This window comes from Panicum virgatum, chromosome 2K (genome assembly GCF_016808335.1).
Source record: "Panicum virgatum strain AP13 chromosome 2K, P.virgatum_v5, whole genome shotgun sequence".
Classification (NCBI taxonomy): domain Eukaryota; kingdom Viridiplantae; phylum Streptophyta; class Magnoliopsida; order Poales; family Poaceae; genus Panicum; species Panicum virgatum.
Genome location: NC_053137.1, coordinates 67,334,549 through 67,402,134, shown reverse-complemented (window position 1 = coordinate 67,402,134; position 67,586 = coordinate 67,334,549). Strand labels below are relative to the sequence as shown.

Below are 67,586 nucleotides of genomic sequence, written 5' to 3'. Positions count from 1 at the left end.
CCTAGTGTCGTGGTGCTGCAAACCACGGCCGGGTGGCGGAAGGCACCCGCCCTAGCCCAGAGGGTGTGTACTCAGGGGGTAGCTCGTCTTAGATCGATCTCCCTTCAGAACACAAGAAACACAGCAGGATTTAGAGTGGTTCGGGCCGCCGGAGCGTAATACCCTACATCCACTGTGTGTTGTATTGCCTTCCCACAAGCGTGAGGAGGTGCGAGAGCTTGAGTCTGTATGGATCTGTCCTGTGCACAGCGAGCGCCTCCCTTTTATATCTCAAGGGGGCGCGTACACAGTCGTTGGATCCCCGACAGGTGGGTCCAACGATGTAGTATAACCTAACGCACTGTTCATGCATTATGGCGTCGCAGGCAAAGGAGATCTTTCTCTTGGATTCCCTCGCCTGCTCCCGGAGCCCTTCGTCCATCATGTCCTAGCGTCGTCTTGTCAGGTCAGGCCCGTCGCAGCTAGTGACACCGCCCGTCATATTGCTTAAGCGGGCGGTGTAGCTTGCGGCGTAGGCGGCATGATGGAAAAGTGCCGTGCTGTCGTATCCGTTTAATGCTACAGGCGGGCTCTGCGCGGGCGCGGCTCAGGCGGCTGCACTGTGCTCCTTGGTAATACGCGGCGCGCAGCGGGGCCTGACAAAAGGCTGTCTTGTGTACCACGGCGGCAGAGCACGCCTTGTCTATCGCATTAAATGCGGTAGGTGGGCGAGTCTTCCTCCGGAAGGCTCGCGCACGATCCCACGCCTCCGGGACACGTGGCGGCTTCGGACCCCTACACGGTGAGGGGAGTCCGGACGGGCGTAGGAGGTCCCGGACCCCTCTGGGGGTCCGAGGCTTCGGCGGTCAGCTTGGAGCTTCCCTTTCATGGAGACACGTGGCGCCACCGGACCCATCCTCAGGCGGGGAACGGTCCGGGGCCGTTGGCCTGGTGAGGGAAAAGCCTGGCCTGTGGGGCCTGGCTACTCCGTCTCTCCCGCGCAGCTACGGATAACTACGCGGGTCCTGCTTTGCTGCAGTAAGAGTGGGTATCCCTGTTGCAGGGTACCGACAGTGGCCCCCGGGCCCACCTTGGGGGAGGTACGAGCCCACAGGTGGGGCCACTTCCGCGATTTGGTACTATATAGCTTGAAGCTCCTTTCTGCAGGTCTTGACCGGCTTTGACTACCCATTGGGTTGGTTGCTGCCTCATCACGTCGCAACGGATTACTGACTAAGGGCCCCACGATAAGCGGTTCACTTAGTCACACGCGCGACGTTTGGCATTGTTGCGGCCGGAGTAAACGGATCATTTACCACCGGCGCAGCTCCCGAAAAGCTCGGCCACGCCTATGATTAATGCGCGCACGTCAGCTCGGCTTCCGCCTTGCTTCACGCGCGCGGGCGACGGTTCGGATCCCGCCTTTTCGCACCCCCGTTGATTACCCACCCTCCCTGACAGGTGGGCCTGGGCCCCTCACGTCATGGACTGGGCGGCTAACTCCTGGTGCGAGCGTCGCTTGAGTTCCGGCGACGGTTCCGGGGCGCGCTGGTTGAGACAGGCTTTATAACGGGGCATACCGTATCCTATGGTTGCTTTCCCGCATTCGTCTTCTTCCTCCAGCCTTTGCGCCCCTTTGCCTCCGAGCCTTCCTTGACCTTCTCTCCCCCCTACACAGGCTCCTTCCTCGCCCGTCAGGAGATGGCATCCCTTGTTCATCCCCGTCGCTTCCAGACCGAGGGAGAGCTGAACACAGTGCGCCGCCTGCTCGGGTGGAGCGCTCAGGAGACCGGCTGGGGGGTGCGAGCAGGCTCAGTTCCCCTTGGCAACCTCCGCGCCGGGGAGTTCGTGCTATTTACCTCGCACGTCTCCGCCGGCGTGGGGCTGCCGATTTCTTCATTCTTGCTGCTGCTGCTGGAAGACTTCGGCCTCCAGCTTCAGCATCTGACGCCCCACTCCCTCCTCCTGGCGTCCATCTTTGTGCATTTATGCGAGATGTTCGTAGGAGTGCGTCCCTGCGTCATCCTCTTCCGCTACTTCTTCATCCTGGTGAAGTCCGGAAGGAGCAAGGACGAAGTGGGAGGGTACTACTTCCAGATAAGGAGCGATCTGCCGACTCCTTACATTCCGGGCCTTGCTGGCGGAAGGTGGGAGGAGTGGCGCAGGGATTGGGTGGTTGCCACCACTGAAGCCAACGAGCGCCTTGTCCTGCCGACCGCGGGGCCCGCCTCCGACAAAGCATCCTGGAGGGCCAAGCCATCGCTGCAGCCGGAGTTCGACTCCGTGCTGGATAAGATCAGGTCACTGGCAGGGAGCGGCCTCACCTCGTGGCACGTGCTCGGCGACTTCGTGAAGCGCCGGATCGCCCCCCTGAAGCAGCGGCCGCGACCGGCGTGGAGCTTCACCGGCCTCAACGATTGCAGCAGGACCCACCGCGGGGAGGGAAGCGACCTGACCCAGGAGGCCTTGGAGGTCCTGGTGCGGAACGTGACGGGAGACACCTTCATCGCAGAGAATCTGATCCTCCCGCAGAGCATAGTCCCCCTCTGCGAGGACCCAGCGAGGGTGGCGGTGCTGGCCACCCTGCCAACCCTGGACGACGGGGGACTGGCCCCGCGGCAGACCGGGGGTGACCCGAACCGTGGGCTCCGGATCCCTGGCTCGTCCGGGGATCTGGCTACGCTAAGCGCTGCGGGGTCCGGTGCCACTACGAAGGGGAAACAGGCCGCGGCTGCGGCCGGCTCCAGCCGGGCCCAGAGCAGCTCCGGTGCGTCGTCAGGGGACGTAGGCCGGCGGAGGCTACTCCGGGGCGACGGGACCCTGGTGTCGGAGCCCGTCGCGAAGCGCCAGAGGTCTTCCGAGGGCGCAGGCCAGGGTAGCTCCCGGGCTGCTGGCCCCCACGGGTCCTCTGGCGTAACTGGACCACCACCATCGCCGCCGAGGAATTCATCGCGCCGGCAGCAAGAGCGGCCGCAGCAGGAGCAGCTGCAGGAGCAGCGGCAGCAGGCACGCGGACGGCAGCAGCAGCAACAGGAGCGACCCCGGGCTGCACCCATGCCGCAGTCGCAGGTACAGCAGCAACGGGCGCAGGCCCGGGTTACGCCTGTATCGCAGCTGCAGGGGCAACAACAGCAACAGCAACAGCAGCAGCCGCAAGAGAAGAGGCCCGGGCTCCGGGGACGCTGGGTCCCCGGTTCTGCTGGGTTAGTGTCATCTTGCTCTCCTCCCTTGCGCCGGTGTTGTGTTTTTTTGTGTTGACGGCTTTTCTGCCTTGCTACCAGGGCTTCCCGCCCCAGCGGTTCTTCTACCACCGTTGGCACATCAGCAGGTGCCCGGGCGGCAGCGACCTCGGCATCGACAGCGACGGTGGCAGTAGGTGCGGGACCCTCAGGTACGGCGTCCTGTTGCTAACTCCGTGACACATGATGCGATGCTGACTGTCATGCCATTTCCAGACTCTGGCAGGGCTCTGTGCAGCAGCGGCAGCGGCGGTGGCGCCGGTGCTGGGTGCAGCCGCTCCTGACGTATTGGTGGCGGGGGCACTCGATGCGGCCGTGTCTGCCACAGGCGGCAGCGGGAGCACCGAAGTTAGGTTCGGCCGCGCCCGACTTGTCGGCAGCGGGGGCACCAGAGCTGGGTCCGGCCGCGCCCGACTCGGCGGCAGCGGGGGCGCCGGAGCTGGGCCCGACGGCGCCCGACTCGGCGGCAGCGGGGGCGCCGGAGCTGGGCCCGGCCGTGCCCGACTCGGTGGCAGGGGAGGCGCCGGAGCTGGGCCCGGCGCCCGACTCGGCGCAGCGGGGGCCGAGCTGGGCCCGGCCGCGCGCTCGGCGGCAGCGGCGGCGCCGGAGCTGGGCCCGGCGCCCGACTCGGCGCAGCGGAGGCGCCGGAGCTGGGCCCGGCCGCGCCCTCGGCGGCAGCGGAGGCGCCGGAGCTGGGCCCGGCCGCGCCTGACTCGGCGGCAGCGGAAGCGCCGGAGCTGGGCCCGGCCGCGCCCGACTCGGCGGCAGCGGAGGCGCCGGAGCTGGGCCCGGCCGCCCAACTCGGCGGCAGCGAGGCGGGAGCTGGGCCCGGCCGCGCCTGACTCGCGGCAGCGGAAGCGCCGGAGCTGGGCCCGGCGACTCGCGGCAGCGGAGCGGAGCTGGGCCCGCCGCGCCTGACTCGGCGGCAGCGGAGCGCCGAGCAGCGGAAGCCCCTACCTCCAGCTCCGGTCCTGCTGCGGAGGAAGAGTTGGAGGTGGTGTTGGCAGGCGGCTCCTGCAGCTCCAATCCCCGGAGGAGGATGCGACTCCGCTTCCTCAGGTGCTGTTGCGAGTTCGGCGTTCGATTGAAGAGGCAACCTCCTCCGCCGAGGTGGCCTTCCGGCGGGAGTGGTCTGCGCTGGAGAGCGAGCGTCAGCGCCTCTCCGACTGGCACACCCGCCTGGAGGCGCACACGAAGGCGGAAGCCTCCCGCGCTGCGGAAGCTCGGTCGAAGCTCAAGTCGGACCAAGAGGCCTACCGAGCCAGCCTTAAGAAGGTGTTTGACCGAGAGCTCGCAGTGTCGAATCGGGAGAAATCCTTGGCACAGCGGGAGCAGGACTTCACCCTGGAGGTTGTTGGGTTTGCTGCTCAGCGGTCCGGCCTCGAGGCTCACCTCGCAGCCCAGCAGTCAGAACTGGAGACTCGCAGCGAGGTCCTCGAGGTCCGGAGGCAGGAGCTCGACGTCTTCTCCGCGACTCTGCAGGGATGGCATGAACAACTGCAGGAGAGGGCCCGCCAGCTGACTGCCGACGAGGCGGACTTGGAAGAGGACCGGAAGTCTCTTGCCAAGCGGGAAGCTCACGCCACCGCCATAGAGAAGGAGCTTGAGCGCCAGCGAGAGTCGCTCAAGAAGCGGAAGGTATACGCGGAGCAGAAGGAGACCAAGCTGGAGGAGCGGTCCCGCGGACTCGAGGAGAGATCCCGCGAGCTGGAGGAGAGGTCCCGCGAGGTGGAGGTGGCCAAGGCGGCCTTGGACACCCGGGTGCAGGAGGCTGTCCGGGAGGCGGTCCAGAAGCACCAGGAAGACCAGCGCGCTGGAGCTCAGCGGATCGCTGACTGGGCGGCCGAAGCGAGCCTCGCACTGGTGCCATTTGGAATGAGCCCGATCCAGGTGGCGCAGCCGCCAGCTTCGATAGCTGACGCCCTCCCAGTGTTGAGCTCCGCTTCGGATAGGCTCCAGCGCCTGGGGCCGGTCCTTACTGGACAGCTTGAAACCGAGGGCCGCGAGCTGATCCGGATGGTGGCGGAGCACATCCTGACCTGCCTCCGGAGCCACGACCCGGCCATCTCGCTGGCGCCCGTGGTCGATGGCCCTGTAGCAGAGACGGAGGCCGCCGCTCGGGACAGCGTGCGGGAGGTCGTTGACTTCGTCGCCGCCTACTTCAAGCGAGAGCCTGCGGACCCTTAGGCTGGGGATTGTATCTTTTTTCTTTTGCATTATGTAACAAACATTGTATTAGTTGAAAGTTTTTGAAATAGAAGAAACTTCAACTTAGCTGTTTGGCGGTTGTTGATTTGCGGTATGCGGCACCCCGGCGCCCTGGCCCCCTGGCGGATAGGTTCAGTTGTCTGGACCTGTCTGCCACCTTGGGCATAGGTGTCACATAGCCTGCAAGGCGAGCAAGCGCCTTGTTCCCTGCGTGGTATACAGGAGTACAGAGAGAAGAATCAAATTTGCTTATATGGTAGCAATGATACTGCAACTTAGCTATTTGACGCATGCAGAATCCATCCATGATGTGTGGGACAAAGCGGATGCCTGGGCCCCCTGGGAGAGAGACTCAGCTGCTGTGAGTCTGTCTACCACCGAGATTGGCTCTTATCCTGCATGAAAGCTTTGAAGCAGATACTCGGCCCCCCTGGTAGATAGGCTCAATGGTTTGAGACTGTCTACCACCGGTCAGGTTTGAACCTGTGTACCACCTCAAAGTTATAGCTTAGAGCAGACCCGCGGGCTCATTCCTGACTAATCCCAGGCTTGGTACCAGGTCTAGGACTCTAGATGCGCAGGTCCAGGTAGCTCTGTACTTGTTACAGAGTGGGGGAGTGCGTAGGCTTAGGGTCGGAACCAGGCTAAGGCGCTACGCAGGGCTCCGGACCACTCCAGGAAACAGTACGATCTTTCCGGACCCGGCTTCTTCGTCCTAGACCCTTCGCAGCAGTGGGTGAGGCCATTTTGCTGTGCTCGATCCTTTGAGATATAGTGCTGGACACGCCGTGTTGGACTTAGGAAGCCAGCTCTTGAGCTGGGTCGAGGTCCGGGCCCCCAATTACCTGGCTTCAGGTACTAGAGTACTCGTTACAGGGTGGTGGAGAGTGCAGGCTTTTGGGTACGGAACCAGCTAAGCGGCTACACTGTACTCCGAACCACCCCAGGAAACAAGTACCCCGCTCCCCAGAGTAGGTCCCTAGGGGTCCGGACCCCTCTCCTGCAGCAAGAGGGTCCGGACCTGTACGGTAGTCCAGCAGCTCAATGCAGATCTTAGTTGCAGCAACAAGAGTAGAGGTCCCGCGGGGGTTAGAAAAAAGCGAAAATTACGAGAATCGAAATGCGTAATTTAACTTTGACACAAAGACAGAATTAGGAAAAAATCTTTCCTTTGCAATCTCGATGTACATGGCTTGCGCGATGGATGTCAGAGGCCGGGTTTATGAGGTCGGACCTCTACCGCTCTGAGCCGCGCGTTAGCCGCTAGTGCGATGGATGCCAGAGGTCGGGTTTACGAGGGTAGCCCTCAACCGCTCCGGGCCGCACGCTAACTCTATCTTATTACAAAGGAAAGGTTATTTCCCTGCTCTGCCTAGGTGTAAAACTTACGCAGATGCTCTATGTTCCACGGGTTGGGCAGCGGTACTCCGTCTTCTGTGGCGAGGCGAACACATCCGGGCCGGCATACCTCTGTAACCTTGAAAGGCCCCTCCCAGCTGGGGGAGAGTTTGTGGAGCCCCGCTCGGTTCAGGATCCGTCTGAGGACGAGGTCGCCAGCCCGGAGCTCCCTACTGTGCACGAACCGTTGACGGTAGCGCCGGAGCGCCTGGTTGTAGCGTGCATTTCGGATCGCTGCTCGCCACCTTCGCTCGTCAACGAAGTCCACGTCGTCGCACCGCAGCTGCTCCTGCATGGATTCGTCAAAGGCCTGGACCCGTGGTGAGCCCAGGAGAATTTCTGGGGGAAGGCATGCTTCAGCCCCGTAGACCAGGAAGAACGGAGTCTCCCCGGTGGCTCGGCTGGGTGTGGTCCGGTTGCCCCATAGTACACATGGAAGCTCGTCAACCCATTTGGCACCATGCTTTTTCAAGCAGTTGTAGGTGCGGGTCTTGAGTCCCCTGAGGATCTCTGCATTCGCTCTCTCAACCTGTCCATTGCTGCGGGGATGTGCCACGGACGCAAAGCATAGCTGGATGCCAATGTCCTCACAGTACTCTTGGAAAAGTCTGCTTTTGAATTGGGTCCCGTTGTCCGCGATGATGCGGTTTGGGACGCCAAATCTGCACACAATGGACCTGAGGAATGCGACTGCTGATTTCTTAGTAATGTTCACCACAGGAGTAACCTCCGGCCACTTAGTGAACTTGTCGATGGCAACATAGAGGAACCGGTACCCGCCGACAGCCCGGGGGAAAGGCCCCAGGATATCCACACCCCACACAGCAAATGGCCATGAGGGCGGGATCATCTGTAGAGCTTGAGCTGGGGTGTGTATTTGTTTTGCATGGAACTGGCATGCTTTGCAGGACCTTACCAGCTCAGCCGCATCCTGGAGTGCTGTTGGCCAGTAGAAGCCGTGCCGAAAGGCCTTGCCAACAAGCGTGCGAGAGGAGGAATGACTTCCGCACTCGCCTCCATGGATCTCCGCAAGCAGTTCGCGGCCCTCTCCCTGGGAAATGCATCGCATGAGGACTCCGTTGGCGCCACGGCGGTAGAGATCCCCTTCTACCACCGCGTAGCGTTTAGCCAATCGGACTATGCGCTCAGCGGACACATCGTCATCAGGGAGGATGTCATCTTTCAGGTAGTCCCGGATCTCGGAGATCCATGCATCGGGAGCTCCCAAAGCAGATAGGGGTGGTTCTGTGAGGTCAACAGGCTCCTCAACAGAACACACAGCCCTAGTTGGGCACCATAGGTGGAATACTGCCGGGACCGCTAGCTTCGAGGTGCCAGCTTGATCCCCGTCACCCGGCTCGGCAGGCTGGGCGGTAGGTTTCAGCAGCCGTCTTTCAAAGACACCCTCAGGCACAGAAGCCCAGGTAGATGCTCTCGCAGAGAGATCATCTGCTGCTGAGTTGTGCTCGCGGGGAACGTGTTGTAGTTCCAAGGCGTCGAAATCCTTCTCGAGCTTCCTCACGTGTATGAGGTATGCCGCGAGCTGGGGATTATTGCAGTTGCAATCCCCTCGGACCTGCTTAATGATTAGCTGGGAGTCCCCCTTCACCAGAAGCTGCCGGACCCCCAATGAGAGGGCTTGGGTCAGGCCGAAGATCAGAGCCTCGTATTCCGCCATGTTGTTGGTGGCCTTGAACTCAAGGTGCACCATGTACTTCAGCTGATCTTCGTTTGGGTCGATGAGGACCACACCAGCTCCGGCCCACTTCTCGCGGGCGGACCCATCAAAGAAGAGTGTCCAGTGAGGCTCGGTGAAGACTGGTGTCCTGATTTCCGGCTCCGGGGGTCCAACATTTATGGCCGGACCTCCAGGGTTGCTTGGGGAAGGAGTCCACTCCGCTATGAAATCAGCCAGGATCTGGCTTTTGACCGCATGGCGTGGCTGGAATTCCAGTTGGAACTCTGCCAGCTCTGCTGCCCACTTGGCGATATTGCCTGTGGCGTTGGAATTGTGTAGAATCGCTCTTAATGGGTAAGAGGTCACTACAACAACTCGGTGTGCTTGAAAGTAGTGGCGCAGTTTCCTGGACGCAATAAGTATTGCATAGATAAGCTTATGCGTCTCAAGATACCTGGCCTTTGCCTCGTGGAGGACTTCACTGACGTAGTAGACTGGCTTTTGGACGGTCCGGACCCTAGTTCCTGGGTCCGGTTCGCCCTTGTCCACCGCATCTGTCCCTTGGGCCCCCAGTGGTTCTGGGCTCCCAATGGGATGAGGCTCCTCCGGGCCTGCCTGTGCGGGGCCCGGACCTTCAAGCTGGGGTGAGGCTGACGGGCCCCCGTGTCCGGGGTCCGGCTCACCATCCTTGGCCAAGAGGACCTTAGTGCTCCCCTGGCGGGTTTGCTCCATCCTTTCGGCGACCAGCACCATGCTGACTGCCTCCGCAGATGCAGCAAGATACAGAAACAACGGCTCACCGGGTTCTGGTGCCACCAATACTGGCAGCGAGGTGAGGTGCTGCTTCAGCTCCTGGAAGGCCTGTTCAGCCTCTTCGGTCCATGAAAATGGACCGGACCTCCTCAACAGCTTGAAGAAGGGAAGGGCCCTCTCAGCCAGCCTCGATATGAAGCGGCTAAGAGCAGCGAGAGATCCAGTAAGCTTCTGGACGTCCTTGATGCGGCCAGGAGGCCTCATTGCTTCGATCGCCTTGATCTTGGCTGGGTTTGCCTCGATGCCTCGATGCGAGACCAGGAAACCCAGCAGCTTCCCTGCTGAGACGCCGAAGATGCACTTCTCTGGGTTCAGCTTCGTGCGGGTGGCGCGAAGACGGTCGAAGACGAGGGACAGGTCCTCCACTAGTGTTGATCCTACCCTAGTCTTGACCACAATGTCATCGACATAAACCTCAACAATATCTCTAATTAGATTACAGAAGGTTTTGTTCATAGCTCGCACAAACGTGGGTAAGGCATTCCTTAGACCATACGGCATGACAATGTAGCAATAAAGCCCATCTACTGTTACAAAGGCAGTATGCTTCCTATCCTCTCTAGACATCTGAATCTGGTGGAAACCAGAGTATGCATCTAGGAAAGACAAAAGATCACACCCGGAGGTGGAGTCCACGATCTGATCGATACGCGGAAGAGGGTAGGGGTCTCTTGGACATGCCTTGTTGAGGCTGGTGTAGTCGATGCACATCCGGAGCTTCCCGTTGGCTTTTGGGACGACGACCGGATTGGCCAACCACTCGGGATGGTGGACCTCCTCGATGAAGCCAGCGTGTAGGAGCTTGTGGACTTCTTCGCGGATGAAGTTCTGCCGCTCCACAGACTGCTTCCGAGGTTTTTGGCGCACCGGCGTGGCGTCGGGGTAGATCCTCAGATTGTGCTCGATCACTTCCCTGGGGATCCCGGGCATCTGCGACGGTTCCCAGGCGAACACGTCGACATTTGCCCGGAGGAAAGCGATGAGCGCGTCTTCCTATTTCTCCTCCAGGTTCCCCGCGATGCGGGTGGTCCTGGTGGTGTCTGCCCCAATCTGTACCGACTTCACGGGAACTTGGTCCGGATCAGATGGTTGGACCTTGGAAGCCTTTGCAGGCGCCCTGGGTTGCGAGGTGGACGGACCCTCCTCGGAGCGTGCAGCCTCTGCCGCCAGAGTGTGCAGTCTCTCAACTGCAGCAACGGCAGCGGTGCGGTCGCCCTGCACGGTGAGGACTCCGGCAGGGGAAGGCATCTTCAAGACCAAATACCCATAGTGGGCAATGGCCATGAAGCGGTAGAGTGCCGGTCGGCCAATGATAGCGTTGAACGGGAGGTTCACCTCCGCAACATCAAACATGACGCTTTCTGTGCGGAAGTTTTCCTCGGTCCCGAACGTGACCGGCAATGTGATGCTCCCCAGGGGGAACACCGGATGTGGGCCCACTCCGGAGAATGGGCGAGAGGGAGTCAGCTTGGACTCTGGGATCTGCAGCTGCTTAAATGCTGCATAACTGATGACGTTGAGGCCAGCCCCACCGTCAATCAGCACGTGGTAGAGCCTCACGTTGGATATGACAGGAGCAGTGACTAAAGGTAGCACACCAGCTCCAGCCATATTCTCCGGGCAGTCGGACGGCCCGAAAGAGATGGTGGTGTTCATCCACCTCTGGTGCGGCGCCGCCCTGGGGACCCCCGGCTTCACCGAAAGGACCTCCCGGCGAAGGGTCTTCACGTCCCGCCGGGAGACAAGCTCCCAGCTCCCGCCATACATCACGTACAGCTTCTTGCGGCGGTCGCCGTTGTCGGAATCGGAGTCGTCGTTGTGATAGACGCCCTTCAGCTCTCGAGCGGGGGATTGGTACCCCAGCTCCTTCTCCCCGGCTGCGGCTCTGCTGTCAGAGGCCTTCTCCTTGCCGGCCCGCTGGCGAGGAGGGGGTGAGTCATCCCTAGAGGACTGCTCCCGCCGCCCACTGACCCGTTTCGCGAGCTTTTGGATCTCGCGGCAGTCAGCAGCGCTGTGGCGAGCGGTGGGATGCACTGGGCATGAACCTCCGCTTCCACCTTGCGGGCGAGGGCGTTTGCCGTGTGTATTCTGGCCCCCAGCCGCTGCCGCCGCTGCCGGCGCCGCTGGTGGCGCTGCTGCTGCAACGACTGGTCCGTCAGAATGCGGCTCCCCACGACCCCGGTTCTTCTTCTTCTTCTTGCCACCGCCCTGAGCGGTAGCGCTGGAGCCACCAGCCTTGGTGTCTCCGTCTTGGGGAGCTGAGTGCCATGCACGGCCCTCGGCGGCCCTGGCACACTTGTCTGCCAGGGAGAAAAGCGTAGTGACGCTTTCCACCTCGTGCGTCGCCAGCTTCTCGAGCATCTTCTCATCACGCACCCCCTGACGGAAAGCAGTAATAATAGATGCATCTGAGATACGAGGAATGGTACCCCGTACCTTAGTGAAGCGCGAGATGAAAGCCCGAAGCGTTTCCCCGGGTTTTTGCCTCACGGCGTGAAGGTGTGCCTCCACACCATGCTGCTGGTAGGCGCTGGCGAAGTTCGCTGTGAACCTTGCACAGAGCTCTTCCCAGGACTGGATCGTCCCAGGTGTGAGGTTCATGAGCCAGGTCCGGGCTGGCCCAGACAAGGCTACATGAAAGTAGCTTGCCATGACGGCGCCGTTGCCACCAGCTGCTGTGATGGCGGTAACGTACACCTGCAGGAATTCCGACGGGTTAGTAGTACCGTCGTACTTTTCCGGCAAGTGGGGGCGGAACTTGGGTGGCCACGCCACGGCGCGGAGGTGCTCCGCAAGCGCAGCACAGCCCACCCCGGCCACCGGTGCCCCTGGCTGAATCCGGGCGTTCACCGGAGGCCTGGGTGCCGCCGCGTCCAGATCGACATTGAGGTTGCGTCCCTCAATGTTGAGACGGCGCTCTCGCGCCCTCTCGACAGCGATGCGGGCATCCTCCCCCGCGCGCCGGCGGTTGAGCTCCGCCCGCAAGTCTTCTGTTCGTGCACCCCTCACGGTGGGGGAGCGCACAGACGCCGACGCACCGCCCTGACGCTGGTGGTAAGGTACCACCGCGTTGCCAGGCGGAGGTCGTTGCCCAGTCTTTGCAGAACTGGGGGAGGCCTGAGCCAGGTGGAGGAGACGGTCGACGTCGTCTCGCCACTGCCTCAGGGCGTCTGGCGAGGCTGCCTCAGCCGGAGGGTTGCGAAGCAACTCCCTAGCCGCGGCTAGAGCTCCGCCACTCGCAGTCTGTGAGGGGGCCCTTGATGGGCGCCCTGACTCTTGCCGGCGGGCGGCTCGCGCCACCGCCAACGGTGGCTGCTCCACAGGCACGGTTGCCCCTGGAGCAGGAACGCGAGGGGCGTGTGGCGTGGAGGACGCCACCCCCTCCGTCATCTCCACGTCGTCCACACGAACCATGGGGACGAAGAGGATGATGAAATGCGACCAGCTAGCTCCCCCTACCTGGCGCGCCAAATGTCGTGGTGTTGCAAACCACGGCCGGGTGGCGGAAGGCACCCGCCCTAGCCCAGAGGGTGTGTACTCAGGGGGTAGCTAGTCTTAGATCGATCTCCCTCCAGAACACAAGAAACACAGCAGGATTTAGAGTGGTTCGGGCCGCCGGAGCGTAATACCCTACATCCACTGTGTGTTGTATTGCCTTCCCACAAGCGTGAGGAGGTGCGAGAGCTTGAGTCTGTATGGATCTGTCTTGTGCACAGCGAGCGCCTCCCTTTTATATCTCAAGGGGGCGCGTACACAGTCGTTGGATCCCCGACAGGTGGGTCCAACGATGTAGTATAACCTAACGCACTGTTCATGCATTATGGCGACGCAGGCAAAGGAGATCTTTCTCTTGGATTCCCTCGCCTGCTCCCGGAGCCCTTCGTCCATCATGTCCTAGCGTCGTCTTGTCAGGTCGGGCCCGTCGCAGCTAGTGTCACCGCCCGTCACATTGCTTAAGCGGGCGGTGTAGCTTGCGGCGTAGGCGGCATGATGGAAAAGTGCCGTGCTGTCGTATCCGTTTAATGCTACAGGCGGGCTCTGCGCGGGCGCGGCTCAGGCGGCTGCACTGTGCTCCTTGGTAACACGCGGCGCGCAGCGGGGCCTGACAAAAGGCTGTCCTGTGTACCACGGCGGCAGAGCACGCCTTGTCTATCGCATTAAATGCGGTAGGTGGGCGAGTCTTCCTCCGGAAGGCTCGCGCACGATCCCACGCCTCCGGGACACGTGGCGGCTTCGGACCCCTACACGGTGAGGGGAGTCCGGACGGGCGTAGGAGGTCCCGGACCCCTCTGGGGGTCCGAGGCTTCGGCGGTCAGCTTGGAGCTTCCCTTCCATGGAGACACGTGGCGCCACCGGACCCATCCTCAGGCGGGGAACGGTCCGGGGCCGTTGGCCTGGTGAGGGAAAAGCCTGGCCTGTGGGGCCTGGCTACTCCGTCTCTCCCGCGCAGCTACGGATAACTACGCGGGTCCTGCTTTGCTGCAGTAAGAGTGGGTATCCCTGCTGCAGGGTACCGACAGCTCTAGTCTCTGTGTCTGCATGGAAGCCTGAATATACAGTGTGTTAACGGGGAATGGCCATATACCATTGATTATTCTTGCAATTTCCATGGTTCCTGGCTAGATATGAGCCTCAGAATTTGGGGAAAAAACTATACCACTTGCGTATATACGTGATATTATCATACTTTATATTCTGCGTGGAAGAACAGAACACAAGTTGACTGGGGCAATGCCCATGCTGCTGGTAGGCTTCAAGTAATCAGCATTCAGCAAGGATATTTTAATTTTTCTTTTCTTCATCAAATAGTTTCGAGATTTTTTGCTAATGACCTAGCATCTAATCATGCAAACATTACTCCCCCAACCGCCTGATGTATGTATCACTCGCATTGTTCTAAAATAGTATCAGGTATCATGTGATCAGAAGGATAAGGACTAAAGAGCTTCCAGTCCAATGCAAGACACATTTCTGGTCAACAAGCAAGCACTACTACATGGCCTATATGCACAGTGATCAAGGAGAAGTCTTATTAGCCCTTGCACTAGTGCGCACACGTGGGGCTCGAGTGCTTTACAGTTAGGATACCACTATGTTAGCACCAGCAGCCATGCTGCAAATTTTTCTTTGAAATTCAGCGCATGAAATTTGTCCCGTTTACAGTTAGCAATGGCACGACCGCGACATGCATGCGCGCAAGTGGATCGGTACGCACATTGCAAATTGCAGGATGTGATGTAGCCGCAATTCTCTGCAGATAGGACTGCCCATTTGTTTATGCTTCTTTTTTCTGACAGAGTGAGTGTTCCTAACTATCAGCTTATAGTCATCAGTACTTTTTTCATCAAGCGACACTGCTAATTGGCCTACATCAGTAAACTCTGGAAAAGTACATCTTTTGATTGATTATGACACTATTATTAGTAGTGTTACGGTTTGTTTTTACTGCTAATTTGTTGACTACATATATAGCTCTTACTTAAAGTAAACTGATGACGGAGAGCAAACAATTAACTGTTTGATTATGATCGTACTAGAATGTAGCCATCAGTCAGTTGAGCAGAGAGGTGTGTCAGGCACAAGACATGCATGCTATCCTTGTCATTGTCTCAATCATGCATGCTGCAATCGGCGCAACATGTGGATCCTTCCTCCCTGTTTCCGTATGAGGGCACGGCGGGCACTAGAAGGTCAACATTTGTGGCCGTCTTTCGTTGAAGAAACCATTTGTGGCCGTCGACCAAAGCTGCTCGCTCTAAAAACAGTACGCATTCAGTAGTGGTTTGTTCAGGCTGAAAAAAAATATCTGTAGTAGCTCCGTTTGGCCCTTGTAATGAACATCATTACAAGGGAACATCACTTCCAGTGATTGAATGGAACTGTCATAATGACATTTTGCAACTGTAACACTACAACATGATTGGGCAATAGAACTATATATGGGCCCCTCAAGCATTTGCATGATATGGGTAGGCTACAAGCCACTTTCTGTCGTCATTTCACACACTTGATGTTGATGACCAAATTAAAAAAGGGCTGTACGTTCCTGTGCATGAACCATCAGTACAAGCACAAGCACAAGCACCACACAAGTGACAGTGGCCGAACGACCGGCCTTAATTATTACGTACACTTTTTATGGGAGCTGATCCTGCATATGCGTGTGTCCTGCTACTAGCTAGTTTACCCTTGAGCAGGCTCGCCTGATCTGGCCCTGCGACCCGGTGAGCGGGCTGAGGTTCCCCATCCTGATCATGGCCGCGGCGAAGTCCCTGTTGAACCGTGTCGGGGTGGACGCGTAGGTGCGCACCAGGCCGTCCGTGGCGCCGCCGTTGAACAGCTGCTGGTCCGAGTGCAGCAGCCCGCTCTGCGCCACCAGGTTGGTGTAGTAGGCGTTGTCAAACACGGTGGCCGTCGTGGTGTCCAGCGGCGCCAGGTTGCCGTCGCCGTTGCCGGCCGCCGCGGGGCAGTTGGCCCGCCGCAGCGTCGCGAAGGCCGGGTTCACGTTGGTGTCGTTGTAGATGTGACCCCGGAAATTCAGGCACTGCGCCAGCCCAATCGTGTGCGCTCCTGAATTAATAATGCGAACGTAGGTGAGAGTTCAGAGTTAGTGACCTGATCGACCTACAGGTAGTGCTGTACGTCATGCATCTAGGCACAAGGCATCATGCATGTAAAGAAAGTTCAGAGATGAACAAACAAACCTGAGAGAGCTACCAGGTCGGTTCTGCTAAGGCCCTTCCTGGCGAATGCGGCGGTGAGATTGGCGAGATCCAAGGTCGGAGCCGGCAGGTCGCTGTTGGCCAGAGATAAGCTCGCCGTCGTCGAGTCCCTCCTCCCGAGAAGAACCCTCCATGAAGGGCCTCCCAACTGCGATTAAAGTTGATCGCGTAAGAGAACCGATCGATCTGTTAACGATGCGTGCTGAAATTGTGGACGTCGTCTCGTGTGCCTTACCGCTACGACGGAGTCGCGGGCGGCGACGGCGAGGATGTCGGCGCAGGAGACGGTCTGATTGCACACGGCCTCCACCTGCGCCTTGATGTTGTCGACCACGGTGAAGCCTCTGATGGATCCCACATTCGGGAACGCAGTCTGCTCGCCGGTGAAGGTGGCCGTGTCGTTCAGCAACACTGACGCGTCACAGCCCTGGAGATGAACAGTTCCAACTACTGCTTGTCAGAGAACAGAATTATAAGTAGCTAATTAAACAGCATGCAGCGTTCTATCCAGTGGTCACGTACGTACGTCAAAGATTGTTATTACTATATAACTACTCTAGGGTTAACTAAATAAAAGTAGATGCATGAGAGTTAGGCCTAAGAGCGAGGGACTTGCTTGGACAAAGCAGTCATGGAAGTGGAGCCTGAGCAGGGAAGCCCCCATGCGAGGCTCCTGTGCCACCGCTGCCGTCACGGCGGCCTTGATGGTGGCCAGGGCTCGGGGGCACGACCTAGAGTAGAATGTCGGCGACAGTTGCGCCGAGGCCGACGCCGCTAGGCACAGGATCACCAGGACTGACAGGGAGGAGGCCATGGCGAGCAGTAGCAGCAGCTACAACTATACACACTGCACTACAGCGAGCATCCTTTCTAAGTTCAATTTTTTGCGATAGCTAGATCATAGCCTGCACAACATGCATTGCATATCTGAGTTTATATAGTAGCATGCATGCATGTATGGTTGGTTAACTTTGCGCCCGTGACAGTCTGTTGGAACATGTCGTGCTGTTTAATTTGCATGTTTATTTGTTGGCGATCAGTATATGCCTAGCTATATACCCCCTCCGTTCCAAATTGTAGTTCGTTTGACTTTTTCAACCCTAATTTTGACCACTCGTCTTATTCAAAAATTTATGCAAAATATCACTTCTTTTGTTGTGGTATGTTTTATTAACAAAAGATCCTTCAGAATGACATAAATTTGATCATGTTTGCACAATTTTTTTGAATAAGACGAGTGGTTGAACTTGGAGTAAAAAAAGTCAAACGAACTACAATTTGGAACGGAGGGAGTATATGGTTAGTTTGTCAGCATCATATCGGAGATGGTTGGAGTCCAGATCAGTAAATAATTAATACAGTAATGGCAATGAACCAAGTGCTTGCAGGCTTGGGGTGATATATATGTTAGATACATCGTCACAATCGTCGACGTACGGTTCTTGTTTCTTAGCATTAGCTGGCCCTGTCATGAGTGTCAATAAGATAGATAAATTTAACACAGAATTGAAGAACATGCCTGCCAAATTTTGGCTCTCTCTCTCTCTCTCTCTCTCTCTCTCTCTCTCTCTCTCTCTCTCTCTCTCTCTCTCTCTCCCTCTCCCTCTCTGGCGCAAACCAGAATTTGGCTCTCATGCATGCTGCTCGTTTTCTGTTTGATTAGGTATGGATGTACAAGAGAACATACAGATGCATTATTATTATTATTGTATACAATATTTCCTGGCAAAAGAAAATATCAGTTTCTCTACTGAAGGAACACATGTGGTCTGGTTGTTAGCCACTTATTAGCCTGCAGTGCAACCATATGCCAGCCATGCAAAATTTGTCTGAGGTTGGATTAGTCCTATATATATATATATATCGATAAAATTAATTATATATCCGGGTGATTGCGATACGAGACGCAAGTGGCTGGCTTGGGGCCGGGTTGTGCTTATCCTCCGTTTCTTGACTAAAGCGTGGACGTACAGTTTACTACCTATACTAGCTAGTATATCAGTTACCAGTAGTAGTAGTCAAGACTCGTTGATAAAGCAAGCAACGACATGCTTAATTTTGACAGTTAGAACGACCATCCGTACTGGAGTACCGATCGACTGCGTTCAGAAAATCGTTATAGTCTGTCTCACCGAAACATCCCAAAATAGCCTTCGCTTTATTTCTAGACCTTTGAAGAAGTAGTGTTGTATATGGCGAGAGACGGACGGACAGAGACAGAAATCTTGTATTTTGTTACCACGCTGGGACAGCTAGCGCGCCCGGCGACAGAAAATATCACTGTAGAGTTGCTTCTGCACCACGCAGCATATGCATCTCGCTGTCAGATGTCAACGGTAGTCAGAGACAGTACAAGCATCTCAAGAAATAAATTCGCACAAGTTGCTACGAACGATTGAGATGGTATGTATGTATTCCGCTAATCATGCACATACGCCGATCATGCATATCGATCAGAGTCGTCGTCCGACCACCCTCTTTATTTGAACAGAAATCTGCAGGATGCCCGGCCCTAATTAGCTTTTCCCATCAGTGCAGCTGGCAGGCCTGCATTTTCAGTCGTCTGTTTGCGGCGCTGCAAAACTAATACAAGCAGTAAAGATGGATCCGTCCGTTAGTTTCAAAGGTGATGTCTATGTGGCACCAAACATCATCATCATCATATGCATGTATACTACTACAGTACCAGCACGTCCTTTTCACTCACTCAGTCTCCTTTTTCAGCTGGCTCGCTCAACCAGCCGCGACAAGCTATTCGGGCCGGTTCTTCGATTTTTCCACGCAAGGATCGATCAGACAAAGTAGCGGTGACGCAAAAGGTCAAAACACTGTCAAGGAAACGAGACGATCGTATCCTGGCGTGATCCGATCCCATTCTCTCGGCTCGCGCGCGCGGCAGCTGACTAGCTAGTCTGCTAGTGCGCCGGTGACGTTGCGCGTAGGTAGGCACGCCAAAGAGTTAATTGGGTTGCTGTGTGCTTGGCACAAGCGATCGATGCCGTGGAAGCCTGGAAGGAGGACATGGGTTGGGCACACGTCGGTGTCGGGACAGGCCGGGAGCATTTCGTCATATTCATATCCAATCCATGACGCCGCGCTCCACTAGTGAACGAAGAAGCGGCCAATGCGTGCGTTAGGGCTCGGCATCTCTTCTGCCAGACTGCGACTGCTATGCTCGGCTGTGTGCGTTCGGTCGGCACCAGGCACCAGGCACCAGGCACCAGGCACCAGGCACCAGCACAGCTTTTTTAAAAAATTTATATTATTCGTAACAAAGCACGGGCACTATGCTAGTTATTACTAACTAGTCTATCAACTCGTGCTCCCGCACAGGCTAGTTATAGATATTTAATAACTTTTTATCTCACGCTTTCTTTAACTAATTAAATATTCTAATCTAATATTATAAAGATACATATTTATCATTATGCAATTGTAATAAATGTGATAGGTTTAGTTACTAACAATTTTTTCTCACTTTGCATCATATCTCCATATACGTTTGATATGTATTTAATTGAACACTTTGTTTGAGCTATGTGAACAACATGAAAATTGATATTCTTATCTCTTCTCTTATACATGAATATATATATGGGGCACACACATTATGGTTAGTATTTTTATATAAATAATAACATAAATAATATACTAATAATGATAGAAATAATAATTTAGAATTTTATATTGATGTTCTTTAAGATTTTATTATAACAATATAATTTTAATTCAGATTTGGGTTTATTTTAATTTTTTATTATGATATCATTGGATAATATATACGAAAATTTAGGGGGTTATTTGATATTATTTTATAATGGCATAAGTGGGTAATTTATATAAAGATTAGGGGATTACTTTAGATTATTTTTTATAATGGCAGAGGTGGGTAATTTAGATACATGTGTAGGGGGTTACTTTAGTTTACTTTTATAATGGCAAAGGTGGGTAATATATTAGAAAAAGATAACAGATCCAATGACTATTATGATTAGAGTTGCTGAATTGATGGCCAGATGTTTCTGATTTTTGTGAGAATTTGTAGGATTTCTCTATTTTTTTTAGACTATCCACCTAGGATCTTAGGTGGCATCACTTGGAGGCTTTAAAAGGAGCCTCCAATTAGTAATAACTAGTTGAATACCCCGCGCGTTGCTGCGGGATTTGTGGACAAAAATATTGAAGTTGAGTGTATTGAAAAGATGGAGATATGAAGTTGTAGTCAATTTTAGCATTGGAGATATATGACATGGTTGTATATAAGATATGCTTAAATACTAAAATTGAAGTACATATAAAAAATTCAAGTTGATGAAACTGATAAAAAGAGGAATCGTAATTGGTATGGTAAGATCACTTTAATTTTATTCTAGGAGAAAATGGAAAAAGTCTGCATCATTTTGTGAAGTGATTCGACTTTGTATCGACTCTTTGGCTAAGCGAAATTTAAGCAAATATTTTTTAAAATGAAATGTGAGGAATGCAGTTGTGTGTGAAATGTTGATAATTGGAAATATAGTTGTATCAAACAGTAAAATATTAAGGAGGAACCAAACATAGTGTCAATATTAGAACATAATGAATGAATGTGTGACATTGAAGAGAAGAGACCTGGAACAATCCTTCACGGTGCTCTTCCTGCATGCCACAGTGATGCAAGACAAAATTTAAGAGTAGCAAAACAGCTGGGGAAGGCAAGGAGCTACCAGAACCGAATGGAATAATGGAGTCGAAAGTGTGTGTAACGCTACGATGGCTTCGACTAAGCAAAATATATAGAGCATTGGGTTCTACAGATCATGAGGAATGGAAGGGGTGGTGGTGGTAGTGTATTGTTAGATAGAGAGACTTAAGGAAATGACAACTTGGATGATCAAGTTACAAACATGAGAGAAATGAAAAGACATAGTAAGGTGGATGAAGGAGTGCTTCTTCCATTGTTGGTGGCTCAATGGGGATTGTGAGAAATATAAATTAACATTTTCTAGTGGGATGCATCAATCTTAGAAGACAGAAATACCATAGGAGACTAATTGTTTTTCTTTTTGTTAACGTTTCCTAGTGGGATGCATCAATTTTAGAAGACAGAAATACCATAGGAGACTAATTGTTTTTCTTTTTGAAACAAATGTGGATTTATTTATTAATATTAGATAGACTAATATTTAATTGATAAATGAAAATAATGTTCATGAGACAATAATAAAAGAAAATAAAGGGAGGGGATTTAACATATGTATGTTGCATAGAGTAATATTTCATTAATAAATAAAAATTTGGCTGTTGGGCTTCTTCTTTATTTATACTTTTGATGAACCGCAACATATTGAAAAACATGACTGAGAGAAATAGAAATTATGACACTTAGTGGGTTGATGACATAACAACATGGCACTTAGGTGATATCCCACGCGTTGCTGCGGGATTTCTTAAATTTAACGTGAAATTTGAAAGTAGAAAAATTAAGATGATTGCATGACAACATTCACAAAAGAAGTCGATGGAAAACATAAATAGATGGCCCTAGTGGACGTTGATGTGGCATTTGATATAATGGATTCCTATATGATGCGGATAACTTGCATGTTAAGAGAAATAGAGCTAATGACTTTAGTAGGTGCCATCTATATAGGCTATATAGTTGATATGAATTTTACTTGCATGTTATTTTTTATCAAGATCCGGTAGAAATCGGTAAACTAATGTCAATAGAATATTTGATCACATTATAAAAGAATAGGTGCTCAAAGAAATAGAGTATGTATATGAGTTTTTACGTTAATAGATTAAAGATTAAAAGTATTGCAAAAATAGAGTATGTATATGACTTTACATTAATAGATTAAAGATTAAAAGTATTGCACATAGTAGAGATCATATGGACATTTTCTTATTTATTGAATCTCGTAAAAATTGATAAGCTAAAAGAAGAAACACCAATAGAATATTTGATCACATTATAGAAGAATAGGTGATGAAAAAATAGAGTATGTATATGATTTTATTTTAGTTAATTAAAGATTAAAAGTATTGCATATTGTAGAGATGACATGAACATTTTTTGTAATTAATAAGGTAGTTGAAAGTTAGGGGAACACTTAGTGGAGAATGATGTGGAAACCTTGCATGAAGAGTTGATGTGAATTTTACTTGCATGTTATTTTTTTATCAAGATCTGGTAGAAATCGATAAACTAACGTCAATATAATATTTGATCACATTATAAAAGAATAGGTGCTCAAAGAAATAGAGTATGTATATGAGTCTTTACGTTAATAGATTAAAGATTAAAAGTATTGCAAAAATAGAGTATGTATATGACTTTACGTTAATAGATTAAAGATTAAAAGTATTGCACATAGTAGAGATCATATGGACATTTTCTTATTTATTGAATCTCGTAAAAATCGATAAGTTAAAAGAAGAAACACCAATAGAATATTTGATCACATTATAGAAGAATAGGTGATGAAAAAATAGCGTATGTATATGATTTTACTTTAGTTAATTAAAGATTAAAAGTATTGCATATTGTAGAGATGACATCAATATTTTTTTAATTAATAAGATTGTTGAAAGTTAGTGGGACACTTAGTGGAGAATAATGTGGACATTTTGCATGAAGAGAGAAATAGTTAGTGGGCGCTATCTATATAGGATATATAGATAAGATAAGATAAGATAAGATAAGATAAGATAAGATAAGATAAGATAAGATAAGATAAGATAAGATAAGATAAGATACTACTACTAAAAATTTGCTTATTTAAGAACGGACAGATTTCCTAAACTTTAGGCCTTGGTATGCAGTCCTATGGGCCTCTGGAACAAAGTTTTTCGTAACGGCTTTTCTGTCCTTCAAAGACCCAATCAGCAAAATGCACCTATGTACAAAGTGGGCCCAGTTTGAAACGACCCACGATCTCAAAGAGGCCCATAGATGGACCACTTCAAAGTGGCGCCCCCAATTTCTGGTGGAAGAAAGCAAGAAGCCCAGTGCTGCTGGCTGCTCTTATATTCCTCTGTGTGCCGCCGCCGCCGCCGGTGCAGCGGTGCCACTGCGGCGGTGACCCGGCCCGCCGCTGATCTCCTAGCCAAGCCTCTCTCCTTCCCTCCTATGCTGCTGTCTGTCCAATGCAAACGACTCTGACCCAGGCAAGCGCTAAGCAAAATGGGAGCGCATGCATCCAGCTGATGGAATATAATGGAATTGGCTTGGTCTCGACTCAGATCAAGCTGAGAGCCAATGGCGAGATCCATGCTTCGGCTGCAAAAATGTCTGATCAGCGATCACGCTGTGACTAGTAGCTAGCTAGCGCAGAATCCCGTGGATGGACCAGACCAGTACCAGATTGTCGCTTCATGGGCAACACCTCACGCCTGCCAAAACCTGCCCGGCCGGCCTGCTGCTGCAAATAAGGTCGCTGGACCTATACATACTCAACCGGATGCATCGATCGATCGACCATCTCTGGCTGAAGTCTGAACCACGAGAGGACGACGACACTGCAACGTTGGTGGCTCCTTGGTTCAGACACCGGTAGGGCTGATCGAGATCGTATCTCCCTCTCGTGATCGATCCATTGCAGCAAGCAACGGCGCGCGTGTTGCTAGCAGCCAAGAACACCCAGCGGATATGATGAGCTGCGCTGGCCCTGACCACATGGACGCGGATGGATGGACGCACAATATTCTCTCTCGACCGATCGCGCGCGCCCCTCGAGACGCGTCCGCCGCAGCTAGCGGCCGGCGTTGTTCGGTCTGCGCGCGCGTTCCCGGCCAAGATGTCGCTGTCTCATTCGCAGCAACTGGTCACGAGCGCATAGTAGCCATGGGTGCCGAGCATGCTCCCCGGAAGGAACAGTGGCCGCATTCCATGGATGTTGGAGCCATCGTCCATGCATCTCGCTCCTTCTTTCAATTTGTTGCCAACCCATCCACTACTCGATCGAGCAGCTGGACGGCCCGGCCGGCCGCCTCATTGGATTCCTGCTAGCTGCTGCGTCAGCACCGTCCTGGCTGGCATCTCATATATATATATATATATAATGCTAATAAGGCAGCAGGTTATTTCTGGTATACAGCTGCGGTCGTTACTGCTGGAAATTAATCTGGAAGTAAGTACGAGACCAACAGTTTAACAGAGGAATACAAAGGACTGAATCATGTCTACAGTTTAACAGAGTTTGCTGTAGTGTCAGCAGGGAGTGGTTTCTGCTTCACCGTTAGTCAGAGAGGGAGAAACACGATCAAATTTAGTCATGATCAACACAAGGAAGGAACAGCGTACACATGTTACACCTTGCTGCTCCTGCTGGCTACCACGTACATACAATGCCCAACTAGCTAATAGTACACAGAGGAAACTAAATGTGTGCTGCAGGGTTTCTGAAGGCTGTTGTAGTTTTTCTTCAGATAATGTCGGATAGAACAGAACATGCATATATCAAGAGAAGGACGACTAGTTACGGGATCGGCAATGGCCGCACAACCGATCATGCGCGCGTGCCGACATGGACTATGGTGATGGTGAGTATTGCAACTCATCCAGGCCCTTGCTGCACTACTCATGTTGGCGACCGCCTTCCGAGCAGTTCCCGATGGCCCGGAGCACGGCTTGTTTGACGACATGCTCGTCCACATTCTTCACCTGGTTCTGCATCAGATTCCAGCAGCCGAGTGGATGCAAAACAACTGAACGGGATGAGCACCGGCATGGCTGGCTGAATTATGACAGGACATGATTGCGATCTTATCATCAGTACCTCTCCCCCAACAGCCTCGAGGCGGAATGTGTCTGCGCAAGACACCGTGGCTTCGAGTACGCTGAGGCCCAGCTCATCAAACGCCTCGAGGATAGAAACAAGCAGCCCGGGGCTGCTCTTGTCAGAGAACACGCTGACGAGGAACCCGTGCCCTAGGGTTTCTACAGTGACCTGCATTGATCGAATCGGATCGAGCAGGATGCTAATATAATTGTCAAGTACGTACCCAATAATAAGCACGAACACGCAAATAAAGAACATTGTTTGAAGTGTACTAGTATAGTATTACCGCCGTCGGGGAGGAGCTGTGCTTGAGCGCGCCTGCTTCTTCACACGCGATCTCCTGTTTGAGCCTGACGACCTTCTGCTTCAGTTCCTTGATGTACTCCGATGCGTCCAAGATTATGGAAGTATCGCTCAGCTGTGACAAGGAAAACAAATGCCATTCAGGTACTGTGATAATTTTGCCTAGATAGATTCTGCTTGATCCAGTTACATCCTGACACCTGTGTTCTAGGGAACATAAAGGATTGTTTCCTGGTTTATATTAGGACATCCAATCATAATTTTGAACTGCATGCTTCAGCCTAGTACGAGTGTCGAGCTCGATCTACTTGCTCTTTTGGTTACTAAACTATCACTATACAGTGTGGTGCGCTTATTTTATCCTTGCTGTACTGCTTCAGCAAACCGTTGAGATCGACCAAAGAAGCTTGAAGCGCTGCTGCTCAACCTCCAACATATATATATACGTACTACTAGCTAGGAAAAGAATATATAGGCAGATAGCTAGGAGATGAGTACATAGTAGCTAAGCTAGTACTGGTTGCAGGATGCTAATTAAGAAGCAACGAATGAATCGGGGCAACATTTGCACGAAGAGTAGCTAGTATGTTAATTACCGCTCGGGAGTGAGTGATGGATCGCAGGATCTGCAGCTTCTCATGTAGACCGGCTGCCGCTTTCTTGCTCTCCCTCGACATCATCTGCCGGCCTCTCTCCGTCCTCGATCTCTTTCACAGGATCCTCCCAAGTGCCTGTCTTCAACAGAGACAGACGGGATCGGACAACGAGCGCGGGCTGTTGCCTGCTTCAATTCAAAGGAGAGGATCCACAAGGCTAACTTGCCTTTTTATAGTCGCCCGCCCGTGGAGGTTCCCAGTTTGCCACTCACGTGACCTTATTGTTTTTCAGGGAAAACAGTGCGAAAAAAGAAGCAGGGAACTAATGACAATGCATGCAATCCGAGCCGGATGCATGGTTCATTTTTTTTTCTTTTGCGAGAATTTGTATATCTCGTGAGGACCGATTGACATATATTATGTTTGTGACCTTCTTATATATACCTAAATTAAATCACTTTGAACGGACCATTTACATTAAGGCCACGTAATCCGCTAGGGCTTATCGATTAATCCCCTCCTTAGACCATGTCTGGTTAATCCCCTCCGAAAAGAGATTGAGGCCTCGTTTCTCCGTTCTGCTGGCTGCTTCTCCAGCCAGCCAACAGTATTTTTCTCTTACACCAAACCAGCACCAGCCACCAGGCAGTAGTAATTTTCTCTCACAACAAACCAGCACCAGCCACCAGTCTCGGAGATGAGCATCTTGAACTTGTGAATGGTGCGGTGATGTGGTTTCTGCTACAATTAGAGTTTGTGCTTGGCGTGGTTGTGCTATTCGCAGTTAAGCCGCATTTTCGTCCTTGTGCTAGGATATGGTGTTGTTATATGTGGTTATGCACTTATGCCACAATTTGCCCTTGTGCTGGGGTGTGTTGTATGAGACCTAGTTTAGCTAGGTAGGTCAATCAAAGTTATATCCCGATTTTCCTAAAATTAACTGAGCATTAGGGTTTTGTCTCGTTTCCTTAAAAATAAAGCCTTTCATATGTGATTTGCCACCGCATTTGAATACAATTCACATGGGGATCTCCCCTTCTGTGACCCACTGCTAGAAAAAGGGGCATTCGTCCCTGACATTAGTACCGGCTGCGTTTTCAGCCGGTACTAATATATAATTTTAGTACCAGTCTTATAAAACAGTACCTCTGAGAACATTTAGTACCGGCTAAAATTATGAAACATAAATTTTACGGCAACATCTAGATTCCTTGGTGGCAATTTAGTACCGGTTGGAGGCTCCAACCGGTACAAAATTGCATAGATTAAATTTAGTATACATGCCGGTACATGAGTTCTCAAATTAGTATCGACTGGTGGCTCCAGCCGATACTACACACGGTCCACACACACTTTATTACCTGCACCTTATCCACCATCCTTATCCTTTCCCACCGCACGTCTCCTTCCTCCCACCCTCCTCTCTCTCTTCCCTCTCTCTTAGACTCTCACTAGCAAAGGGGCCGGAGGCCATGGAAGGCAAGGGAGCGCCGGACACGGGGCCACAGGGCAAAGGGGGCGGCGCGAGAGGGCCGGCGGCCGCCGGCACGCAAGGGGCGCGGAGGCCTTCCTTGGCCGCCGCCGGCGCGCGGAGGCCGCCAGCCCCCAAGGCCGCGGCACCGCGGGGCACCAGCTACCGCCGGCACGCGGGGGCGCGAAGGGCTCTGGCCACCGCCGGCACGCGAGCTGCGCGAGGAAGCCGGCCCCCAAGGGAGCCGGGCCGTCGGCACTTGGGGGCCTTCCCGGCCGCCAGCGACGCGCAGGGGGCGCGGAGGCCACCGGCCAAGGGCGCAGCACCGCCGGCCACCGCCGGCGCGCGGGTGGCGCGGAGGGCGTGGGGCCACCACGGGAGCGCGGCCGCCGACGAGCGGGGCCTTCCCCGGCCGCCAGGGAGCAGGGGGGCGGCATGAGGGGGCCTTCCCCTGTGGCTGTTGGCGCGCGGGAGGTGCGGAGGCCATCCTCAGCCGCCGCCGGCCCGCGGGGGCATCCAGGTTGCCAGCCACCAAGGGCGCGCAGGGAGCTCCATGTGACTTATGTGATTGTGAATTTTTTTTATTGTTGTGAAACTCTGACTTATTCATGTAAAATCTTTGATTGTGGTTCTTGTATTCTTGTAAAATTCGTAACTAATTCATGAGAAAGTTGTAAGTAGTTCGTGTAATTGTGAAATTTTTTGTTATTCTTGTGATTCATGGGATTGTGAATGGAGTGGTGGACGGTGCAGTGTGGGAAAGAAAAGAAAAGAAAATTTTGAGAAAAGAAAAGGAAAGGAAAAGGCTACCCGTGACGGGACTCTAGTAGTTTATGCCCTGTTTAGATCTTTATCCGTAAACGCAAAAAAAATGTTTACATCGAATGTTGGGACACATACATGAAGTACTAAATGAAGTCTATTTATAAAACTTTTTGCATGGATGGATTGTAAATCGCGAGACGAATCTAATGAGCCTACTTAATCTATGATTTTGTAACAGTGATGCTACAGTAATCATCCGCTAATTATGAATTAATCATAGATTAATTAGCATCATTAGATTCGTCTCGCGATTTACAACCCATCTATACAAAAAGTTTTATAAATAGACTTCATTTAGTACTTCAAATTAGCAAGATTTTAACGCAAAATTTTTACATGTAAAGAACTAAACACGGTCTTAGTACTGACCGGTACTAAACATTTCATTTAGTACCGGTCCCTCTGATCGCTACTAAATGCTGGCGCATTTAGTACCGACAGGCTGGTACCAGGGCGGGAGACCGGTACTAACATAGAGTTCCGGCCCGGTACTAGTGTGGAATTTTCTAGCAGTGACCATTCAAAAAAATATAATAAACCTCTTCAAATCGAACAAGCAGTGAGCAATTGTAGGCTTGCGCAGCAGCCATGCCACGGGCCACGCGGGTATCTAGCATGGGCGGGCCACAGCCCCTGTATTAATTTCTTGGCATACCCAATATTTAGAAAAAAATACTAATAAGTATACATAGATTTAAAGTATATATAATAGTCTTTCTAAATTATACTCTCGATCTAAATTATTATTTGGAGAGTCTTTTGCACAAAAATCATATTACCGGTGCAGGATGACGAAGAATCTGCCTGCGTGCTTGTGATCAAGTCATTAATTGCATGCATGGTCGTGGAGACGCAGGTCACAAGACGGATCATATATATCGACGGAGTCAAAACGTACCATGCATGGCTTAAATAGTTTGTTGCCTTATTAGCTTGCATTGTTGGCCTCCCAACTAGATTAAATAAAAGACACGCGGTGCTGCTGCTAGCTCGCTAGCTCGTTGTGACACCACGGCCCATGGCTTAATAGGATTAATAGGATACTCATACCAACAAGTTGCAACTTCTTTTCCGGAAGCCGGTCTCAAAAGAACTCCGAGGTTAAGCGTGCTTGGCCCGGAGAAATTTGGGGATGGGTGACCGACCGGGAAGTTCTTCCCGGGTGCGCACGAGTGAGGATAAAGTGTGCAGAAAAGACTGGTGTTGGTCTGTGAGGACAGTTTATGTCCTAGAAAGTAGCCAGATGTAAGCGGGCCCGGCCTCGGGGAGGCGGGACGTTACACTCGTCGATCGGGACGGTCACAAACATCGATCTGCCGTGCCGTGCGTGCTTGTTGGCGACGTGATCGACGTGGTCACGTTCCTGAAGAACCGCTCCACGATCCTATTCCCATGGATCACGTCGGCCCGTTAGGCTAGTTAGTTAGAGCTGCCTTTGTGCTTGTGTACATGTATATAAACATTGCCAGGAGATCAATACAAGTTGCGTTGACACTCCAATCCTCCTTTATGGTATCAGATGGGAAATTCGACGATTTTGTTAACCCATTCTCGTCGCCTTCCGTTGCCATGGATGTCAGCTCCACCTCTAGCTCCACTGCGCAATCCCCGGATCCCATCGGCGATCTCCTTCGCCGTGCCAACATGGGACCGCCTCCCCCTCCACCCAACCCTACTGTCTCCCTCGCCCAGATCCAGTCGGTGAACATTCGAGCTCATGTTCCCATCGTTCTCGATCTGGAGAACACCTCCTACTCCCAATGGCGGCGCCTCTTCGACACGGTCTTCGGCAAGTTCGGCCTCCGCGACCACGTCGACACCGCCGCCACTCCTCGTTTCTCCGACTCTGAGTGGGCCATGATCGACGAGTGCATCATCAACTGGCTCTACACGACGATCTCCACTGACCTCCTCGACGCCGTCATGGAGAAGGACGACAACACGCTCGCCGTCTGGACCGCCATCGAGGAACTCTTCCACGACAACCGCCTCACCTCGAGTCGGAATTTCGTTCCCTCATGGAGGGCGATCTTCCCATGCTTGAGTACTACTCCCAACTGAAGGTGCTGGCAAGCAAGCTCGCAGACGTCGGTCATCCTGTTCGTGAGGACAATCAAGTGGTGAACCTCCTGCACGGCCTCAACCCTCGCCTTCGCCACATAATCTCCTCCATCCAGGCGCAAGATCCCCTACCCTCCTTCCGCAAGGTGCGCTCTCAACTTCGTCTTGAGGAGAAGAGTCTCCAAAGCCAGGAGAAGCAGTTCGGCGCCGGCGCTCAGGCTCTCTACGCCGGGCGCCCCTCGTCGTCCTCGACTCTGACCCCTTCCACTGGAGCCTCCAAGAAGAAGAAGAAGAAGAACAAACCTGCGTCCTCCACCGGCGGTGGCACTTCCTCTCCGTCTCCTGCCTCCGGTGGTGACGCCGGTGGCGGCGGCAATTCCAGCCGCTCTCCGGCTCCCTCCGTGGCTCAGTGGCAGGCCGGGTTCAACCCCTGGACCGGCATGGTGCAGGCCTGGCCCATGCCATTCCGCATCCCAGCCGCTGGGGTTCATGGGCCTCGACCCAGGCTGCCACCGCAACAGGCCTTCGTGGCTCAGCAACACTGGCAGGCGGCCCACCCCCCTTCAAACAGGAGCGATGTCTCTCTCTCCCGCCTTCAGCGCCCCAGGCCTGGGATCACAGCGCACTCCTCGCCGTGCTGAACCACATCGCTGCCAACTCCGGTGGTGGCACCTCCGACTGGTACCTCGACACTGGAGCGTCATACCAGGACTGGTACCTCGACACTGGTACCTCCCACATGTCGTCCAACCCTGGTACCCTTCGTTCCACTTCTCCTTCTACTCTCTCCTCTTCCATTCTTGTTGGCAACGGAGCTTCCCTCCCTGTCACACATACTGGCACTTCTTCCATTCCCACCTCTCAGCATGCTTTTCATCTCAGTAATGTTCTTGTCTCTCCTGATTTGATTAAGAATCTTGTCTCCGTTCGTGCCCTTACTCGCGATAATGCTGTTACCGTTGAATTTTACTCCTCTGGCTTCTCGATCAAGGATCTTCATACCAGGGCGGTGATTCTGCGCTGTGACAGCACTGGTGATCTCTACCCGCTGCACTCGACTCCAGCCCTCCTCACCGCATCCACTTTGTTCGACTTATGGCATCAGCGGCTTGGGCACCCCGGCTGGCATGTTCTTCCTTCCATGCCTGACTCCTTTGATTTCAGTTGTAATAAATCTAGCATTCACCTTTGCGATGCTTGTCAACTTGGAAAGCACACTCGGTTGCCTTTTACTCCTTCCAATTCGGTTTCCTATTTTCCTTTCCAACTATTACATGCCGATGTTTGGACATCTCCAATAGCAAGTGTTTCTGGGTTTCAGGGTTTCAGTTTTATCTTGTTATTTTGGATGATTACACTCATTATGTATGGACGTTTCCCTTGCGGCGCAAATCCGATGTTACACCGACACTGCTCTCGTTTCATTCGTATGTTTGCACCCAATTCCAACGTCCCATAGTTGCTTTTCAAACCGATAATGGAAGGGAATTTGACAACTTTACCTTGCGCACTTTCTTCGCCTCCCATGGAGTTTCTCTGCGGTTCTCTTGCCCCTACACTTCCCAGCAAAATGGCAAAGCTGAGCGCACTCTCCGTACACTAAACAATGGTGTGCGCACCTTGCTTTTCCACTCTGATGTGCCAACTGTGTTTTGGGCCGAAGCTCTTGCAACAATGACGTATCTCCTGAACCGTCGCCCATGCACTGGTACTTCGCCTTTGACACCGCACCAGCTTCTCCTCGGAACACCACCAGATTACAATCTCCTTCGAGTTTTTGGCTGTGCCTCCTATCCTAACCAGACCGCCACCACACCCAACAAACTCTCCCCTCGCACGACTCGCTGTATCTTCTTCGGGTACTCACCAGATCACCGCGGCTACCGCTGCTATGATCCAGGAACACGACGTGTACTGACCTCCCGTCATGTCGTGTTTGACGAGCACTCTTTCCCGTTTCGTGCTACGCATACGCCCACGACGTCCACCGCTCCCATGCGGTCGCTCGATCCTGTCTCCATCGTGGCTAACCCTTTGCAGGTTCACTAGCCTAGCCGCATCGCGTTCCCGAGGCCACCACGGTGTCGTGGTCCGGTACGTGCACCGGAGTCTTCCTCCTCCATCGTGATGAGACCGGCCTCGACGCCCTCGACGCCAACAGCGCAGCATCAGCCCTCGGAACCAGCCACGACGCCGGCGAGCCCTTCCCCAGCATCTACGTCGCGTGCACCTGTGGCGGCCTCGACGCCCTCGACGTCCCCCTCGCCAGCTTGGGACACGGCTCCATCCTATGACCGTACGCCTACGCCGCACCGGTGTCCCACCCGGACGCACCACCGACACGATCCGCGATGACGACCGCTGCACCAGTACCTTCCACGTCCTCGATGTCACTAGCCACGGTTCCACCGCAACATCACATAGTGACCCGCGGACGCGCTGGCATCGTCAAGCCGAACCCACGCTATGTGTGTGCTGCCACGACAGCCATCTCCCCGATCCCGATGTCCGCACGAGCGGCCCTTCGTGATCCGAACTGGAAGGCAGCCATGGACAATGAGTACGCGGCTCTCATCGCCAATCATACCTGGGAACTTGTTCCCCGGCCACCTGGTGCGAACGTCGTCACCGGGAAATGGGTGTTCCGCGTCAAGTACAAACCCGACGGCTCCCTCAATCGTTACAAGGCGCGGTGGGTGGTCTGAGGCTTCTCTCAGCGTCTGGGCATCGACTTTGGCGAGGTGTTCTCGCCCGTCGTGAAGCCGGCAGCCATCCGCACGGTATTGGCGCTCGTTGCTTCTCGCGGCTGGCCAGCACGGCAACTGGACGTCTCCAACGCCTTCCTCCACGGCAATCTCTCCAAGCGCGTGTACTGTCAGCAGCCGGTGGGCTTCGTCGACCCCAGCAACCCCGACGCCGTCAGCCTGCTGTCCAAGAGTCTCTACGGGCTCAAACAGGCACCGCGCGCTTGGTACGAGCACTTCACCGGGTACATCTCCACGATCGGGTTCAAACCGACGCGCTCCGACACGTCGCTCTTCGTTCTTCGTCGGGGCCGCGACATGGCGCTCCTTCTCTTGTACGTCGACGACATGATACTCACGGCCTCTTCATCGGCTCTTCTTTTGCAAATTGTCGCTGAGCTACAAGCAGAGTTCGCTGTCAAGGACATGGGAGACCTCCACTTCTTCCTCGGAGTTGAGGTAACTCGGTCAGCCAGTGGTTTTCACTTGTCTCAAGCCAAATACGCTGAAGAATTACCTGATCGTGCTGGGATGTCAAATTGTTGGCCTATATCCACGCCAATTGATGTCAAGCCGAAGCTGTCCGCCAGCGCTGGCGAGCCAGTATCAGATCCATCGGAGTACAGGCAAATTGCTGGAGCTTTACAATGGCTGACCATCACACGGCGGGACATTGCTCACGACGTTCAACAAGTATGCTTGGACATGCCCGATCCGCGCGACAGCCACCTGGCCCTTGTCAAGCGTGTTCTTCATTACGTGCAAGGGATAGCTGACCACGGCCTGCATATCCCAGTCTCCAAGTCGCTTGACATCGTCGCGTACTCGGACGCCGACTGGGCAGGCTGCCCGGACACACGGCGCTCGACGTCCGTTACTGCATCTACCTTGGCGATGCACTAGTATCCTGGTCCTCCAAACGCCAGGCTACTGCATCGTGTTCCAGCGCCGAGGTGGAGTACAGAGCCGTCGGAAATGCCGTCTCGGAGTGCTGCTGGCTGCGTCAACTGTTGGGAGAGCTGTCCGTTCCGGTGGAGAAGGCAACTCTGGTGTATTGTGACAATATCTCCTCGGTGTACATGGTGTCAAATCCAGTTCATCATCTGCGAACAAAACACATCGAGCTCGACATACATTTTGTTCGTGAGAAGGTGGCTGTTGGAGACGTTCGAGTTCTACATGTTCCTACAAGCCAATAATATGCAGATATCATGACTAAAGGCCTACCAAGTTCAGTGTTTCAGGAGTTTCGATCCAGTCTTGGCATCTCGGCGAATGATGCTGCGACTGCCGGGGGGGGGGGGGGGTGTTGGCGACGTGATCGACGTGGTCACGTTCCTGAAGAACCGCTCCACGATCCTATTCCCATGGATCACGTCGGCCCGTTAGGCTAGTTAGTTAGAGCTGCCTTTGTGCTTGTGTACATGTATATAAACATTGCCAGGAGATCAATACAAGTTGCATTGACACTCCAATCCTCCTTCAGTGCTCACATGGCCTGGTGGTGGATCGTATTGCTCAATTCGTTGTCCCGTGATCGTGGAGCGAGGCGTACACGCGGTTTAGCTCCACTACTCCGGCCGGGCCGATCGATATGATCCATCGCAAGCAGCACGCAGCAGAGGGCTTAGCTGCTAGCCACTGAATTAATCTTCACATGCCGGATCGAGTCCGCGCGCGACATATAAATATCGCCTAGCTTGTTTTTCAGTCCTGGACGCGCCCAAGCCCATCGATCGAGGAGCTATAATGAATGCCTGAATGGAATAATGGCACGCGGCATGCATGAATATATAATATAGCAGTGTGTTTGTGTATCCTCAATTGGTTTCTCTCACAACAAATCAGCACCAGTCATTACATATGCTATGATTTGTCAATACAGTTTGTATGCAGATTCCAATCCAACATGCAGACGATCGATCAGAGATATGGAAAGGGAGAGCTATAGCGTCGCGTGCATTATATTGGCCTGCTGCTCCTAGGGCTGGAGCGGATCGGAGCAGGGGTGGATCCAAAGGGGGGACTAGGGGGATCAAGCCCCCCTACCTCCCCAACATCAATGAATACCTCCCTAAGCCTCTCCTTTCATTTTTAGGAAAAAATTATAAAGAAGAAGAAGAAAAGAAGAGGAGAAAGAAGATGAGAAGAGAGATGAGTCCCCTCTAGATGTATTTGTTAGATTCGCCACTGGATCGGAGCAAGCAACAGACAAGTGTGGCCGGCTACGTACGTACGTTTGCCTGAGACGTGGAGTTTTGTGTCTCGTGACCTCGGACTGTTCTTGGGATATATATATATATATATATATATATATATATATATATATATATATATATATATATATATATATATATATATGCCACACGCGGTGAGCAAATGCCTGCCCCCGGCCCATTCATATATTCGCAAATTCATTCATACTTTTGTTTTGTCTTGTTCATTATTATAATTATAATATATACTATATATGTGTGTGTGATCGTCCGCGTATATATATGGTGTGTGTTTGCTCCTTGCTTTGAATTTGATTCAAATCGCAACAGTACAAATTAATTAATAAGTAGGCGCCATCTCGATCTGCAAACCGTTTTGAATCCTCCGCCGCATATATATGCGCGGTCAAGTCATAGGATGCCTTCCTTCCACTATATATATCGATCCATCTGCTAGCTAGCTAGCTGCATGCGCTGCCTAGCTCTCCTTATTCCCTGGTAGAACCCCTAGCTTATTAGCTAGTACGTACAAATAAATTAAATTCACATGCGATTAACGCAGTACATAGTTTGGGCTCACACACAACCAACCGCCGTATCATTAATTCAATCGCTAAAATATAGTATATCAAGGCGTTCGTTTTTTTTTCAAGTAAAATATCAAGACGTTCGTACAATGCCAGCCGGTGGATGACAACGCCTTCTAGCCCTGCACGGGCATGCCAGCCATCATGCACCCATGGGTGAGTTGGGCTTGTTTCGGTGTTAGCTAGCTGCGCTACAATTCGGCCCATTCTGTGGCATCCAACGCTGATAGGCCGGGCCGCCCGTCATCACTTGATGGAGAGCGAGCAGGAGGCCCAACAATGAGGGGCCCATGAGCAGGTGTCTGGAGTTTTCTTTTGGCAAAAGTCTATTTTACCTCCTCCAACTATCATCAAAGTTTGGTTTTCCTCCTACAACTATAAAACCGGGTATTTCACCTCCCTCAACTTTTCAAACCGTCCATTTTACCTCCCCCGAGCGGTTTTGAAGACTGTTTGCTACAGTAACCGTAGTTTTGTCTTTTCTTTTTTTAAAAAATTTCAGTTGAATCTTTAAAAAATCATAGTAAATCACAAAAAAATCATAAAATAGAAAATCCAATTTTGTTGGACTCCAAATGAGTAGATATACGCAGTGAATATATTATATGGTATAATTTAGTACAATTTTTTTACTGTAACTTTAGATATATACTTTTCTGTAATTAATTTATAGCTACAGTTTTTGTCGTCCCATTATGGTGAAATTTTTATGGTGAGCTAATCATTATATGATTGAGCTGTAGTAAAAATTTTATGATTATTAGATCATGTTTGACTGATCTATAGATTTATCTATATAAACTAGATAAATCTATAGAAAAATCTAGACGAATCTATAGATAAATCTATAACTCAGTCATACATGATCTAATAATCATAAAATTTTTACTATAGCTCAATCATATAATGATTAGACCACCATAAAAATTTCACCATAATGGGACGACGAAAACTGTAGCTATAAATTAATTACAGAAAAATATATAGAAAAATATATATCTAAAGTTATAGTAAAAAAATTGTACTAAAGTATACCATATAATATATTCACTGCGTATATCTACTCATGTGGAGTCCAACAAAATTTGATTTTCTATTTTATAATTTTTTTGTGATTTACTATGATTTTTCAAAGATTCAACTGAAATTTTTTAAAAAAAGAAAAAGACAAAATTACGGTTACTGTAGCAAACAGTCTTCAAATCCGCTCGAGGGAGGTAAAATGGACGGTTTGAAAAGTTGAGGGAGGTGAAATACCCGGTTTTATAGTTGTAGGAGGAAAACCAAACTTTGGTGATAGTTGGAGGAGGTAAAATAGACTTTTGCCTTTTCTTTTCCCCTACTACCATGCTGTTTGTATTCTCTTGGAATAGAACAGTTACCAAGGTTGCCTAATATTACGTTGATAAAGATTAAACAAGTTATATCCAGATTGGTTGCATATAACAGCCACCAACTTTATTGAATGGCATTTTCGCATTGAGCACCAATTGGCTGTTGTATTGAAATTTTACTGTTCAGAACGAATGAACTCAATCTGTAAATGTGAAAGCTAAACTGCTTCTTTATTGTGTTCAATTTACAGAGTCCAGATGCGTGTGTAACAACAGTAGCAGTTACGTAGAACGTGCACGCTGCAAGTCTCTCTTGAGTCTTCAGCTTCCCCAGGCCGGCCTGCTCCCAGCGCCGTCCCCTGCTTGTTGGCGGCGCGCCCGCATCTCGGCGAGCGCGCGGGAGTCCGGCCACTCAGGGTTCCCGCGCGACGCGGCCTCCCGGAACATGGCCTCGGCGCGCGCCAGCGAGTCGTCCGCCGTGTCCTCCACCACCCGGGCCGCCACGTCCGCGTACCGGTCCGTGGCACTGCCGTCCGTGGCGCGCGTGATGGGCTTCCTCGTGTCGGCCAACTCCACCTCCGCCAGCGGCGACGGCTTGTGCGTCCGGTAGTACTCCCGGTCCTCCTCCCTCACCTTCCGCGCCGCGGACTCCTCGCCGCCGGGCGTCGCCTCCTCGCGCGAGTCGGCGGACAGCCGCCGCTTCTGCGTCAACGACGAGGCTCCCGTCGGGTCGGCGAGCTCCTGATGTGTTCCCCCCAGCTTGCCGCCGGACGGCGCGAACGGCGGGACGCGTTCCTTGGCGCCGCCGGGAGCCGGCGTCGGCGTCGGCGCGTGCTTGCCGTGGCCTCCTCGGCGCCGGAGAACCTCGGGGCGCGTTCGGGGTAGTCGTCGCTCGGCGCGTCGCCGGAATACAAGGCGGTGTCACCGGCGCCACCGGCTTCCGTCGAGGCGGACAGGAGACGGCGGTGCAGCACGGCCAGGAGCTGGCTGCGGTGGGTGGCGGACGGCCTCGAGGCCATCAACCGGAGAGCTCGCGCCGTTGCCATCCTAGACAGCACTGGATGTCTGCTGGATAGTTCTTTCCAAGAAAAACAAGAAGAAGTTGCCTTTGGATGTCAGCTTAACGCCTTTATTGGTTTGTCTGCTCGATCGGTGAGCGGCGGCGAGGACGGCGCTCGACGGCTTATATAATCGGCGGTGCGCCGTGCGGACAGGTGGGGGAGCGGCGGACGCGTGGAGGGTTCTGGAGGGTCGGGAACGATGCGGAAGACACGAGTCGGCTGCGATGCGGAGAAAGACGCATCGCCCTCTCGCTGGAACCTGCCGGAAGAACACGAGGTGATCGGTCGCGGCGGCAGGTTGCATTGGGCCTGCAATGCAAATCGATCTTGGGCTAGCATTTCTACCGGGCCTTATTTTTGTACCCATTCACGAGATGCGACCATAAAAGACGGCCCAGCGAAGATGACAGCACGGCGGCGGCCTGATATATGGGTCCATCGATTTTGGACTTTTGGTTCAGGTTCGGAGCGGCGGCCGCAGCCCGCAACTCGCAGCCTTGATGCTCGCACTCTCCAGCATTTTTCTTTTCGAGACCACTGTGATTCTGTGAACGCACAGCACTGGACAGCACATCCAACAGCGTCGGAGTCGGGTCCCAAACGACAAGTGCTGGAGGCCAAACAGTGGCGGCTGAGTGAGTTGCGCCGCCGCATGCATGGCCCGCCGGCCACCGTCGCCGGTGGGCTCAGCCGCGCCGAGAAAAAGCTGGAGGATGCAGTGTGGACAAGCTGCAGGCAGGCGCGCAGCTGCGGTAGTTGTCGGTGACGCTCTGGATGCTATATAGTACTGTAGCTAGTTGTCGTGGAAGGAAATAAGGAATGCTGACTGTAACTACTACTAGCTTGCAATGCCTGTCAGCTGCTGTTAAACTCTGGTTGATATCGACGCAAATTTCCATTGTTAGTATGGTGCGCAGCTCTCTGGCGCATGCCCGCATCTTCCTTCTGCTGATTGGGCGTTTCTGAATTTACTATTACAATTGGATCGATTTCTTCTGTATCGGCAGGGGAGATTTAAAACTTGCATGTAATATATATATATATATAACCTCAGCAGCCATGGATCCTTAACCGCCATGGCAACCAAAGACGGCCGGAGAAGATTGACGCCACGCCACAAGTGGCGTATCCCAGAGTCCAGAGACCAGACGACGGCTATGCGCGACGCCGCGGCCGGAACCCCATACACCCACCGCACCGCCGGCACATACATGCTCGCAGTCGCATGCTGCAACTCATCCCACCGACGACGGCGTGTCACTCACCACTGCCGCCTGTCGGCCCATCGCGTCGATGCTTCACGCGTGTGGGAAGTGCCGTCACTTTCGTGCAGCCGAGCTCCACCCGCGTCTCATCTTCTCGCCGGCCCTGGTTCCAAACTTTTTTCAGAAGTCTCTATCATATCAAAAGGATCTTACTATTTTATATTATTAAATAAAATCTGTTTATAAATATTTTTTGACGGCTGAGTGCTTTTTCGCGAGACGAATCTAATGAGCCTAATTAATTCATAATTTGCTCTACAGTACCATTCGCTAATCATAGATTAAGATACATCATTAGATTCGACTCGCAGTTTAGCCATAAGATTCTGCAGTTAGTTTTATAATTAATATTTATTTAATACTTATAAATACTAAAAAGTCTCTGGGACTTTTTAAGTCCCTATTCCCAAACACCCCTCTATGTATATGTATATGTAATATAGCTTGTGACCGGCACCGGACGACGAGCACATCCGATCCATCGGACAGCTAGCCTGCAGTGGCCTGATGGCCTGCTGGCCTGGCCGGCCGCGTCGACAAAATAAAGCTGCCTGCTGCAGGTCATAGCTTATTTATGGCTCAAGATGTATGGACAGGCAGCAGGCAGCCACGCTGCTCACCTGCACCGTTGCATTGTGCGGCCTGCACATACATCTGCATGCATGTGAGCGCCGGTGCTTGTGTTGCTGGATCGAGCCAAGCATCTTCAACAGATTACTCATAATCTATATTCAAAATATACTCTCTCTCTCTCTCCATTATTAATTGGACATGGCGGTGATGTGGATTATGCCTTTGGCATGATGAGGGGACATACGACACATATGTTTTGCTTATGCTGCTGCACATTGAAGTCGGATGATATTGCACGCAGTTCGTCTTATGAACAAACGATAGTATCTTAGTCAAGAAATTCATTTGGATATTATTACTATTCGGAAGGATGTTCTCTGTCAGCTTTGGAATATCTTAATCATGCTTGTCCCATGATAAAATCATATATTATTATGATTTTAGTATTGAGAAGAGGGATGAGTAATCTGTTGGAGATGCTATAAGGTCCCATGGCATCGTGTCTGTGGACTGTGGTTGGTGTATCTCTCACTCTCTGTGTCGTCCACGGCTGGTGGATGACGTTCTTGCAGGCCGTGTGTGCAGGTGACCGATTCCAAAGCGTAGTAAGCTGCATGTTCGTAGTGCATGCCATACATATTCAGACAGTCCTCCGCAGCATGCTGATCTTGGCCCTGTGGCTGTGGGCACCCACGGCCGCCGGTTTCTTATCTTGCAGAGTTCCTACCTACCATCTCCGCGTACGCGGGGTCCGGTAATGCTAGCCTCGATCTGAAAATATATGACAGCCCATCGACCGGACCGGACCGGAGCCAAAGGGGAAATGGAATCTTGCGTTACTGTGCACAAACATGCATGTTCATCTTGTTTCATCTTCTGGACGATCCATAGTTACACAATGCATCGCTCAGTTCCTCTGTCGTCCTGCGTGCACCGGACTTGCAGCGGATTCAGTCCCCGTGCGGTGAACGTGGCTGACCACTACAGTCTGAACATTTCTACCGATCATGCATGCGACATGATGCCCAAATACTTTTTTTTTTGAATCGATGCCCAAATACTTAATGCTGCAGAAAATTACTCACAGGTCCATCTAACCTTGCGGAGCTTGTCACAACACATGCCGTCGTGGATCGAGGAGAACATGCATGCTGGCTCCCTTTCACGTGTCCGTTTTGACATTTGTGCTGGCAGGAACAGCATTTGTATTTTGTACCCTCAATAAGTCAAAGACCCGAGTACCTAAACAGATTTCCTAAGTAGAAATAACATCCTATAGCACCGCACACATCACCCGTGGGGTGTATTTTGGCATCTCTGCAGTCTGCAGTTTGTGGCTCGTGACACACGGGGCGGTAGTCCGGCACCTTGAGTACCTGTGTGTTCCTGCTTTAAACTGTTGATGGTCTTTGGTAGTTGCACAAGCTGTAGAGCGGGGGAACATTGGAAATTTGGAATGCTAGTGGCGAGTGGCCTAGTTTTTTTTTCTTTCATTTTCTTTAAGACGGCCATATATTATATTGAGACAGCTTGCATCTTTCTTTATAACACTAGCCTATCAACCCGTGCTCCCGCACGGGCTAATTAGAATTAATATAAAAAAACTTATAGCTAATAATTATAATTATCTCTATTTCACGTTCTCTTTCATCTATTAAATATTCTAACACATGCTCTAAAATACATATTTATCATGGGAACATATCAGGTGCAAACCAATCTCTCCGTGCAAACCGTGCAAACTTCAATCTGGACCACCGGATCAACATCCAAGGGGCATGGGGATTGGATAATTTTACAGTTAACTGCACGCCCTTGGATTGAGTAATTACACTTTTGCAAATTACCCCTCCCACCCCCGCGCCCTCCCCTTAGATGTTAATCCGATTGCCTAGATTGAAGTTATTGATTTGCACCTGATATTCTCATTTATCATTATCTACTTGCAGTGGATCTCATTTCGTAACGCACGTCTATATGTGTTTGGTATATGTTAATTGAAGCGTTTGTTTGTGAATTGGTATTCTTATCTCTTACATCATACGTCAATACATGGTAACACGTATGATGGATAGCAATTTTACATAAACGATAACATAAATGCTATATTAATAATGATAGAAATAGTAATTTAAAAATTTAGATTGGTGCTCTCTAATATTTTGTTGTACTTATAGAATTTAGATTCAAATTTAGAGTTGCTTTAACTTTTTATAATAACATAATTGGATAATTTATATGCAAATTTGTGAGATTATTTATAATGGCATAGGTCGGTAATTTACACAAAGATTAGAGGGTTGCTTCAGATTTTTATTATAATGACAGAGGTGGGTAATTTAGATACATGTTTAGGGGATTATTTTGGTCTATTTTCATAATGGTAGAGATGTGTAATTTATTAGTAAAAATAATAGATCCAACGACTACGACTATTATGATTGAAGTTGTCAGATCGATGGTCAGATGTTTCTGATTTTTGTAGAAATTTCTAACATTTTTCTTTTTTTTTCTAGAGTGACCACCTAGAATTCTAGATCGCTTCACGTACGTGGAGACTTCAAAAGAACCTCCAATTAGTAAGATAAGATGGTTAGATGTAGTCACAAGTCCGGGCCGGCCATGAATGGTGGTCTAGTGCGGAATAAAAAATGGAGACCCCAATTCACCATAAAAACATGAGATAATGTTGAACAACTCATTGTTATTAATGAATTGGCTATGTAGCTTCACGAACTGGCTTAATTATCTCATATTTAGCCCTTTTAATTGCCATCCAAACACCCACTGAATCTAACAAGTTGACAGCTAGCTGGCAGTGGCTAGAGAGTCAATTTGTCGGAGAAAAAAAAAAGAACGTTTGGAAAGGTAGGTCGTGATCAGCACTACATAAGTACAGATTCTGATCAAAGGTTTAAGTGGTTGACATCACTTATTGTTATGGGGTTTGTTTCTATCCAATTGAGATCCCCGTGCATTAATCCAGTGCCAGCTCGTCCAATACTAGACCAGCTCGTCGATCTCGAGAAAGCAAGTTGCTCCGATCCCCGTTGAAATGGTAAGGTATCCAATGTCAGCATCATTCAGAAAGCAATAAACTGATCAAATCGATTCCTTCTGAAGGAAAGTGAGTACTACTCCACCCTCCATTCACGGATGATAGTCTTGTTTAGAATAGGCATAGTGACCGAGATAAAAATAATACCTATTAATTTTAATTACCCCATCATTATTTACATTATTTACCTCGTGGAAACGAGCAACCTCTAATGCTAATAATGCATAAACAAGTGCCGATGAGGTAACTTTCGCGGACAAAACGGCTATCTCCTGAGGCACAAGCATTTAACAACATACACAAAGAGTCTTTGTTGGTTTGCAAATGATATATTCCAGATCAAATAAGACTATTAATTGTAATAATCTCAGATTTTGAAATAAGACTATCATATTTAGCTCAAATGAGACTATCAATCATTGTACTGCTGCTACAAACGGAAACAAAGATTAAGACCAATGCAGATAGCGAAATGTCGGTATCGTGCCAACTAGTAATAACATCTTGGGTCAATTTGTCAGAGAAGAAAATATAGCTGAGGGCCTGTTTAGTTTATTTTGCAAAATAATTTTGCAAAGGAATCTTGGTCATTTGAAGTACTAAATGAAGTCTATTTGTAAAACTTTTTGCATAAATGGGTTGTAAATCGCGAGACGAATCTAATGATGCTAATTAATCCATAATTAATTAATAATTAACGGATGGTACTGTAGCATCACTGTTGTAAATCATGAATTAAGTAGACTCATTAGAATCGTCTCGCGATTTACAGCCCATCCATGCAAAAAGTTTTGTAAATAGACTTCATTTAGTACTTCAAATTAGTAAAATTCCTTTTTACTTTAATGCGTTTACGGCTTTTTTGTGTTTACATGTAAAAAACTAAACAGGGCCTGCAAAGGATTCCCCAGAGTCCATTTCCAATTGGACGTTTCAGGCATGCAGTAGCTAACGGTGCGATAAAAGCTGGGCTCCTCCAACCGGACGCTGTCCTTGCATTGTCACGCCTGCCACTCTCACCGCACAGTGATCCCACCACCGTAGCACAAACATGCCGCCTCGGCCCAAGAGCGCAGCCGTAGCCAAGCTCCCCGTCCCCGCCACCTTCCTCTCCCTCGCCCTTCTCCTCCTGCCGCTCGGCTTCCTCGCCACCCACAGGACATTTTCCGGTGGCGTCGCCGTGTCCACGTCCGCTGCACCTGCAGAGGAACGTCACCGTGAAGAACGGGTGCTGCTTGCGGGCGGCGGCAATGCCGACGCGGACGCCGCCGCGGCGGAGCACGCGGCCGCCGTGGACCGGCACTGCGGCTGCACGCTGCACCGCGACGTGTGCGCGTCGACGCTCGCCACCATCCCGAACCTCGCCCAGAAGCCGCTGCGGGACGTGATCTCCCACGTGGTGGCGCGCGCGGCGGCGGCGGTGCGCGCGTCCTCGTCCAACTGCTCGTCCTACCTCCGCCGGCCCCAGCGCCTGCGCGTGCGCGACCGCCTGGCGCTGTCCGACTGCCTGGAGCTGTTCGGGCGCACGCTGGGGCTGCTGGGCACGGCGGCGGACGAGCTGTCGGCGGGGAACCGCACGGCGGAGGAGTCCATCGCGGGCGTCCAGACCGTGCTCTCGGCCGCGCTGACGAACCAGTACACCTGCCTGGACGGGTTCGCGGGCCCGTCGGCGTCGGGGGACGGGCGCGTCCGGCCATACATCCAGGGCCGCATCTACCACGTGGCCCACCTGGTGTCCAACTCCCTGGCCATGGTGCGCCGCCTCCCGCAGCACCGCCGGCGAGGGCGCGAGGCGCTGGAGGGGTACGGGCGGGTGCGGCGCGGGTTCCCGTCGTGGGTGTCGGAGGGGGACAGGAGGCGGCTGCAGCAGCAGCAGGCGGTGGCGGACCTGGTGGTGGCCAAGGACGGGAGCGGCAACTTCACGACGGTGGGGGAGGCGGTGGCGGCGGCGCCCAACAACAGCGAGGCGCGGTTCGTGATCTACATCAAGGCGGGCGGGTACTTCGAGAACGTGGAGGTCGGGCCGGAGAAGACGAACCTGATGTTCGTCGGCGACGGCATGTGGAAGACGGTGATCAAGGCCAGCCGCAGCGTCGTCGACAACTCCACCACATTCCGCTCCGCCACCCTAGGTCAGCACTGCATTTCTTCCTCTAATTTTGAGCAATACTGGTCATCAATAGGAGATTAGCAGAGGAGCAATGCGGCGGCGGTAGATCATCGTGATCCTTTCCTATTGCCTATTGGGGCCTAGCTCCACGCGTAGGAGACAGCAGCCACTGTCACTCGGTCACTCCATAGCTTTTTACTGCTTCCGTATAGCTTCCGGCTGGGGTAGTTGGGCTGGGCCTGGGCGGGATGTCAGTTGATAAATTGGGACGAGTCGGACGAACAGCACGAGCAAGCATTGGCGTTCGGCGATTTGCAATTCCTGCTCTTCAGCAACCAGTTACCTCACTCGATGACTTGCCACCTCAACATTATCATCTCCGGCCGGTCCGGTAGAATGGAATGGTAGAAGCAGAGTTGCAGAGTCAAGTTACTGTGCCCCATGAATTGAATTGAAGCAGCACAGCACAGTGTAAATCGGTGATTGCATGCTGTTCACCACGAGCAGCTGTACTCGTCCTTGCCGCCCTCTTCCGGCGACTGGCCGGGGAGAAGATAGCTGGGCTTGGCTGGCGCATCCGTCGGCCAACGGCCAGCCACGGCAACCTTTCTGCCGAAAATGCAGAACCACATGCACTTGGAGGGAAGGAGCGCCGAGCCGCCGACAATGTATGCAGACGTGATCCAGCACCGTACATGGATTAGTACATTTGATTCACGAGTTGTGCCCTGAATGCTCTTATAGTTCCATCTTCCATGACTGCCAGTGCTAGGTAGTCCGCCGTCATCACATGCATTTTCCGACAAGAAAAATAACACAGCTAGCTTCACTTTGTGTTTAGGCCCTGTGTTTTGTTTGCCCATGAGATTATAGTCCAGCTTAAAATCTGAAAAATAATCTCACACGAAAACAAACACCCCAGCTTATTGATTAGATTATTATGTAATGTACACCTCCAGATTATAATAATCCATAAGCTGCTGAAAAATTGCTTATTTCACATTATAGTAGTCTAGACCTCAGGCCCTGTTTGGTTTGCGCTACGGTAGGAACTGTAGCAACTTTGACCACTAATTAAGGATATTAAATGAAGGCAGTTTACAAAACCAACTTCAGAACCCTTGCGTTAGAAACCCTGAAGAATCTAATGAAACCTTTGACCGCGTGATTAGAGCATGGTTATTGTAGCATCACTGTAGCCAATCATGGATTAATTATTGTCATTAGATTCGTTGCGAAAAGTTACACCCATCTCTAAAAAAGTTTTGCAAATAAATTTTGTTTAATACTCTAAGCATAGAGATTAACACAAATCACTGTTCATTAGCCCAACAAACCAAACAAGGCCTCAAATAATCTATGTTGCCAAACAGCTATAAATTATTTCTCTCAAGTTTATAATAATAATAATAATAATAATAATAATAATTACATAATTCATCACATAAAAGCTAGAATATACTAATCTTACTTGTAAATAAATAGGACCTGGTAGCGAGTGAACGTGTTGACCCAAAGTGGGAGTAAGACCAACCAGAAACAATGCAGGGGCCAGGGGAGAAACACGCGGCACTTGCAAAAATGAAGGACGAGCAATGGGCCGGGAGCTCTGCTTGCTTGGAGTAAATATACATATTTGAGTCTGCATAGGGGACACGCACGCTCACGCTCACGCTCCCCGCTCTTCGGCACTTGGAGTTATGCAGCACGGGAATGGTTGGGTGAGGAGCCGGCGCCCATTAACTCTGGTCTCGAGGGACGAAGCCATGCAACTCTGTGATCCGGAGTGGCTTCAGCCACACAGCCAACCTACAACCATGGTCCATGCATGGATGGGACTTGCTTGAATTGGGAGTGCCATGCCTTCTTCGGGCGCAGACGCCAGACGAGACGACGACGACACCGTGCTGCTGTCTACGACGTGGTCTCCCGCGTCGCGTCCTTTTCTTTGTCGATCGATCCTCTTTTCTCTCTGCTCTGCTCTGTTCTGTTCTGTTCTGTTCTGTTCTGTTCTGTTCTGTTGGGCGGGGCTCCGTCCATGGCGGCGATTGGCCTCCGCCCGTCCTGTCTGCCGTCTGGTCCCAATGTGGCTGGGCTGGCCTCTACCATGCATGTAGGCACCGACAGATTGTAGTATTCATCACCGAATCCGAATGAATGAAGGCCGAAACAACTATACTCAAAATACTGCTGCCGACTGCCGTGGTGCCGAACGGACAATGCAATGCAAGATGCCACCGAAGCAAAGGAACAAACGGCAAGCCGACACACTGCCCGTATCAGCGGCCTCTCATGAGCTGATGAGGGCCTCCGGTGTGCCTCACCCTCGTCTGCCGCGCGGCCTCCTCCGTGGCTCCGTGCCTTTTGTCGCTCGCGCCGTCGCGCGTGGCTGCTTTTTAGGGACGGGACGGTGTCGCCATTGCTGGTACTGGTACTAGTCCTAGATGAGGTACATTTAGGGCAGTCGAGATCGGAGAAGATGCTATGCAATTCTTGTGTAGGAGTAGTTGGCACGCCACTTTCGCCTGCTCGTACGTGTCGGGTGGAGGTAATGATGTACTAGCAGCTGTACGTACGCGCGTGTCCCTTACTAGCTAGTGCTGCCTCTCACTGCACCCCCATCGCCAGCCAGCGCCGCACCACGCAAGTGCACGCGAGGACGACACACTGAAGGACATGTACACCATGATGTCTCGATCGGTCATCACATTATTATTGCATCATGCGCTCATCATCAAGCACGTTGTTGCCTAAATGCCTCACCGCCAATGTCAGTCCAATGCTGCAAAAAAAAAGGATAGAAATCATTTTCCATGCATACATTCAGTTGCTGCACGACATGCATGCATGTGCGAGCTTGGATATACCTACCGCCAACTGAAACTGACGAAGCAGAAATAATGACTCCGTCCTCCTTGCATTGCAGCGGTTGTCGGCACGGGGTTCCTGGCGCGCGACCTGACGGTGGAGAACGCGGCGGGGCCGAAGAAGCACCAGGCCGTGGCGCTGCGCGTCAACGCCGACCTCGCCGCCTTCTACCGCTGCAGCTTCGTGGGGTACCAGGACACGCTCTACGCCCACTCCCTCCGCCAGTTCTACCGCGACTGCGACGTCTACGGTACCGTCGACTTCGTCTTCGGCGACGCCGCCGTCGTGCTCCAGGGCTGCAACCTCTACGCGCGTCGCCCGGACCCCGGCCAGAAGAACGCCGTCACCGCGCAGGGCCGCGAGGACCCCAACCAGAACACGGGCATCGTCGTGCAGGGCGGCAAGGTCGCCGCCGCCGCCGACCTCATCCCCGTCCTCGCCAACTTCTCCTCCTACCTCGGCCGCCCGTGGAAGCTCTACTCGCGGACGGTGTTCGCGCAGACCAAGATGGAGAGCCTCATCCACCCGAGGGGGTGGCTCGAGTGGAACGGCAGCTTCGCGCTCGACACGCTCTACTATGCCGAGTACATGAACCGCGGGCCCGGCGCCAACACGTCGGCGAGGGTGGCCTGGCCCGGCTACCACGTGCTCACCAACGCCACCGACGCCGCCAACTTCACCGTGCTCAACTTCATTCAGGGCGACCTCTGGCTCAACGCCACCTCCTTCCCCTACACACTGGGCTTCAGCTAGCTAGCTATTTGCAGCTTATGGGAATTTTTAACCCATTTTTCTTATTCTCTCTCTCTTTTTTTGGAAGAATAAATTAATACTGGTGGCTGGGCTAAGCTCGGGTTCCGTAGTTCCTAGTACTAATCCTGAAAGCTGGACCTCTGCTACTACGGAGTGTAGCACATGTGTTCCCATATGATTCTTGGTTAAAGTCTGAACGAAAAAGCCGAAGGCTAATCATGGAAGGAGATGACCTCGATCTCATTCGCTCCACTGTACAAAAAATAAAAGCACATTCGTTGCACTGTTACAGCCGATCGATGTTCAAATCTACTGCTCATGACTGTACGGCAGCGCCAAGATTGAAAAGATCAGTTTCGTGGACAGATATATCGATGCAATGCCACTAACAGGACAATTGTACAACACACATTGATGGCTACAGCGCCATTATTTACTCATTGTCTATCAACCACTACCAGTGATGCTGCCATTCCCTAGTCTCGTGAGCAGATTGCTGTTACTTCGTTTATTCTCGAAACTTTACTTCATCCTGTCCGTAGTACTTACAATCTTGCTCTTTGCAGCTCCAGCTTTGCAATCGTTCCGAGATGGACTTCATCAGGGCCGTCTGCGATCCGCAGTGTCCTGGCAGTTGCCCATAGGTGCGATAAGACGGTATCCGAAGAGACACCAGCTGCACCGTGAACTTGCATTGCCATGTCAAGGACCTTCAGGGCCATATTTGGAGCTGCAACCTACAAGACCGACAGAATTATTGAATTTTCTTGCTACAACAGTTAAAAAGGTGGTGGTGATGAACATTGGTTTTACCTTCGCCATTGCGAGGATACCACGGGCTTTCTTGTTCCCATGTCGGTCAAGTTGATCGGCCGCTTCTAGAACCAAAAGTCTAGCCTGCTCCAGCTCAATCCGACACTGGATTTCATGTGCAAGTGCATGTTAGTGAATTAATCGATTGATCAGTTCAATACTTTAGAAGCAAACCATGCAAACAATTACAAAGAGGGCTTACCTTTGCAAGGTCGGATAAAAAGGAACCATGCTGTGCAATCCTCTTTCCAAATGCAGTCCTACTTAAGGCCCTGTCAACCATCAGACCCATTCCACGTTCTGCTGCCCCTATTAGCCTCATGCAATGATGTAGTCTTCCAGGACCGAGCCTCCCCTGAAAAGCATCTTAATATGACAAAAGGTACAAGCCATAGTTGTACTATGAGTAATAACAGCAAAACTCTGCTTACTTGAGCAATCTCAAAACCCCGTCCTTCCCCAAGCAGGATATTCGTTGCTGGGACACGCACATTCTCAAAAACAATCTCCGCATGCCCATGAGGTGCGTCATCAAAACCAAAGACTAATAGCGGTCGCTTTATTTGCACCCCAGGAGTGTTGATGTCCACTAAGATCATCGACTGTTGCTTATGCTTAGGTGCAGAAAAATCTGTTTTCCCCTGTATGAAATAAAAACTTTCAACATCAAAACAAAAATATTCATTGCATGGCACAACTATAACCAATAGATGTAGATTACCATTAATATCAGGACTTTGCATCTAGGGTCCATAGCCCCACTGGTCCACCATTTCCTTCCATTTATCACATAGAAATCTCCCTGTCTGTTCAGAAGATTAAAAAAAAATCATAAGTATGCATAATGCACAATGTTCAAACAAAAGTAGGTGATGCTATCCATTAAAACTTTCAGAATAAAGGACAGCAGATCATGCAAATCTAAAAAAAGATCTATAGCTTTTTATTTTATTTTTTCTGGACAAAAGCAGGCATGACAGAAGGTAGGTAACAGTAGGAATATAAATTAATTCTCATTTCTCATCTGTATAGTAGCTTAATTAGCCAAACAAAAACTTGTATTCAGGAGCAAAACGAGGAAGCAACCACAGGCAATGAAATAGTTGCGCGATGCAATTAACTAAAGAACACCATCGACATGCCAGCAAACAATTTCGCCCCATTTATTACCTGGATATCGAACATTCTATATTAGTAGCATCTGAAGATGCAACTTGTGGTTCAGTCATCGCAAACCCAGAACGAATTTTCCCTTCCAATAGAGGAACTAGCCATTGCTTCTGTTGCTCCTTGGTGCCATACCTCATCAGGACCTGTAATGACATCCAAATAAAACTGTCAGATAATAAATTATTTCAGTGAGTATAATAAATCAGTCAATCTGGAACACATGTTTCAAGATCCTTCTAAAGATTGCTATGCCCTCTCCTACGTCCATAACCCAACATGCACACTAACCAAGGAAGTATATTATTTTTGAATAATTAACCAAGTATTAGAAAGTCAATGTGACCATACACCTCCTATTAACTGACATGATCCAGCTACCTTTTCTCTTCCAAAGAATTTAATTGGGTGGGGGTTGGGGGGGGGGGGCATGGGCAAATGAAACAGAAGGAGTAATACTAAAGATAACATAATTCATTTGGAAGGAAGAATATAAAATACTACGAGTACCTACATTTCATATATACAGCTAAGTAGTGAAGATAAAATTGCACTAACATATTCCAAGAATAACCCCCAAAAAAAACAAAAGCATCTGGTTGAGAAAAGAAAAACTGCAGCATTAAGATGATATTGCTAGTGTTATGATCTACTGAAGATCATAAAAAGTTCTAAAACTGCATTAGGGGCAGACATTTCAGAGAACAGATTTTCCTCCAAATATCTGTATTGATGGTGCTAGCTCCAAGGACTCACTCTGAAATACTTAAGCCAACAATTGCAACATGAATTAATATTCCGTATAAAAGAAAGGAGTTGCTTCTGTCTTACCTCCATGTTACCCGTATCGGGTGCACCACAGTTAAATATTTGTGGAGCCCAAACTGAACGTCCCATAATCTCACACAGATATCCGTATTCAAGATTGGTAAGACCCGCACCCAGCAGAAGGTCATTTGAACTTCCAGGGGAAACAAGAGAGCCATCCTCAAATAGTAGCTTTCTAGCTCTAGCTGCACTGTCTAGCTGCAGATTACTAATTTTAATTAGCATAAACAAAGCAATAACAAAATAAATGAACCCTCTAATATTAATGAAAGAAATGTAATGTGCAGAACTTCTGGAGTATGTAAATACGTAGGGTTTCGAAGGAAGAATATATACCGGAATAAACAAGTTCCATAAGCCCTCCTTCTTCGCCAATGCTTCAAGAGTTTCTTCTTCTGGATGAATTGTCCATCTTGAGGTTGATTGTGCAAGCTTGTAGAACTCACCCTCCATTGGGTATATGTGATCTTCCATAAACTTCATCAATTTCTTTCTAAGGTGCATAACCTTTTCGTTAGGAACAAATTTGCCTTGATCCTTTGTGGAAATTGAACCTTCCTGCTCTCTGCCAAATTCTTGCCATGGAGCTGCTGAGACTTGAAAACCTAGCGTTGAAGGGAAAAGGATAGTCAAAGCACAAATAGTTTGTCCAGAAACCAGACTCCACTCTATGGCATGAGGTTGTTGAGATGAGGTTGTTGAACATAATTACCTATAGAAGGCTGTCCTTGCAACACATGCTCTCTATTTATGAAGTCACAGGCACAGTCAACCATAGTATTAGCAATCCTGCCAGCAAATTTAGCACGCTCGCCACCTGAAGCATTACCCTGTATGCCAATCCAACTAAATGAGAATAAATTGGCAGTCTTTGATTCCAGATTTTAGAAGTTAAAGATGCATACCATAGTCCATCTGTGATATACTCCAGCGTAGATAGATGCTCCACGAAACAGAGAAAAAGCAATATAGAACTTCCAATTTGCAGCAGGCCAGGGTCTTTCCTGTAAAACATTTTAGAATAAGGGTGGGAAGTAAACAACTAATGTAACTTATCCATTCAACAAATATGGAATATGGCCATATGGGTATTTGATGCTTACAGAGAAAGAACAGTATACAGAAAGGTACTCTTCCAGTTGAGGAATCCCATCTGGAATGCCAGTATGTTGGAACCCTCCGTAATTAGTCCTTTCAGTGGGTGTTGCATCGATAATATATGGCTGTCATCACAAACAAGTAACATACCATTATAACAAAAAAAAGGAAAACATAAATGAAATGATATTTACATATTGATCAAGACATGTCAGTAATTGGTTACAAAGTTATGCAGAGACAGTGATAATAAAAAAAACATATGTAGAACGAAAAACAGAGAGATTAAGCAGTGCAGTTTACTGCATTAGGAAGGCACTACAATAGCAGAGAGATCAGATCCACTGCCTCTGTTTCTCCATGCCCTAAAAAGGTATAAAACAAAACATCTAAACTATTTGTTATTTCCATACCAGGTTAGTGAAACTTTATGTTGATAATCACCACTATGCAATAAAAAAGAATTTTGGTTAAGATGGTTAAGTGCTACACAAAAACATTTTTAAGACTTTAGCATACAAATTCAAATAGCCATCACTGCAGAAATCTAGCAGAAGAAAACAAGGTGCACAGGAATATGCTACACTAAATATAGGTGACTGACACCTATAACAACATTAAAATAAGAGAGTACTTCGTACCAAGCAACTATAAGCAACATCACACATCTGATTCCCCAAGGTGGATAGTTCCCAATCAATAACACCAATTACTCGATCCTGTAAACGAACAGATATAACTATCTTACCCAACAAGTCAAATTATATAGCCTAGGCAGATAATTGCAAGTTGCAATACAAAAATGCAAACCTCTGTTGGGTGAAAAACTAGGTTATCAGCACGGAAATCACCATGAACAAGACCTGTTCCTGCCCCTGCAGAGGAATCTTCTTCTGGTACATTTTCTTTCAACCAACGAGCTAGATCGAGCATCCTTTGATAACGTGCAGGCTTCCCTTCACCAGTGGATGCAAGATATTGCTTCTCCCATCTTTCCACCTGAAATATGAAACAGAAAGTATCTAAACATGAAACAGGCTATCTTGAAATGCAACGGAGTATCACAGCTAAATATCATACAAAACAATACAACTAGGAATCTTTTTTAAACCTGAGTGATGCCAGTACCGCTTATCTACTAACAACAAACGGATGATTGCTGCTTAAGAGTTTGTTCATTTAGACACAAAAGAAGAGAGGACATATTTATTTGTAAAATCTTTGTTCAGTAAAAGTTACTAAACTGCACTTACAGCAAGAGGAAAAGAGTAAATCAACATGCAATATATGAGTACTTAGAACCTACTTGTCTTTTACAATAGTTATCTCTTCTCCCATACTTTTGCAATCCAATGGCATTAACATCAACTCTGTGTATAGCAGCCAAAGTTTTGGCAGTAGAAAAATATATAGCCCGCCTTTTAGATGGAGCTACCCCCTGTGAAAAAAGGGAACAAAATCACAAAATTAAAATTACCACAGATGTGTACGCACATTGCGTACAGGCACGGTACCCTCTATTTCCACCAAAAGGTAGCTAGGAACAGTTTGAAGTTGTGGTCAATAAATAAATGTGATCAACGGAAAAGACTAAGGATAAGCATACCGGCAACGTGTTGTCAGGATATATAATTCCTTCCAGATACTCCATTATGTAGAAAGGAGTTCCAATTACAGTTGCATCTGTGCAAAGACAATAAACCTTTGGGACAGGGACATCCGTGTGAGAACCCAGAGCTTTGAGAACCTGCTTCCCGAGAGAGAATTATGGAGTAAGCTCATATGCTTTTCATGCCAACAAACAATGAAGCAATTCGTTACCTATATTAAGGTACATGCCAAATCACAGCCAGCTAGACAATCCAAATGGTTTTCAATAGGCCCAAAGGAATAACTGTCCAGTTAGCAGGAACTATACATTCTGCGCATATTTTTTGTCATTAATCAACTGAGTTTACAGGGTTCCAAAGGGTGGGAGATGGCTGACAATGGTCACTTGCCAATCCACTGATTGATCAATACACATGTAGAGCAGTGAAATTTGAAACGCGTTGCATAAATAAAACAAGGAAATGTGATCAAACATCACGTGCAAAAAAGAGAAAACGAAAAAAAAAAAGCAGAATTAGTACCGAACCTGCAATTTTTTCTTTACTGTTATGCAGTGTACGGAAAATAGTTCATCGCCGCATCCACTATTCTAATCTTCGCGACTGACCACGCTTCTGGATTCTGATTCTCGAAATCGAAGCTTCCATCCGCCTAGTGGCTAGTACCATATCAGATTCGCAACCTTTTCGCTGAGATGTTGAACTAAACGGATCGCCGTTTCATATCTTCGGCAGCCCGCGAACGTGATTGGGATCTTGTACCTTGTAGCAGAAGAGCGCGCGGGGGGGGGGGGGGGGGGGGGGGAGGGGGAGGGGGGCGGGGATGGGAATATTCCGAAACCGGATCTACCTGGTACTCGCGCTCGACGGCGTGCGCGGACTGGAGGATGGCCCCGGGCGGCTTCTTCCGCAGGACGTAGCGCCTGGTCCCTCCCCCGGGAGCGGAGGCCTGGATGCAGTAGGTGGGGTTGGACTGGCCGTGCGCAAACTGGGTGAGCGCCAGCGTCGGCGCGGGGCCCGGGAAGCCCGGAACGTTGGCGACCGCGTAGCGCAGCAGCGCCGCCTCGTCCAGCGCGTGCGCCGGGTCCACAGGCCACAGCAGCTCCGAGATGAGCTTCGCCATCGTCGCCGGCAGCAGCGGGAGCCTGGAGGGGGGCGGAACCGAGGGAGAGGAGACGAGAAGGGGAGGACACTGCGAGGCCCGAGAGAGACGAGGCCACGTCAGCGGAGGCGGGTGGGGAAATTTGAGTATGAAACTGTTCAAAGTCAACAAAAGGCGTGCGACTGGGGCGGACGGCGATGCAGCGCTGGCAACGTGGGGGATGTGGGAGGTCAGATGGGACGCACGTGATGCGCCCCGTGCGGCCGTGCCGGCGGCTTTTCCGTGTGGGCTTTTTTTCTCCTCGGTCTATCCAGCTAATGGCGCTTTTTTCTTTTTTTATATTTTAAAAATAAAAATTTCAAAAAAATATATGTCCGTTTCGAAAATTTTCGAAAATATACCCTTGTCGTCCACCCAAGGGGCGACAGGACCAGTTTGTAATTTTTTTCCTTCTAATTTGCAAATAGGTCCCAGACCGGGGCGTGTGGGGGGCAAGGGGGCTGTCGCCCCCCCCCGGGCGACGGGGGGCCTGTCGCCACCCCTCGGGCGACTGGGCGTCCCCAGCTGGAGGTGACACGAGGGGCCTGTCGCCCCCCCCCCCTCGGGCGACAGGGGGGCCTGTCGCCCCCCATTGGGCGACTGGCTCTCTGTCCCCTATATGACTTTGACCCCATTCCCTCCTTATTTGAGCCCAAAAATTCCACCAAAAATCTAGAAAAAAAGAGGGGTGAGGAGAAGGGAAGCGGCGAAGCCCTACCGGATTGCGCTCATGTGATCTGAAGGTAAGTACATTTAGCTTATGTATTTTTCCATTGGTATTGTAGAGTAATTTAATTTAATTAGTGCTATAGTAGAACCATTTAAGTATGAGTTTAATGATATTTTAGTTACGTAGTAGTAAATTAGTTTAGAAAATTAGTACTACTCGTATATTATTACAATTGCAGTACTATTAGAGACGTGTTTATAAATTAATTACAATTTAGAATAGAATTTCGCATATGCAGTATAGAATTTGAGTGATGAGTATAGAATTTGAATGTCATCACGTAGTTATGAATACTTATATGTTGTAGTTGAAATCCATGCTTAGTTTTTACAGATTATTGAATAAGGTAGTGAAGTAAAGAGTATAACTCGATAAGTATTCTGTGATATACAGATATGTCGAGCAAAATGCAGTTCCAAGTATTTTTAGGTGACTACAATGTTTTGTATGGGCCAAATGGAGTAGACATTTCTGCCTTTAAGTGCACATCTAGCGCCATAGATAAACCTCTGTAGAGGAGTTTTGGTTCCATATATAAGTGGCTGCAGCGTGGATTTCGTGTTGATCCGGAGACACATGTGATGACCGTCCAGTCTTTTGTTAATTGGGAGGTAGAAAGTGATTTATAGGAATTGATGATGATACACAGCACTGAAATCCGAGAGAAGTACATGCAAGCAGCTCTAGAGCGTAGGTGGCCTCTGACCATTCTTGTTCAAACCCGGGAGAAGATACAAAATGAAATCCAACATGGTGCAGATCAAGCAACTCTGAGTATTCGAAGAGAGACAAACTATGTTGAGCAAGATGAGTCAGAAGAGATAGAGAACCAAAACATCGGACCACAGGGCCTTGCTGATGAGGGAGAGAGGATACATATCATTGTGGACGAGATGGAGGCAGAAGACCAAACCACAATAGAGATGGAAGAATATGAGGGCTCATCTGTTGACGAGCAGTACTCATTGCCAAAAGAGTGGAAGGAGCATGGTTTTGGCAATCATGTCGTAGAAGACGTACGAAATCAGGAGTGGAAGTACAGATGGAATGAGGTAGTGCAAGGTGCAACATATCCAAACATTGAAGCCGTAAAAGATGCTGTGAGACTATGCGCAATATCATTGAAATGAGAATTTAGAGTCGTAAAGTCTGGCAGTAAAGAATATGAGGTGAAGTGTGCGAATGATGGATGTTCATGTCGTGTACATGCATTCAAGGGAAAATGGAAGTCGAACTGGAAATGTTCCATTGTGACAGAGCACATTTGTTTGCTGTCAGAAGTTCTTCCCTCGTATCGCAATATATCATGCAACTTTGTTGCAAAACAAATATATGGGTTTATTATGGACAACCTAAATTATGAGCTAAAAATGATTGTTCGACACATTAAACAGACTTACCAGTACACCATTAGTTATTTGAAGGCATGGCGGGCTAAACAAAGGGTGTTCGAGATGCGGTTCGGCACATACGAGGCATCATATGATAACCTACCTCGTATGTTATCCCAGGTTGCTGCTAGAAATCCTGGAAGCTTTTATGACACATACCTCGTACCAGCCGTGACTAAGGGGCAAAGCATTCTGCAACGAGCCTTCTTTTGCCTAGGTGCCTGTGTTAGGGCATTTCAGTGTTGTCTTCCGGTGATCTGCATTGATGGCACATTTCTGACTGGAAGGTATAAAGGTCAGATACTCACCGCAATCGGGGTAGATTGCAACAACCAAATAGTTCCGTTCGCATTTGCATTTGTTGAGAATGAGAACTTAGACAGTTGGTATTGATTCCTTGAACGAGTGAAGGTTCATGTTGTTGCTGCACGTCCAGATGTGTGTCTTATTAGTGATAGGCATGCAGGTCTGCTACAATCAATACTAAAATTGCAACGTGGAACTTCGACAACGCCTCCATTGTGGCTCGATGTCCAAAACAGGTGGTGCATTAGGCATATGGGTGCAAACTTCTATGACCACTTCAAGAACAAGGATCTTAAGAACATGTTTAAGAGGTTGTGTAGCCAAAATCAACAGAGAAAATTCAATGCATTATGGCAGATGCTTGATCAGTTGACTGCAGAGCAAGTGAAGGTAAGGGCATCAGGAACAAGCACGAGTCAGGCTGCACAGGCTAGGGATTCAATTAAGAAGCCATTTTCACATTAGATTCGAGGTGCACCTAAGGAGAAATGGTCATTCCTTTATGATACCAACAGAATACAGTATGCCATTCAGACAACGAACCATGCAGAGTGTTTCAATATGGTTATGCGTTCTTGTCGTGCCTTTCCTCTTATGGGAATTGTTGAGTTCATCATGTATGGGTGCATGAAGTATTTCAGAGAGCGTTACATGGCTGCAAGCATAAACATTAGCAACCCCCAAATTCAGTTTTGCACAAGAGTGACACAATATATACAACAGAAGATTGAAAAGGCCAAACTGCACCGCGTCATATTGACAAGTACAATGGAGCATAGATTTGAGGTTCTATGCAAGGATAGAACTGGTCGTGGTATCCGTAGAGATAGGGTGGTACATGAAAGTTTGATTACAGTAGATGGCAAAGCCTTCTGCTCCTGCATGAAGCCTAAGTTATTGCATTTGTCATGCTCGCATCTCATTGCGGCATGTGCAGAGTCTAGGTTGCAGCCAGGAGTATTTGTTTCACCTTACTTCAGCAAGGAAGCAGCTGTATCCACCTGGGGACATGAGCTATACGGGATTGGAATAGTGGGACCTTTCATTCAGGATAATGAGATAAGATGTTTATTCCTGATCCAGCGACTAAGAAAGGCAAAGGCCGCCATCAGACACGTCGTATTCGGAATGGTATGGACGAGTCCGAAGCAAGCAAGGCACAAAAGCGTTGCAGCCAATGTGGAGCATTGGGTCACAACTACAAGAAGTGTCCTCATAATGCACTTCACGATGCTGCTGACGTCGGTCCTTCCGGAAATCCCAGAGATTGAGCACCTCCTACGTTCAGACGACCATCGGCGAGAATTCCTCGTGGAAGGCACTCGGTGTCATGATCCACCAGTGTGCAGTTTGTACCTATATACTAATCATGCGTGGAGTTTGTATGAAATATATCTGTAATGTATAAATATCGTGCGTCCAGTTTGTATCGAACTTATCTGTAATGTATAAATATCATACATCCAGTTTGTATCGAAACTATCTGTAATATGTAATAATCGTGCGTTCAGTTTGTATGGAACATATACGTACCTATGTGTTCTCATATATTTTTGAATACAGGTATGGCGATGGACTCCTTACTAGACTCAGTTATCGACTCGAGCCACAGGTCTTTCTTTGTAGCAGTTGAGCACCGAGCCCTAGAGGTGCTACGTCCTCGTCCACCTGGGGAGGCAATCTCTATACACCACGATTGGGTTGACATGTATATAATGAAATATTATTGTTTATCACTTATGTATTCGTCGGTATTCTTTTGTTTCGACAATTTTGTTTATTACAGGTTACGTGAGTCCGGTCTACTGACTCTGGGCCATCTTGTCAAGGATGGGACAATTCAGCTCGACCGATCCCTCCTGACGGCGCTCGTTGACAGATAGAGGCCGGAGACACACACGTTCCACCTCCCGTGTGGAGAGATGACTCCTACGCTGCAGGACGTGGCCTATCTCCTCGGCCTCCATATCGTCGGGGAGGTTGCAGGTCCGCGTGTGGTGGCGGCCTCATGGAAGGATGACCTGGAGGCCCATTTTGCCCTGGTTGACCGCGTGGAAGAAGCAGGTCCGATCAACCCGCACCCGCGAGCAGCAGGTCCTTTGAAGACCTGGTTCCTACAGTTTACAGTATGTATTCATTGCATATTTAAGTTTAATTGTCACAATTCACATGTTGTATTATCAGTTGAAACCATCAATCTTAATTGTTTATGCAGCCTACCCTGTTGCCTGCGGATGCCGACGAGTACAGTGTGACCAGATCGCTGGAGGCGTACCTGCTTTGGTTGTTTGGTTACATCATGTTCAACAACACTCATGGCAACTCGGTCGATAGGATTCTCCTTCCGTGTGCACGGGAGATTGCGGACGGGGACGATGACGTACCGCCCTACAGCTGGGGTGAGGCGGTACTTGCAGCTACTTACCGTGGACTCTGCGACGGCTGCATGAAGACACATGGGAACGCTATCCTGGCAAGGTGCCCACTACTGCTACAGCTTTGGTCGTACGAGAGGCTAGCCGTTGGTCGGCCCATGGTCAGCCACGAGCCTTACCACGGGGCCATGTACGGCGACGAGGAGGACGACAGGCCCACTATGGGAACTCTCTGGTTCTGGCGTCAAGTACGTTCACAATAAATCTAATTTTGTTATTCATTGTTACACAATGCATTAGCGCACTTTTAATTTTACTTATTCGGATTGCAGAGCTCCTGGGCGCATGCGCAGGTTAGACGTGCATATCCTGAGTTTGTTTCGGAGCTCGACATGCTGACGCCCGAGGACGTTGTCTGGGAGCCTTACAGCCCAGAGGCTGTGGCTACCCGTGCAACAGCAGGCCTGTCTTCGCACTGCTCCGCGAATGCGAGCCTGTGGCTTACTACAGTCGTCCTGGTTTACGACATCGCGGTTGAGGCATATTGCCCCTGGAGAGTCAGGAGACAGTTTGGGCAGCGCCAGGAGTTTCCGGTGCCCACCGCGTTGGAGCGTGTCAGTCGCTAGGACCACAGGTAATTATGAATGAACTTGGCTCATACATTCGTGTCGAATCTAACGATTCTTCGTGGTCCACTTTTGTAGGTTGTCAAGGAGTGGCTTGCCGCGCTCTGATGATTTGCTCACCAAGATGCAGCCGTGGGTGGACCAATGGGAGCATGCAGACGAGCACTTGGTCCATTCAACAGGACCACACACAGACAGCTCCTTTAGTGCTTACCTCACCTGGTACTTACCCCGGACTCGGGCTCGTCTGGTTTATGTTGACACTCACCCGAAGGCCACACCAGACGAGGCCTCAGGATGGATATGCCCGGCACCACGTGGAGGCACTAGCTGGCGTGGTGAGTCTCTTGATCATATTTGCATATATATATATATATATATATATATATATATAAGATAATTCATGTGTTACTAACTGTTCCTTTACTCAATGGATGCAGTTTCGCTTTTGCAATATGATGGAGACGGACTGCTCGGCTTACCTGACGAGGGTACGTGCCGGATCCCCAATGATCCAGTTTGAGCAGACAGAGGCATGGTCGAGGCAGCGTGACCAGTTGTGTTCAGTACTGCACAATTTGGGAAGGCGTGTGCAGTATGAAGACAGCCACGGGTCGTCCCAGGCCTCGTCGTCGTTCCCGTGTCCGGCGACCGAGCACGAACCGACGTCTCAGTACTACACAACTGCAGGTAATGTAGATATCTCTTTAAAATTAGATCAAGTGTTGATACATATTTACTAATATCACAAACATGATACGATCCAGCTACTGCGTTCAGCCATACTGGAATGTTTAGAGGGGCAGCACCAGTTGGCGGACTGTATCCAGGGATGGTACCGGGGCCACAGATACCGGCCTATATAGGTTATTTTATGTTTCGTATTTCGGTTCCTACATGTCATGACGAAAGACACGAGCGTACGCTAACATCCGCATTTTATGCGTAGGATTCTGCCCCGATGCGGGCGCCGGTCCTTCTTCCTCCTTTCGACCTGATACAAAACACTCTCTCAATATTCTCACTAATTTACCACGCAACATATGTTGGTTTACGTTTATATGTTACGCAGGGTTTGTTTCGAGTACGTTCGTTCCAGATAACGAGGGCGTCACCTTAGATGACCTCGACAGCTTGACTCCAGACTCACCTGGCGCGCATGGTGACCCTGATGTCTTGGGGTATTCACAGTTAGGAGGAGCACCACTTTGGATTTCTCAGCAGCAGAAACCGCAGCCCTCTTTGCGTCCTGAGCGACGGGTGAGGTCTCTGGATCGTCACACCTACTCCGTGTGCCATGTCCGTGCCCAGCAGAGGGCTAAGAGGGTCCGACGCCCTATGGGTGGTTAGATATATCCGATGTTTGTATCTCTGATGTTTATTTGTAATGAGATAGTTGTGGACCGCTTATTTGTACACTTCAACGTTCGCCTCTGATCACTCTCGTATTTTCCATTACATACGATAGATGGTATGTTTATGCTTCGATGCTCTATTACGACTAAGTACGATTCAAACTCGACATTATGTACATGTCCAGTGAATGCAGGTTAGGTACGACACATACATACAAGCATAATACAATATTAACAATACTAAATGCGAATACATCTTAAACCGATGAACATCATATGTTATAGATCATGGCATGAAATCATCTAGGTCGTCATCCCAGTTGACAGATGGTGGTGCTGCAGGTGGTGTAGTATGGCTCGACGAACCTCTTGCCTTTCCCTTTCTCTCTTTTCTAGATCTACGTTTATGTACAGGGGAGGAACATCATGTGTTGGAGGCCATAGTTTGGGGGGCATGAAGTCATCCATGTCGTCATCCCAGTTAACACAATTTTGTGCTGCAGGTGGTGCAACATGACTTGACGAATCTCTTGCCTTTCCCTTTGTCTCTTTTCTGGATCTAGGTTCATGTAAAGGGGGGAGGAACATCATGTGTTGGAGGCCATGGTTTGGGGGGCATGAAGTCATCCATGTCGTCATCCCAGTTAACACAAGTTGGTGCTTGAGGTGCTGCAGCATGACTCGACGAACCTCCGGTCATCTGTTCTTGCGGAGGCCAAGAACTATCACCCGAAGATCTTCTCCACCCCCTTCGTCTAGTTTGTGGCATAAGTCCACCGAAGATACATACCAATTTACGGAAATTTGGTATCGATTTGTTAATCAACTCCGTGTCCTCGGGGTAATCCTATCATATAATTAAATAACAATGTTACTGTTTCATAAATATGGATTCCAAATGATGGACGGGATTAGAACTGAATGAGAGTTACCTTAATGTGCATTTCATACACCTCTGACTGCATCCATATCTTACAAGAACTTTGTAAGAATCCAATGATATTAGGATGATTCGATAGTTCACATACTCTCATGTATATCTTCCGACGTTCTAGCAGGTGTCCCTTTACATCTTGCGTTGTAATACCTCAAAATAATGTGAAATCTTTAAACTCTACTACTTTGGATAACACTATCTCTATCGTACCATCCGCTAACGGATCCAACTTCTTACTGATAACAAGATGGGTCATGATATCAAGTATTATACTAGATTTTTCTTCGGTCCATGAAAATCCTCCACAATTGGAGGCAGTCATTGCCTTATGCTGCAATATCAATAAGGTACTGTCATAATTCTATTCTAATTCATAATTAATTTAAAAACAAGTCTGTAATAGTACTGAAATTGTAATACTAAACGAGTGTTCTAAAGCACCAAATCTAATTCAGCTAATCTGCTAATTAAATTAAATTGTTATACAATATCAATGGATTCATACAGAAGTTACTGGTAGATCACAAATGCGCAATTCGGCAGAACTTCGCCGCTTTTCTTCTCCTCATCCCTCTCTTTTTTTCTGAATTTTTGGTGCAATTTTTTGGATCAAATGAGAAAGGAATGGAGGCCAGAGCTTATATAGAGTGGGAGACCCCCTGTCACCCGGGGGGGGGCGACAGGCCCCCGTCGCCCGTTGGGGGAGGCGACAGGACCCCCTCCCTCCACACACCCCCGGCCATGGACCTCTTTGCAAATTAAAAAAAAATACATTAAGGTCATGTCGCCCGTTGCTTGGGCGACGAGACCCCGGTCGCCCGGCCCAGGGGCGACATGGGGCTATTTTCAAAAAATTTCAAAACAGGCATATATTTCTGAAATTTTTATTTTTTTTAAATATAAAAAAGAAAAAGACGCCAGCTGATGTTTCGGAGGAACTGGAGGCTGGTGGGCCGCTGGGCAGCCGGAAGGCCCATTGATAAGGCCTAGTTGTAGCTTAGATTAAGGCTCCGTTTGGGGGCTCTGAAGCACCTCAAAAAAGAGCTCCGGCTCATACAAAACTTACCTCTGGAGTTGATGGTGGAGCATTCTAGGCCTCTTTGGGAGGGCTCCGGTCAGCTCCGGCTTCTGCACTGTTCATCTACTCTACTGTTCACTGGAGCGGGGGAGCCACAAAATGTTGGCTCCGACGGCTCCAACCTCCCTTACGTTGACTGTAGCGTGGAGCAGCAAAACCAGGTCCAAACTATAGTATCGCGAACAGTGCAAAATAGTGTCCAAGGAGCCGGAGCCGATGCAGCCGGAGCCCTCCCAAAGGGACCTCTGTTTGGTGCGGCTCCTGCAGGAGCTGCCGGTGGAGCCGGAGCCGGAGCCTCACCAAACAGATCCTAAACCTGCTTGGTTTTCTTCCCCAAAGTATTGTTAGCCTATCTACCCGCTCGCTGCTCAATGTTTGTAGTCCCTCCTTTATTTTTTTTATTTTTTTATGCCAGTCCCTGCTTTATTTGGCAGAACTGCAGAAGACATTATATATTGGGTGGCACAATGCATGTAGCCACGAAGATTACTACTTATTTATTAGTACCCGTAGCTGAACACATTTGACATCTTAAAATGCGGTAGGTGATTTTCTGTTCGTTGATTGCGACCCTTCATAGTAAACGACGTCCGAGGAAATTGACCAGCTACCTGATGGTGTTCCTTCGTTTGCTTCAGATGTGCTATATGAACTAGCCCTAATAAGTCTACGAACGACCCTGAAGCGGATAGTCCACGTTCGCGTTTGTTGATTTGTCAAACTGTTTTTCTCGTCGTGCGCGCGCGGTCATGGGTCTTAATTTTCCTCTCTCGATTTGTTCGCTGTCAACCTGGCCTAATTTTCTTCCCCCCAAACAATAACATTTTTTAGATAATAAAAATGAGTTCCGGTCACTACAAAGTGTATACAACCAACTCCAAACAATAACATGTTCCTCTTTTTTTTTCCGTTCTGCTCGATCGATCGCTAAGTATTGTTGCGACTTGCAATAAGGCGTGTGTTAACCACGGGGTTGGTGGCGAACTGTCTTGCCAGTGCTGATAAATCCACACGGACATGGTTGATGTAGCCCAAGTCGCTGTCCAAGGGTTGATATTTTACAGACAACATGTACAGTGCAAAACGTTGTTTCCCTTGTAATTTCTGCACTGCTTACCTTCATTTTCTTTCCCTGAAGCAACAATTATATTGTACACCAACTAATGTTAGAGTATGGTCTTTTATTATCTTTTAATGATATATATACTGTATGCAGTAATATCTATCCGTTTTGCTTCTCTATTGCAAAAAATATACTCCTTCCGTCTTCAATTCTGAGATCATTTTTTTAGAAAAAAACACAAAAAGGTACAATCCCAGCAGTAAGTACATGTCTTATCCTTTCAATTTCTTTTAGTAGATAATAACAATCCGTATATTGTAACCAGCTCACGCCGGCAGCTAGCCCGAGTTCAAACCCCGGGGCTGGCATGGCACCAGGACTCCAGGAGGCTCATCTGCAGCCTCCCCTCTGAAAAAATTATTGTAACTAACTCTATGAAAATTGAATACCTTCTATGCATAATTTAATAGCACCACTAGAAAACAAGCATTAGATCCACCCAAAAATAGGTACCGGTTCATCTCCATACCGGTACTTTTGGGGTGGATGAAATCTTTGAATGGGCCTTAGGTACCGGTTGGTATTATCAACCGGTACCTAAGACTCTCCATAGGTACCGGGTGATAACTTTTATATTAGTACCGGGTGGTACCACCAACCGGTACCTTTAGACGAGGCTTAGGTACCGATTGGTGTTACCAACCGGTACCTTAGGAGCCTTAGGTACCGGTTGGTGTTACCAACCAGTACCTTAGTCTCATCCATAGGTTACTTCAAAAGGAAAGCATCTCATTCTTAATCAGAAGAACTGTGTAGCTGAGATGGTAAAGGAGCAACGCACAAGGCTAGAGATCACGAGTTCAAATCCCAGCCAAAAAGAATATTTTCCGTGAATTTTGAAGGCCTTAGGTACCGGTTAATTTACCCGGTGCCAAAGGCTCGAGCCTTTGGTACTACTTTCGGGGTACCGGTTCAAAAAACCGGTACCAAAGGGCACCTGCAACCGGTGCCTTAAGGCATTTTTCTAGTAGTGTAGGATTGAAAGAATTACTAAAGGTAGTATGGTCATTTGCTAATAACATTAATTTGTTTAAAAATAGAAGTGTGCTCTTCATAAGATGGGAAGAGAGTATATTTACTTTGAAAAAAAAATATTTCAAGCTAGGAAAACGCTATGATGATTCCTAAGCTTGCATTGATTCCTGAAAAATATGCGTTGCTTGCTTCATGGATATTGAGTGTCAACAACGTGCCACGTGCGTCTTAACAAGGCTTATGTCGTCCGGTAAAGTCAAAAGACACACGTCCACAGAATTCCAGTTCTGGACCGTGGCAAGGTGATATCATTTTTTTGTACGTATTCCAGAACATCAGTTGTGCAAGCATACTCCTAACACACCTTTCAAAGGAGCGATTAAGCACCTGAGTACTCGAGCAAGTGCGCGTGCACGCGCGGTAGCTTTGCAAGTTGCACGAAACCGAGGGCCAGGGCCTAATAAGAGAAAGCAAGCCCGATGGGCCAACAGATTGAAATCCGATGGGCAATGCAGGAAGCATCGTCATCCTTTTCTTCCGTGAGCTGACCAATTTAGGCGGCGGACTCACTCTTTGATTCCTTTTCCCTTTTTTTTATTTGCCTTCCGTGTCCCTTTTTGTAGGGAACTTTTTTTATTGATTTCGTGGTCTTCGTTTTTATTTTGCCTTCTTTTCCCCTTTTATTAATCTCGTAATCCATAATATATATATCTGCAAATGTTGCTCGCTGTAGCTGGTAATTCAAGTTTTTCTCGATAAAAAATGTATATATTTTGTTAATCACTCTGTTCGGCTGGCTGTGACTATAAGAGAGAGCAACCTACGAGAGTACAGTACAGGACCATGGTTTGCTAGCTTTCTCTGATAGCAGTATATTATTATATGCATCAGTTGAACGTAGCAAACTAGCTGACCACGATCATCTCAGCTGGTTGGTGGTTAGGTCAAGTGCCGAGAAAAGAGAAAGTACTAGCTAGGGTCCTCGTTCCTCTCTCTTTCGGAGTCTTCCGGCGGCTTTATTTCTTTCGAAATAAAGCAAAAGACGACTCTGACCTTCTTGTTATCTCTATCTATCTCGTTTGAGCAAGTAGCGCAGGTCCTTTTCAGGTAAAATTTAAATGAAACCTAGTACCTAACAAAAGTTGCTTCCCCGTCGTCCTACCTATAATTCTGACAGTCACGTGCGATGAGTAGGGGATTTTTAACACCATGGTAATGATCATGGTAGCGTAATGTAATTGTGCGTCATCGATCAGGACGTGCTACAGGGTGTATTAGCATGGCGCACGATGGAACGAAAGCACGTGGCGTGGCAGGGGCTAGCGCTGTACTGCGCAGGCGGTGGCTAGCTTGGCGACCGAGACGATCCATCCAAAAACAGAGGCCGCCGGCCGATCCCAAAC

General features: G+C 49.7%; 5 protein-coding genes and 1 pseudogene across 9 annotated transcripts; 2 read left to right on the top strand and 4 right to left on the bottom strand.

The window, feature by feature from the left end:
* Positions 1-15,184: 15,184 nt before the first annotated feature.
* LOC120694839 (peroxidase 70) lies at positions 15,185-16,961 on the bottom strand. Its single transcript, XM_039978137.1, has 4 exons — positions 16,654-16,961; positions 16,273-16,464; positions 16,020-16,185; positions 15,185-15,885 (listed from the first exon to the last, which is right to left on the bottom strand). The coding sequence occupies exons 1-4, from the start codon at positions 16,849-16,851 to the stop codon at positions 15,494-15,496; spliced, it is 948 nt and encodes a 315-aa protein (XP_039834071.1). The 5' UTR covers positions 16,852-16,961; the 3' UTR covers positions 15,185-15,493.
* A 7,301-nt stretch (positions 16,962-24,262) lies between these two features.
* Positions 24,263-25,893, bottom strand: LOC120696263. 2 transcript variants are annotated; one of them, XM_039979385.1, is made up of 4 exons: positions 25,705-25,893; positions 25,092-25,223; positions 24,803-24,973; positions 24,263-24,731 (listed from the first exon to the last, which is right to left on the bottom strand). In XM_039979385.1, the coding sequence occupies exons 1-4, from the start codon at positions 25,786-25,788 to the stop codon at positions 24,699-24,701; spliced, it is 420 nt and encodes a 139-aa protein (XP_039835319.1). In that variant the 5' UTR covers positions 25,789-25,893; the 3' UTR covers positions 24,263-24,698. The 2 variants fall into 2 exon arrangements, with proteins under 2 accessions (XP_039835319.1, XP_039835318.1); XM_039979384.1 differs by having other exon boundaries at positions 24,263-24,693.
* Positions 25,894-27,176: 1,283 nt separating this feature from the next.
* Positions 27,177-27,614, top strand: LOC120695618 (collagen alpha-1(I) chain-like). The gene has a single exon (XM_039978817.1). The coding sequence runs from the start codon at positions 27,177-27,179 to the stop codon at positions 27,612-27,614; it is 438 nt and encodes a 145-aa protein (XP_039834751.1).
* A 9,460-nt stretch (positions 27,615-37,074) lies between these two features.
* Positions 37,075-38,190, bottom strand: LOC120696262 (annotated as a pseudogene).
* Positions 38,191-43,824: 5,634 nt separating this feature from the next.
* LOC120694838 (pectinesterase-like) lies at positions 43,825-48,854 on the top strand. Its single transcript, XM_039978136.1, has 2 exons — positions 43,825-45,031; positions 47,936-48,854. Exons 1-2 carry the CDS (start codon positions 43,951-43,953, stop codon positions 48,628-48,630), a joined length of 1,776 nt encoding a protein of 591 aa, XP_039834070.1. The 5' UTR covers positions 43,825-43,950; the 3' UTR covers positions 48,631-48,854.
* Positions 48,844-55,391, bottom strand: LOC120694837 (probable acyl-CoA dehydrogenase IBR3). 4 transcript variants are annotated; one of them, XM_039978133.1, is made up of 16 exons: positions 54,997-55,391; positions 54,143-54,283; positions 53,843-53,974; positions 53,347-53,535; positions 53,178-53,255; positions 52,542-52,661; positions 52,344-52,442; positions 52,151-52,268; positions 51,775-52,025; positions 51,442-51,636; positions 50,614-50,756; positions 50,165-50,249; positions 49,875-50,084; positions 49,646-49,798; positions 49,444-49,548; positions 48,844-49,367 (listed from the first exon to the last, which is right to left on the bottom strand). In XM_039978133.1, exons 1-16 carry the CDS (start codon positions 55,267-55,269, stop codon positions 49,176-49,178), a joined length of 2,484 nt encoding a protein of 827 aa, XP_039834067.1. In that variant the 5' UTR covers positions 55,270-55,391; the 3' UTR covers positions 48,844-49,175. The 4 variants fall into 4 exon arrangements, with proteins under 4 accessions (XP_039834067.1, XP_039834066.1, XP_039834069.1 ...); XM_039978132.1 differs by having other exon boundaries at positions 51,775-52,043; positions 54,997-55,378; XM_039978135.1 differs by lacking the exon at positions 54,997-55,391 and adding an exon at positions 54,674-54,855 and having other exon boundaries at positions 51,775-52,043.
* Between the last annotated feature and the right edge of the window lie 12,195 nt (positions 55,392-67,586).

What these genes read in the sequence shown, in the direction of transcription:
- LOC120694839 (XM_039978137.1), bottom strand. Translation starts at nt 16,851, where the DNA reads ATGGCCTCCTCCCTGTCAGTCCTGGTGATCCTGTGCCTAGCGGCGTCG. An exon ending in TCCATGACTGCTTTGTCCAA is followed by an intron (nt 16,465 to 16,653) that starts GCAAGTCCCTCG and finishes GTTCATCTCCAG; the next exon opens with GGCTGTGACGCGTCAGTGTT. An exon ending in CCCGCGACTCCGTCGTAGCG is followed by an intron (nt 16,186 to 16,272) that starts GTAAGGCACACG and finishes CTTTAATCGCAG; the next exon opens with TTGGGAGGCCCTTCATGGAG.
- LOC120695618 (XM_039978817.1), top strand. Translation starts at nt 27,177, where the DNA reads ATGGAAGGCAAGGGAGCGCCGGACACGGGGCCACAGGGCAAAGGGGGC.
- LOC120694838 (XM_039978136.1), top strand. Translation starts at nt 43,951, where the DNA reads ATGCCGCCTCGGCCCAAGAGCGCAGCCGTAGCCAAGCTCCCCGTCCCC. An exon ending in ATTCCGCTCCGCCACCCTAG is followed by an intron (nt 45,032 to 47,935) that starts GTCAGCACTGCA and finishes CTTGCATTGCAG; the next exon opens with CGGTTGTCGGCACGGGGTTC.
- LOC120696263 (XM_039979384.1), bottom strand. Translation starts at nt 25,788, where the DNA reads ATGATGTCGAGGGAGAGCAAGAAAGCGGCAGCCGGTCTACATGAGAAG. An exon ending in CCATCACTCACTCCCGAGCG is followed by an intron (nt 25,224 to 25,704) that starts GTAATTAACATA and finishes TCCTTGTCACAG; the next exon opens with CTGAGCGATACTTCCATAAT. An exon ending in TCGAGGCTGTTGGGGGAGAG is followed by an intron (nt 24,694 to 24,802) that starts GTACTGATGATA and finishes AATCTGATGCAG; the next exon opens with AACCAGGTGAAGAATGTGGA.
- LOC120694837 (XM_039978132.1), bottom strand. Translation starts at nt 55,269, where the DNA reads ATGGCGAAGCTCATCTCGGAGCTGCTGTGGCCTGTGGACCCGGCGCAC. An exon ending in ATCCTGACAACACGTTGCCG is followed by an intron (nt 53,975 to 54,142) that starts GTATGCTTATCC and finishes CTTTTTTCACAG; the next exon opens with GGGGTAGCTCCATCTAAAAG. An exon ending in ATAACTATTGTAAAAGACAA is followed by an intron (nt 53,536 to 53,842) that starts GTAGGTTCTAAG and finishes TTCATATTTCAG; the next exon opens with GTGGAAAGATGGGAGAAGCA.